This window comes from Myodes glareolus, chromosome 4 (assembly GCF_982192425.1).
Source record: "Myodes glareolus chromosome 4, mMyoGla1.1, whole genome shotgun sequence".
NCBI lineage: Eukaryota > Metazoa > Chordata > Mammalia > Rodentia > Cricetidae > Myodes > Myodes glareolus.
Window position 1 is genome coordinate 52,900,049 of NC_142029.1, and position 72,089 is coordinate 52,972,137.

Here is a 72,089-nt window from a genome sequence, read left to right on the forward strand (position 1 = left end):
ATGCTGAATGGGCAATTCTCTTTGTATCAAATAGGATTTTTTATTTAAAAAAAAGTAAGCAAAGCACACTTTTCAGTTAGTTTTTCTCCTAAGATATGAAAGAGCATGAGCTCAGATTCTCCAGAGTAGAATTGGGAGTACTGCCTAAACACTTCTGGAAGCAGTCTGCAAAAGCCCAGAGAGGAAGAAATCGAGACCCACTAGAACTCGGGGTCAAATGAATCATTTCAGGAGTCCCAGCATGAAAACTGAGCTCTTCAAGTGCTCTTTCCGCCAATTTATGTCAACTACTTACTTGACCACTTATGTACTTTCTGGATCTAAAAATAGAACAAAACTGTGTGATTTAAAAGTTTAAAAAGGATTATGTCTACAGCTAAATTCCACGACTGCTCATTAATCCTGATGTGGAAAGGACACAGCGTGTGCTGAGTCAAGTGTCGCTAACTTCTAGAAAGTTGAATATATTCCTAATGGAAGCCCTTCCTAGGAGAAATGATTAAGCATTTATTCCTAGGTTGATATTTTACTGAATTTTATGATGCCTAAGATTTGAGATAAACTAATAAGATGAGTCATTAGCACAACTTAGAGTATTCTCTAAGTTAAAGGAGACTTCAGACTTCAGTCTAGAAACAACATATGCTATGTCTTCTTATCATGATTTGTTCCTTTTGTGCTTTGCACAACTAAACATACTTTTCCCCCTGAAGTAGGGCGTGTGTGTGTGTGTGTGTGTGTGTGTAAGTAACAGAACTAGGTTTCATAAATTGAAAATTATGTCAACTTCCCGGCATTATGAAATTTTAGCATTTATTTGATTTAGGAAGGCAATGAGATCAGTTAAGGTAAAGAGATAAAAAGGAAATACGTATCATGTGATTTTGTTGTTGATGATGATGTTTCTATATTTTGACTAGTTTATATATGCCTTGGCTTTCTCCAGAGCTTCCTTTCTTCTTATAGTTGATTATAGAAGGACATGAGCACTTGACGAGGAGTCCTTGACTAGACAGAAGGTGCTTATCCTTGTGACTCCATCCTGATGTGTAGGAGAAACTACTGCAGACCCAGCTTCCGTGGTCCCTGTGGGGTATGATGTGGTGTGGTGGGGGAGGTATTTTTCTTGTCTTCTTTGGAAGACGTAGGTCATTCTAATTTTCTCTTGATACAACCTCCTTCTTCCCCAGTCTAGTTCTTCAGCAGCCCTTTTTTATGTTAGTGGTTCAATTTTCCTATCATGTTTTCAAGAGCTTGTAAAATTCTGACGTATGCAGAAAATGCAAACCAGATGTCTGTTGAAGGCCACAAACAAAAGCATATAATTACCTACACTCTCAGCTATAAATCCTTTGTTTCCCATTTGTTTTTATTTTCTTTTTCTTGTGCTCATAGATAAAGGACTAACTTAACAGCGATGAAGATGGTGAAGCAAGCAGGGGGCAGTAGATTCTAACACACGACTTTGTTTAGATGTCACTCCAGCTGATTTAACCCTAAAACTTTGTCCCAAAGGAAAAAACAAGAGCTAAACCTATGTGAGCTTTTCTGGGGTTGTTGGTAAATGGCTAAGAACAAAATTTTAAGAACAGAAAAGAAAAACGGCACACTGAAAGGTTGTGGTGACTGTGTCCATCATCAACATCCAAAGTGCAGTGCGAACCAATCATATTCAGGTTCATGTTACTTGTTTGTGGTTCTTGTCACAATTCCCAATGACAATGAAATGCCCTGTCATTACTATTCAAGAGTAAGTCTCAAAAATAGCTCTGTAGTTAATGCTTCAGTCCCACTGGTGTTAGCTGGCTGCTTCAGCTTCTCTGAGCTGTCTACTTAGGAAATACCATGATATTTCACTAATCCAGACAATTTTAGAGAAGGAATAACCTTTTAAAGTTATAAGGACTTCACTGAAACTTGATGTTGTAATCATGAGACTATGTGCATGAAACTCACACGTGTGTCTAAGTACTGGTAGTCTTCATGGGGACTATCTTTAATTATGCTATTACTGTATTTCTTCAGAGTGTGCACACATTTTTATGGCTATTATTTTCACACAATGAATAAAACGTATATTTCATCCTGAGAAAACAGAGGCATGGTTTTGTAAGTAAAAAAGAAAGAAAAATGATATGTCATCCGAGCCTCCACTCAGAAGACCCACTTATTACCGTTTCCCAATGACCCAGCCCAAGTGTATTCTGTGATGCTCCATCTCCACTTGACACATGGAGGGTAAGTTTTGAGGACATGATGATTAGATGACCAATTTTTTCAAGGAAGAGCTTTTAGAGTAAACAGACATACCCTCATGTCATGACATTATTAGACTGAGTAGAAAAAAAAATTAAAAGTATATAGCTTCATAATTCCAAAAGGATGTGGTAATCTCAAGAAATAGTTAAAGGTGAATTCTAATCAGCAGAATTTTGAAAAGAATCATGATTGTACAGGCCAAGCTCAAGTATAAATTATACTTCTTTAGTAAGCCTGTTAACAGAAGCCATATTAGTTTTCTCGCCTATCTCTTAAAGTTCATTCAGACTGGATAAGAAGGAAGCCACAGGATATGCCTCAGATCAACTCTTATAACAATGACCTGTATTAGAACACACATTAGTGTCAATAAAGAAATACACACGATTTCTTACAACTTTAACAAGAAATCCATCTGGTCTAGGGCTCTTGTGTCCTTCAACAATTATCTTTATAGGAAGGTGCTGGATAGCTACATGTAATTAGAATCTCAAACTTCTTTGCAGATTTTGTGCTCCCGTGGTTGGCAGTGTTCTCCATGGAGGGCATTTCAGAGGAGGAAGATGTAATTTAAGACCCTTGGAAACGGATGATACTATGACAAAGTAGATGGTGTGGGTTCTCCTTTGACAACACTTCAAATTTCTGTATATCGTTTACAAAGTCATGGTCAGAGTTTTCTAAAAATATTATATGTGTTCTTGACATATAATCATGTAAACCAGGAAAGTACTGATAGCTGGGGCAGGCATAAAGGGAATCATTTCTTTAAGATTGATTAAGTCTTAAGAGAATGCTTGCTATTCCCATTGGGACCAGCCAGGTACCAAAGAACTAGACTTGTTGATCAGAAAGGCAGTCTGCATTCTGGAGCAGCTGAAACGTAATTACATTCTGGAACCCCTTTATAACTAAATAAAACTTTTTCAAACCTGATTTGGATTATCTTTGTCACGTTGCCTTAACTTAGTTCTCCTTTGTCACTGGTCAATCACTTATTGCCTTGAGAAGAATTTGGAACATTCAAGGAGTTCCATATTTGGAAGAAAAATTGCATGGGAAAGAAAGTCCAAAGAAAAGTAATAGAGTTTGGCTCCTACCCTGTGGAACCACATGACTTGGGACTTGGAAACCACAAAGCTACATGGAAAGGAGTAACTGGCCCCATCAAAGCACAAAGTACCTTTCCTGGGACACAACCCAAATCCGCTGTTTCCAGAGTTCTCAGATCCAGGAAGTAAAACATTTTGAGGGAATGAGTTTACACAGAATCTGTACAAATTTTCATCCTCCAGGAGATGTAATTTTTCCGTGATCAGCAGCCATGATTTTATAGCAAATTCCTATTTACTCAGTGTCCACAAGAAGTCTGCCATGGTTTTCATAAGAGAATCCACTGCAATGAGCACCAAGCCGTTCCTAGACAATCAAAAGTTTCATATGTATTCTAACCCTTATAACACAGATTTTGTTTTGTTTTGTTTGTTTCCAAGATTCTTCACATCATCTCTTGTACTACTGTTCTGTTCAGGGCTAACCCTGAGTATAGTGGTATATAATGTCTGTACTGCCTGTCCTGGAAATTCTGGATTACTGTTTCAAGGATTTGTGGTTGTATTTTAAATCTTTTCCTAATCTTTTTTATCCAGGTTAGAATGTCTTCTGTGATATCTGGGCTCCTTCCTTGCTTCTGTTAGACTCTAAGAGAACTACCCATGTTCCAACAAGCTACTTTGATGTCTTGTGGTCTCAGAAATAAGATTCTTACAAACAGTTAGGAATCCCATTTTTAATTATTTTCTACATAAGCCAACATCCAACAGAGAAGAGGTACATCTTTGTCATTTTAACTTATATACAATGGGAAAACTCTCTCTCTCTCCCACATGGTGACACACCAGAACAACAGTTTAATTCCATAGATGAGAACATATATAATAATAAAATTAATCAGAATTTATTCAGCATCAGTCAATTTGTTAGCTATTAATCTGATTAATTAAACTTGTTGTTCATCATATTTCTGGTACAATTTAATATAACTATTCATCTTGTAGCATTGCTTCCATTTTGACTCTTCACAGCTGACACAAGAATCTATTGAAAAACGTGGACAAGCAGCCCTCAAAATAGGCACATTAGAGCACTTGGTACTGGATATCCAGGTTCAGCCTGAGATACACCTCTCACTCAACTTTTATTCTTTCCTCCTTTCACGACATCTTTGGTACTCCCTGCTATGTACTGACACTGCTGAGCTACCAAAGATGTTCCAGAAATAACGAGATTAGATGGAGGAAAAGGGAGATGGGAAGCAATACTAAAGAGTCAAGAAAAGGAGAAAAGTAAAAGCAGTTGAAGATCAGAAAGAAACAAAGGAGGCCAGAGACAGGGGAGGTCCAATTGCTGATGAACATACTTCAGTCTGAAGGAATGAATATTGGACGAAAGCTTTAAGAAAGAACCATATGGGAGCTCCCTAAGAGTTTTTGGTGAGGAAAGGGTAGGTGAGCATGCAGAACCACAAGGAGGTAATGAGGCAAAAGCAAGGAGTAGGAGAGCAATATTTCTATTTTAAGATTTTCCCTGAAGTCAACCCTATCTTTTCATTCTACTGCTGAGTGTACAGCATCTTCAAGCAATTTCCTTGAGTGTGTGTGCTTTATACTTAATCAATGTTTGACGAGTGAGTGGAGCATTAAAGAAAGTTGATATTCTCTAAATTTGGGTTCTAAATTTAATCTCCTAAGTTTAGTAACTAAATTTTAGTGAAATCAGTAAATGAGTAAAAGGATGGAGGGGAAGAGAGAGGGACGAGTGACGTACCAGTTACCCCACATCTCAGTATCTGTAGGAAGATGGGAGATCTCTTGGGGCGCACTACTCAAATCCACAGTAACACTTAAATGACTCCCGGGTTGGTTCTAAGTGCTGCCCTGTAAGTGCTACCATGTATTCTGGAGTTTTGGACCCTCATTCAAGGGTTCCCCAACACAAGTGGAGACAGCACTGCTTTTGTCAACTCAGGTGAAGTGACAAGCATAAAATCGATGGATGTTTCTTGCTAGTTGATGGCAAGCACGCAAGAGACAATCCGCTTTTTTAACTTGTGTGCCAACAAAGTTGCTGATTAGACACAATAACCAGCAAACAGAATAAAGGCAAGTGTCTAATATATACTTGAAGGTCAGCAGATGGGAAGGGCTCTGCTTGAACAGCAGTTGCCTCAGTAGTGACTATTGTTGGAAGACTCAGCAGTCAATGGAAGTGTGTTTGCCCATTTTCTGACAAGATGCCCATGAGAGGTGTAAGCCTCCCCAGTTTCCTAAGAAGAATGTTGTCTATACACACCCTTCTGCCTAAAAATACTGCCAGCTCTGGAGGAGGCAGAATGCGCTAACAGCTCACAGATAATAATTAAATAATACAGGCTGAGGGTGGAACTCGAAAGGGAGAAAGTTTGCCTAAGATGCTAACTCTCAGAAGGTGGAGGGAAGAGACAAAATTTCAAGGTCACCCTCTGCTATGTAGAATGTTTCAAAGAGTGCAATATGAAATTATAAATAAAATGAAAATTTTCATGATAGATGGGAGAGAAATAAGTGTAGAAAAATAGCCATTTTTCAGAATAGAGGGGAAATTATGGTTAGAAATAGCATTTGATTTTTCTTCAAAAAACAAAACAGTTTTCTATGACTGAAACACTGTTTCACCAAAAACCTTTGGGGACAATTTTTTTTGAGACAGGACTTCTCTGTGAAGCTCTGTCTGTCCTGGACTCTCTTTGTGAACCAGGTTGGACTTAAACTCATAGAGATCCATCTGCCTCTACCTCCCTGAGTGCTAGGTGATGTAGGAAGGTTTCTTTCTATGTGTTGCTTTCATTGGTTAATTAATAAAGAAACTGCTTGGCCTGATAAGTCAGAACATAGGTAGGCAGGGTAGACAGAACTGAATTCTGGGAGGAAGAAAGCAGGGTCAGAGAGAGCCGCCTGCCATGAAGCTGCCAGGTCAGACATGCTGAATCTTTCCTGGTAAGCCACAACCTCGTGGTGACATACAGATTATTAGATATGGGTTAGTCAAGATGTGAGAGTTAGCCAAGAAGAGGCTAGATATAATGGGCCAGGCAGTGTTTAAAAGAATACAGTTTCTATGTGGTTATTTTGGGTAAAGCTAGCCAGGCAGCCAGGAGCCGGGTGGGACGAAAAGCAGCCCACCGCTCCTTCTACAGCTAGAATTTAAAGGCATGTTCCACCATGTTCAATTACACTGACTATGTTTTAATACTAAAAATCTTTTCCTTTTTCTAGAAACATTGAAGAAGACACAGGATGTGGGAAGGGAAGAGAGTGGAAGTTGAGAGTTTACTCGGGGTAGAAGAGAGAACTGGATTTGATCACTAGAACAACAAACCATAACAAACTTCGATGCACTCACCTTGCACAAGAATGCCCACATCGTCTCTGAATATGACCCAAGCCAATATCTATCTTGGCTTGTCCTGAATGTGTGATGGCATTCCCCCCTCCACAGTATCCATGTCCTGTCTCAGATACACTGAGTTATAATAAGTCATTGAAGTCAGAAACACTTGTGTAGGAGAGATAGAAAGGTCTGCTGATGGATTTGCTCACAACTAAAAGTTATTAGCTTGATGAAATTTATTTCGAACAGTCACACAACCCACAAAGAGGTCATGCATCTCACAGATGCTCCTAGATAAGAGTTTTCAGGGCACAACTGCATAGCAACAGTAAAGGAGCCCATGAAGGCTTCTGAGAAGCACAGATATAGTGTCTGTGGAGACCACACTCCTTACAAGGCATCTCCTTGCTCTTAGTTTCAGCTTGCTCTTAGTTTCATTTTTGTCTCTGAGTGTTTTTAAGTGGGAACTGAATTTTCCAACTCACCTCTAACCCATGCACTGTCTGACTGTCAGTCCCTCAGAGGCATAAAAGGGCATCTCTTGGATATAAGCAAAATGTAGGAAAATTAAGTGCTGGTCATTTCTTAACGGCTTGAAAATCCATTGCGTTGGAAAGAAAGTTTATCACATGTACTCACGCTTATCATAAAGTAATAAAAAAGATAAAACTCATGTTTCTGTCACTCGTTTCGGAAATGGAAATCTGAAATGGAAGGAAACCCCAACTTCAGCCATTGGTCTTTGGTGTTCCATTTACATGAGACCACCACTCATCCTGCTATTCAAATCTTTACATTCTAACTCATTTGTAGTAACCATATTCCCTACTGCCATTTGGGAAGACTGTAACTTGGATCCTAATATCTGGGGACACAGTTTCCCTCCTGACACTCAAATATCCATCAAATAAGGTCCCACCTAGGCAGCCTTGGCCTAACAGTGACTGAGGGAACCTTTAGCTGCCATCTTATTTATTGATGGTATTTACCCCTCTCTGGCTTCCATTTTCTTGGATTGTAGAATCGTTCTGAGTCAGGAAGCTGCTGATGCAGCTAGCGCTTCTAAATCTCTCTAGAAACATGAAAATTAGACAGCGTTCCCCAGAAAGCTAAAAATACAAGTGGTCAGGCCTTGACATCAGTTCATATGGCTAAAAATCACCACAAGGTCTATAAAGAGCATTACTAGCAGACCCTTTTGCTCAACAGCCTTTGCTTTCACTGGGAAGTTAGCTCAGAACCTCAGGGAAAGCTGTATTGTTACGTTTCCCTACTTCACTTCTAAATATTTCCTCTTGGGCTGCATTGTCAAGAATCCTACAAAAGCAAGGCTATCTTGCCTCGAGAAAACATTTGGGCCCCTGAGCTAAATCTCTGAATATGGCATTTAAGAAACGAGAGGCATCTGCTCAATGTTTGAGAGGCATTGTCATCTTAGTCTCCTGGAAATGCAGTTACCAGAAACGTCTAGGCAGCCAGCACACCGGCTCTCTGGGAACAGCCCAAGTTAGAACCTGTTCCGCTGAATTCCAGGTCACTCTGCCTTATCAAAGCAAAAGGAGAGCAAAACCACCTCATTCCTCCTACCCCTGAAAAAAAATTGCAAGTCCTAGTAGAAGGCCTTGACATACTTTAAAAATATCACTGAAGTCTGGCATCATTTCCTCTCCCACTATTATTGATTCCAGGCACACACTGATATTTCCATTGATTACTAAGGAGGAAGAAATTTGTTTTTGTAAATTTTCTACATTATAAACTATTGCAGGAGAGTTTTAAGTGTTTCTTTAATTCTAAAATCAGATATCATTCTAAGATGAATGCAATGGCTATTTACTTCAACAGTGATTCCTTATATTTAAGTCTGATTGCTTTTAGTTTCATCCTAGAACATTAATAGTAATGTACTACTTCCATTGTGTGGCTGTGATAGAACACTGTGACCAAAAGCAATGTGGGAAGAAAAGGGTTTGGCTTATATATTCAGTGTAATTCTGGTGAATTTCTTCATAATCCAACATCGAGAAAAACAGAGAAGGAACTCAAGGCAGGAAAAATGCAGGAACACAGTTTGCTTGCTTACTCACTGGCTCATGTTCATCTATATTTCTTCTACAGCCCACGCCCACCTGCCAAAAACTGGTGCTGCCCACCATGGACTGGGGCTTCTCACATCAGTCATCAACAAAGACAATTTCTGGGAAATTCCTCTTGAAATTACATCTTCTCAGGTGACTCTAGGAGGCAAGAATCAACTTGAGGAGGGGGAAGGAAGTTCAGCAAAATAGATCCTAACCCCTCAAGTAGGAAGCACATAGAGAAGAGGGCAGTGATTACATCCTTGCTCTTCTGTGACTCTGAGTGCTATAGAGACATGGTCAGAGAAAGCAAGCAGGTTGATATGGCTAAATAAGCCCAGTCATACACTAAATAGTTAGCCGGATACTTAAATATAGTAATAAAGAAAATCTGTAGCAGCAAAGTTAAAGAAGAAATATTATCAGTAATAAATCAGAGCTTAGGAATAATTTGTGGGAAATCAAAGTAAAGAGGAAGTTCAAGACTCTGGCCAGCAGGGACTTCTGTATAAATGAGGGTCACTGGGGACATCTCAGACTGTGAAATCCTGTGTTCAGGGACTAGGAGAAGTACCCTAAAGCAAATGCCGGAAAGAAGAAATGTTTTCAGAAGCAAATGTGGTGCCTGGCACCTCTCTCCTTCCATTTCTGTTTTCAACAATTGCCAGTAACAGCATTTACCCAGGGAAGCAATGAGGGTGGACCCCACCTCTGCTTAATACCAGTAAACAAACTTTGAGTGTAACCCACACTACAGCTTTGATTCACTGAAGACAGGCTCTGTCAGCCAGTCAGCAGCAGCAGCAGCAGCAGTAACAGTGTGTGTGTGTGTGTGTGTGTGTGTGTGTGTGTGTGTGTGTGTTTGTGTGTGTGTGAGTGTGTTTGTGTACATGCGAAGTTTCAAAAAAGACAAGGAACACAAAACTAAGAATCACCACCATGTGGCTCAGAAACACCATCATAAAAAGACAGGAAAACCAAATAAGAAAGAATAAACCCTTTCACACACACAAAAAAAAATGAGATTTCATAACAAATAGAAGATACTTTTTTATTTATTGAAAATTTCCACCTCCTCACCTCCTCCCAAACCCTCCCACTCCCCCCACTCCCTCTCCCCCTCCCTCTCCAGTCCTAAGAGCAATCAGGGTTTCCTGCCCTGTGGGAAGTCCAAGGTCCTCCCTGCTCCCTACAGGTCTAGGAAGGTGAGCATCCAAACAGACTAGGCTCCCATAAGGCCAGTCCATGCAGTACAATCAAAACTGTAGCCATTGTCCTTGGCTTCTCAGTCATCCCTCAATGTCAGTCACATTCAGAGAGTCGATTTTGATCACATGCTTCATCAGTTCCAGTCCAGCTGGCCTTGGTGAGCTCCCTTTAGATTAGTCCCATTGTCTCAGTGGGTGGATGCACCCCTTGTGGTCCTGACTTCCTTACTCATGTTCTCCCTCCTTCTGCTCCTCATTTGGACCTTGGGAGCTAAGTTCAGTGCTCCAATGTGGGTCTCTGTCTCTATCTCCATCCATCGCCGGATGAAGGTTCTATGGTGATATGCAAGATATTCATCAATGTGGCTATCGGATAAGGCCAGTTCAGGCAACTAGTTCTGTGGGCAGCAGAGGAGAGGGTGCCTGAACTGGCCTTATCCTATAGAAGAAACTTTTAAAATAGATATTTTCTGTCTAAGAAAATGACCAGCAAAACTAATTTTTTTAATTATCAAAGGAATAGACTCAAGAGAACATAAACCAGGAGGCAAAGAAAGGGTACGGCTGAAAGACGTGGATGAAATGAGAAACGAAAGCAGCTGGATCGTCGTGGTGAGTGAAAGCAACAGACTTTGAAGGCAAACCAGCATATTCTCTCTTACAAGGAATCTAGAATTAAAAATAAATCCCCAAAATAGGAGTAGGCTTATTTGGGGAGAGGAAGAAGACTAAGTGGCGGTAGGGGAAAAATGGACAGGACAGGGTGATGGGATGATTATAATCAATGCACATGGTACATATGCATCAAACAATGAAACCCAACATTGTATACTATTAGTATATGCTGGTGATATTTAAAATATAGAAAGACACGCGAGAATAAAAATTTTTTAAAGATTTTATTAAATGCTTGAAAGTAGAAGAGAAATATAAATCTTTAGTTTTGAATTGTCTGCATATTACTAAGAGGATAGTCTACAGACTGCCTACTATCTGATGTAATAGCACAGCTGGGTTTCAGAGAGGAGGGCAGTGCACTTCCGTGAGGAGAACTCACATCTCTGCTAATATAAGACAGCACAGATCAAAGTAGTATTAACAAGACAGGCAAGCTCAGCTCAGTGGAGGTAGAAAAAAGTCTGTCTTGGATATAAAGCAAAGCATATTCTAAGGCAAAGAAGAAATCAGTACAATTTCATCTGTATTCCAGGATTTTCGGTAATTGCTAATAATCTATTGTTATGTCCCTCAAAGCCAGAAACCACAAATTTATTATGTAAGTAAATTAAATGTGAAAAAAATCTTACAGCATATTTACAGAATGTGAAACAACAAAATAAACTACTAAATTTCCTGAACTGTTTATTTCTACAATGGGAGAGAAATACGCACACAGAGAAAACTGACCCTTTCCGAACATTCCTGACAGGAGAGTGTTGCACACACCGTGCTTTTGTTTCCTCCACCAAAGCGAAGCAACACCATACACAAGAGCAAGGCTCACAGAAATGGAATATCTGTGGTGATGACGAAAGTCATTTAGAAAATTGCCAGGAAGCAGAGGCCCTGGGGAATGACAAATGGGTCAGACAAGTGGGATCTGCAGCCACACGCAGCCCCACAGCCACTCTAGATTCTTCCCCTGCGGCAGAATTGCAAGTGCTGAGATCTTATCAAAATTCAAACTGTTTGAGTCTGAACTGAAGTCAATGGATATTAAAGGAAAAATTCACAAAAGCAAACTGGAACACAGACAAAGACCCCAGCCTTCTTCTTGAGACCTCCTAGGAGAGCAGTGCATTAGGATATGAGAGAAGCCCTTCTCTGTGGGGAGGTCCACTTACAAAACTCAAGGGTTAGCTGTAAATGAGGCAAGGAATAAATCCTCAGTAAGTTAAAACAGAGATTATGGAAAGCATTCTAGAAAATATAATTGTATAATTTTATTTTAATTGCATTTTTTCTTTATTTAATTTTATTTATTTATTAAAAATTTCCACCTTCTCCCCTCCTCCCATTTCCCTCCCATTCCCTCCTCCCCCTCCCCCTCACTCTCCAGCCCTAAGAGAAGTCAGGGTGCCCTGACCTGTGGAAAGTCCAAGCCCCCCCCCTTCCATCCAGGTCTAGGAAGATGTGCATCCAAACAGACTAGGCTCCCAAAAAGCCAATACATGCAGTAGAATCAAAATCCGATGTTGTTATCATTTTAATGTATATTTTTAACTAATTATATCTATGCATGACAAATCTATGAGTCTTGTTATATGATGGATACATCGTGTGCCTTGCAGAAATATTATATGCATAATTCATTTTAATTAAGCTGTAGAAATAACAGATAAGGGCAAGATGTTCACAAAGTTCCCTAGAAGCAACTCTAAAAGGTGACGTTTCATGAAGTGACTACAAGACAATGGGTTTGGAAAAGCCTTACCTTCGTGATTGCATTAGCAATTTGTAAGATACTGGAGATTCTTCTCTACTTATAAATGTCCCCATTTCTTTAAAGATACATCATGTAAGCTCAAGTATCAATCTGAAAGCAAGGAGAAAATGCCAATAAATACTAATAATGATGCGTTTTAAAAAATAATTAAGGCCTTTACGTGAAATCAGCATAAAGCTCTTAGGATGTTATCAAGCAAGAATGAAATACACACACATAAATGATGCTAAGTGGTGGTTTCATCTACTTAAATTACAATTGGAAGCATTATATGTTTATGCTATTAAAAAACATCAGAAAAAATCTAATAAATTTAGGGACCCATTGCAAAGAGAAACTACACAAAATACAGAATATGGAGAAGCATACAAGTTCTGAAGTAAGCTTCCATGAAGTCACAAACCCCAAACCCATTTTAACAAAAATAAACCTTAAGACAGAGGAATAATAAATGAGGCAAAATTGTTATACAATTAGAGGTGACAGAATTGACTGACAAAGTAACCACAAAAATAAGATGAAGCAAACAATAGATGTCTGGGACTTGGTTACTAAAACTCAGCAGTGGGCATGCTCTGAGATGCAGGATTGAGTCATCGGTTCTATTGCACTGGGAAGGAGACCAGAGGAAACAGTTTGCTTTTGCAATTACAAGGTGAGATGTTACCAGAACAAGAAGCAGCTCAGTCTGTTTCCATGTATCTTTCTCTTTCTTTCTTCCTACATCCATCTGAGTTCCACTTTTTAAATCCTGTGATGTATCGTGACCCACAAATGACAGCTTTACCAGCAAGAAAAATCACTCCCATGTGTCCAGCCCTACAATTGGATTCATTACTCTCACCCACAACTGGAACAGAGCAAATGGGCTCTGAGTGTGACCGTGCTATGAGCAGTGTCCCTTCTCCCAAGTACATTTTGTTCTTGTCTTCTTTCAATAAAAATTCCATTCTGTACATAGACTGTCGCCCGTGACCCTGCTGCAGACAGCTAGATGATTCTTCTTATCCAACTGCTCTGCTTTCCCAGGATATACTCTAAGCTTTGTGACATGTTTGACAGATGGTGTGTGTGTGTGTGTGTGTGTGTGTGTATGTGTGTGTGTGTGTGTCTTGGAAAGTACAGCACACTTCTTATCAGACTTCACCCACGACTCCAAGTATAATATTAGCACCATCAAATTTTCTTTTTAAAAGACATAAGCTAAGGATCGAATAGGAAGCAAAGGCCGCCTGTACTATGCTCCTGGAATCATACATCCCATTTCAGCAAATGCCATGCACTGATCACACAATCATGCCTAAACATAAAATTCTGAAGGTTGAGCACGCCAAACCAGCAAGCTGAATGCAAAGAGATTTGGGTTATTGCTCAGAGTCAGGGTGTTTTACTGTTTTTAAAAGGAATTTACCCACAATTGTGTCAGTTGTCTTACTTTCATTGAAGGGTTAAGTTCTAAGATTTGAGATAAGACGAGAAGATATGTTCTGTCAAAGGAAAAAGAAGAAAGGAAACTGCAGAGGGCGGTTACACACGGCAGCTTCCCGCTCAGCTTACATGACCCCTCGTGTTTTCACCTAAACCCATTAATGTCTACAGAGAATGAGCGTGGCTTAGAAGAAGGAGGTTATTAGTCAGGACTCCCCTATCACAATGTGGCACTCTGCTTTCTCCAGGGACTTTCGTTTCCAGGATGAACAATTGAGGTCCCAAATTAGCTACACCTGTGCCCAAAACACAGCCTGATCAACCTCATCATATTTTACTTGTATTTAGAAGTGTGAATCCCTTTGAAACATCTCTTAATGAAAATGAATCCATTTATCTGAAAGATACCATGCAACATTTCTACACATTTCAAGCAATTTGAATATTACTTAAAGTCAAGTTTATATTTAGAAGCCAGATTAAAAAACATAAATTTTCAAATATTTCAGAAATCATCAGAGAGACAGACAGAGACAGAGAAAGACAAAAATAGAGAGAAAAAGAGAGAAAGAGAGAGAATGACTACAGCTGATATTTGAGGAATATTAGGCTACAGCAACTTTTTATTTTTTTTCTGAGAACTACTTTATAAACATCAGAAAGGACTTCACTGGCTATTTTTATAATACCATGGATATAACTGAATATAAACCATGGATTACTAAAATAAAGCAAGTATTTTTTAATTTAAAATGAATCAGTTAAAGTATCTCTTTCCCAAGAATATGAATGGCGTCGTCAGAAATTTAGAAATAGGCCAGTCACTTGTTCCATAAGGCATATTGAAAAGAAAAAAGGAAAGCATATCCTGAGAAAGAATAATAAAGAAGACAGAGGACAGGCATCAAAGAAAACACTTGAAATGGTTAGAGAGATGGCTCTAAAGTTAAGAGCACTTGCAAGGACCTGGGTTTGGTTCTCAGCACCTACATGATAGTTCACATCTATAACTCTGATGCCAGGGAATCTGATGCCCTCCTTTGGCTTTCAGGCATGGAGGTCTTTGTGCTCACTAGGGGAACTTAGAATCTTAAACACACAGGTTGTTCCTTCAAAGGAAATGTGCATAACCTATTATCTGTCCAAAAGGCTGAAAGTGTACATAGTTAATAGCCTGGTAATCTGTGTGCTATCTATGCAGCTGGGACCACACCAAATCCTTCCCCTAAACTTTATCATAAGCTTTTTTCTCAATAAATCTAGAGAAACCATCTTTATGGAAGGTGTCATGTGTACTTTGCAAAGAATTCTAATGTAGTCATATCTGATCTTTATTTAACTTACTTAGTTTCTCAAGGAAATTTATTGTGCACATGGAAATGAGTTAATTATCAAGAGGACAGTATTCGCCAAATTATGCTGTGCTTAAATATGACTGAAATAAACTACTCTGGGTCAGATTCCCAAAGTTTTGACATCAGGTGCGTAGTTGCGTTGAATCGAATTGACTTCTTGCCTCACATGGATAGTTACTCCACTGACTGTAGTGGTTGAAGAGACTCCTGCACATGTATGCAAACACTAACACAAATAAATAAATGAGGGAATAAATGAATGCTTGAAAGAAACATGCAGAGAATGAAGACTGTTCTCTGGATTCCTGTAACAATCCATATACCAGTTTAAGCCCTAAATCATCTACCTTTTTTTTTTGGTTTATTAAGATGCCTCAATCCATTACAATGCTTTAATCAGAAACAACTTAAACAGGGTTCAAATTGGTTTAAGAAAATAAAGATCAAGTTCATTTATTTAAGGGAAGCACATGATTGTTGTGCTACAGATCTGGAATGTTCATCAAAGTCCCTGGAGTTAAGAAGTTTAATCCCAGCTTGGAGAAAGTGATAGATAATTAAGAGAGAGAGAGTCTAGAGGTAGTTTTTCAGGTTAAAGAGGTGGGTTACCAAGGAAATCAAGAAGCTATAGTTCTCTCTTCTTTCACTGTGGCCATGGAGTAAGAGGTGTTTCTTCTGGTATGTTTCTGTCATGTACTGTACAAGCTAAAAGGGAAGGGGCCAATTGACCAATACAAAAACCTTTAAAACTGTGATTCAAATAAACATTTCATCTTCCTAGGCTACTTGTCTCTGCTATTTTTTGTAGTAACTGATTAAAAAAATGGCTACAGAGACAAGGGACTTGGAAGATTGAAATTAAGAACTCAGATATAACAAAGATGCTTTCTCTATTTCTGCATTTATATCTTTCTGTTGATTGGTCCCTTTTAAATGATGGGTTAAACTGTTTTTGATTGGTTCATAAATATATCCTCTCCATTGAGCAACCCCAGTGCTAAATAAAGGAACCTCTTTTTCAACTTCTAAATTATCTGTCATGTTGAGGATTGTCACTAATTTGTCAAGATCATTTGGTTCATATGAACCATTCATTAGGACCATGGGAAAAGCAGAACTTGACCACTATTGAATTCTTCATACCCAACTCTGTAGAGATAATTGAGAAAATGAGAAAGAGAGCTGACAATGAATGAAGGAAATTAGAGCTTGCCTGGTTGTCAGCCTAATACTACATCAATAAAAGGATAACTCTTGTACTATCTTAGTGTTTGTAAACTGGTCTTGTTTAGATTACCTTAGGTTAGTTTTATCACAGTCAAAAGTATTTCAATTAAAACATTTTTGGAAATCAATGTCTTGAGTAATTGAAAATAAAAACTTAACAACAATTGGTTCTATTGTTTTTCCGGGGAAAAGTTGAAGTTGGATTTGCAGTCCTGTTGTCTTGGGCTTATTTATGAAATTTGGACATGGTTTTCTTAGTTGTCTTCAGTCTTTTTTGGGAAAGTCAAGGCTTCTCATCATCATCATCACCATATATATATATATATATATATATATATATATATATATATATATGGAGAGAGAGAAAGAGAGAGAGAGAGAGAGAAATGGGAGCTTCTAATTGGCTGCTCTGTTCATCTCTAATCTCGCCTTTCTCTGAGTCTCTCTAAGGCCATGTCCCACCAGCATGCTTTTCTTCTAAGAAGCTGTTAGGTCTGTTGATTTCAGCTCCTACTCTGAGTTTTCAGTGTAGCATTTTGCTTAGCAACAGTTGAGAACTATAAAAGTGAGGAAATCACTTATTTAATCATGCCACATATTTATAAGATGTTGTGAAGCTATTTTAAATCCAGGTCATGGCTTATAATAAAGTAGCAATGCCATAATTTAAAAGTCATGAATAAATTGAAATTGCACATATTCAGATCATTTTCGTGTTTATGAGATACTAAGTGCATGCATATCATGTGCTTGGCACTATTTTTAAGAGTTAGAACACAATGATGACCTCATAAACTTCCTAATTTCATGGAAATTAGTGGAGGTAAAGTAAACAAAGAAGTATAGAAATATGTATATTATAAAGGAAATTAAGAAACTGTGACAAAAGTAGAGGTTACTCCCTGGTTCATTCAACAAATTATTTTAAGCTTTGACCAACAGTTATGTACCATTCCAGACTCCACTGTAATTGGACCCGTTTGTAAACAGGTCAATGGCCACAGGCAAGATAAGTTCTTAATAATACCACCTTAGCAAGGAATAAACTGACTACTGTGGGAGTTCAATACATTGTAGTCCAAACAGAAGTTGTTGTGACAGACAGATAATTTTTTTTGAGGAGACAAAGCATCTTTTTGGTCTTCAGTCATTCATTCATTTGGTATGCAATTTCCTTTATGTTGCTATAAAAAAAAAAGAAAAGAAAGATCAGAAGTGTTCAGAAGCTTTCGTATGGAAAGGGCAATAATACCTCTTCCATTAGGTATTGTAGACAATAGATCAGGCACTCTTGGGCCATTGTAGTATCATAAACCATATTGTATTAGTCCACTGTTGATGAAGCCACAGTACTTGGAGCAATAGAAGTAGTAAGTAAGTTGGAGTCATTGGGAAGACAGCATTCTCTTCAAATACTGAAGAAAATCTATCTTATCAGTAAAATTTCTAACTCTTCTATGACATGGGATATTTCAAAAAAAAATAAACATTATAACATTCATCTTCTGACGAAGGATGTTAAACATTTCCTTAAGTGTCTTTCAGTCATTTTAGATTTCTGTGTTGAGAGTTTTCTGTTTAGGTCTGTACTTCATTTTTTATTGAATTATTTGTTATTCTGATGACCAATTTCTTGAATTCTTTGTATATTTTGGAGACCATACCTCTGTCCGATGTGGGGTTAGTGAAGATCTTTTCCAATTCTGTAGGCTGTCATTTTGTCTTGTTGACCATGTCCTTTGCCTTACAGAAGCTTTTCAGTTTCAGGAGGTCACATTTATTAATTGTTTCTCTCAGTGTCTGCACTGCTGGGGTTATATTTAGGAAGTGGTTCCCTGTGCCAATGCATTCAAGTGTATTTCCCACTTTCTCTTCTATGCGGTTCAGTGTGGGTGGCTTTATGTTGAGGTCTTTGATCCATTTGGGCTTGAGTTTTGTCCATGGTGATAGATATGGGTCTATTTTCATTCTTCTACATGTTGACATCCAGTTATACCAGCACCATTTGTTAAATATGCTTTCTTTTTTTTCCATTTGATTTTTTTTTGCTTCTTTGTCAAAACTCAGGTGTTCAAAGGTTTGTGGATTATTATCCAGGTCTTTGATTCGGTCCCATTGGTCCTCCTGTCTGTTCTTATGACAATACCAGGCTGTTTTCAGTACTGTAGCTCTGTAGTAGAGTATAAAGTCAGGGTTTGTGATGCCTCCAGAAGTTATTTTATTGCACAAGATTGTTTTGGCTATCCTGGGTTTTTTGCTTTTTCATACAAATACTGTTCTTTTGAAGTCTGTGAAGAATTTTCAGGGGTTTTGATGGGCATTACATTGAATCTGTAGATTGCTTTTGGTAAGATTGTCATTTTTACTATGTTAATTCTACATACCCAAGAGCATGGGAGATCTTTCTACCAAGAAGAAAAAAACTTTTCTACCAAGAAGATGAAAGACCTTTTTAAACTGTGGCAGCACCATTGTCCATTCCTGGAGATGTTTTTCTGACCACCAACTATTCAACTGGTTCTATATTTGAGTGCACCCAAGAGCAGTGTAGCAGCCCTTTATCCCAAATTGAAATGTACTGTGCAAGAAAACAGAAGCTCAAGACAAAGTGAGAGGATGCCAAAGTCTCCTCCTCAAGGGTAGACAGACAGAAAGCAATGACTAGGGAAGACGGGACTCAGGCCAGCACCACAGCTACAGATAGGACAGGGAGCTCCATGGATGTAGCATTCATGAGTCTTCACTTATAATTGGTGCTCTACAGTGATGTGCTTGCCTTTGAGGCATCCCTGCTTCTCTGTCGAGATCAGGCTGTGCACTGCTCCAAGTTACTCCATATTGTATAGAGCAGTCATTTTGCAGTGTGACTTGCCCTGACAGACTCCATTTACAAGCATCTTTTGACTTCATTTTGAGGATGGAGGATGGCTGTGCCTGGGTGGACATGTAAACAGTGCCATCTGTCCAGTAGCTTCTACATGGCACAGACTGATAAATGCCTTATGTTCGGGAATGTGCCACCTGAAAATTTATCTGGTAAACCTGGATCAGAGGAGCACACAGGCATATTAAAATCCTATCAGGAATCATTGTCAAAGAACTTTCTGGGCATACCAGTCTAAGGAACTGGTATGACTTCCTTATGTTCACCGCACAAAGTAGTGGCTACATAGCACTGTTGTGGTAACAGCCCTACCAAGCCAAATCTGACTGTAAGGTATATGATTCAAGGGAATGGCAGCTAAGGAACTTCGAACTGTCCCGGGAAAGTCAGCTCCCCCTGTAGAGGAAGCCCATTCAGCTTCCATCTGCTGGTCCTCCCTTTCACCAATCTGGGCCTTCCAATTCCTTTATCTCGACTCAGTCCTGTCCTTTCATCTCTGAGCTGGACGTAACTCTTCAGCTTTGCTTCAACCTGTGACCCAAGGTGTCAATATCAGCAACCCATCTCTAGAGTGTTCCAGCTGGCATATTTATGTCACCCACGTATGCCTTAGCATTTCCTAGTTCTCAGGCTACTTGGTCTCTTTCAATCCTTCATAGCTATTTTATAATGCACATCTAGACAGGCAGACAGAAGACAGATACATAGATATATAGAAACGGATTTATTATGTGCTATTCAATGTATGGTTTGAGAGTTAATATTAGTAGTTAAGTTTAGAATGAAATAACTTGTTTCTCTTGATCAACTCTATCAACTTTTGCCATTGAAACTATTGTACCTTGTGAACTTATTATTACTCAATTAATTTTGACATTGTAGAAAAATACAAACATCTGTGTCTCTGGCGCAGCACACACCTAACATCCTGTCAGTAACCCTACTAAACTCATTGGTTCATCAAGTTAGGTGTGAGAGGAACCCTTTCTTTGGTCTATTGTGAGTGTCCTATCTGATAAAATAGGTTTTTTTCCCCGTGTTTTTCCAGAAAAAAAATCATGCAGCAAACAAGAAAGTATTTATGTGATCTGTTGTAAATGGCTTAAAATTAATTGAGTCATCTAATCCAGAGAACCTGGTGGTTGATAAAATGCTAGTGGTAAAGAATTGCTGTAGTGAATTCAGCAATGCCTCAGAGTGAAAACACAATGCAGAAGCTTGCATCTCTGCCATGCCTTCTTCTCCAAGGCAGCTCCATACAACATCACATGTAAAAAAAAGAGACATGAAACTTTTCTAAAATTCACTTGCCACTGTGCTTTTGATCATCTACTTATTCAGAACAGAAATAGTCTAAGGGTAAAATTAATACAAATTTTTGAAAACAGCCAAATATATGTTTGCTAGATATATAGAAAAAAGAACATTAAAAGAATCAAAGCAAGAAACTCTTAAGAAAAATGATGACTGTGAATGAATCTAGGTGAAGACCCTTATGTTTTGCTAATCATTCTAATAATGACCACCAGACATCAATCTTCTCAAAACAAGCAATAAACAAGTATGAAGAATGATTTACCCAAATGAATGATGCCAGCCCTAGGACGCAGCACACATAGACAGAGCTCCAAACCCTATACACAGTTAGTAGTTAAGCAGAGCTACCACCAGTGGTAAGGAAGCAAACTTTGGATAGGCCCATCAGCACCGCTCGAACACGTTGAGACTTATTTAGCTATTTTCATTGGTGAGTCGGCAAGCCTGAAGCTGGTTCTATGCTAACACACCAGTCCTTGATCCTAACCACACATGTGGTTATACTATCCAGAGCTCCCAATTCAGAACTGAAGGACTCATTTCTCAGCTTCTGTGAGTAACAACAAAAGGTTGTTCCCAGCCCTGTCTTTTTCTGAGTAGCATCATTGCAGACCAGTGGCTCTATTCTGCAGGCAAAGGGAGCACAGCCATAGAAGCAACATCAAGGAGTCTCTTGCACCAACTGGAGGCTGCCAAACTTACAGAGCGCTAGAATACCCACTGAGGGTCATAAGCTGCAAAATGGAATGGTGTCCTCCAAGTGAGAGTGGCCCTGTGATGTGGGATTCCCCTCTGTATGCTGTGAATATGATTGGTTAATAAAGAAAGAAAACTTTATTTATTAAGGCTTGGCCTGATAGGATAGAGGGGAGCTAGGCAGGGAAAACTACACTGAATACTGGAAGAAAGGAAGCAGAGTCAGGCAGAAGCTGTGGAGCCGCTGCCAGAGACAGACATGCCAAAACTTTGCCAGTAAGCTGCTGCCACATGGCAATACACAGATTAATAGAAATGGGTTAAATTAATATGTAAGAGTTAGCCAATAAGAAGCTAGAGCTAATGGGTCAAGCAGTGTTTTAAATAACAGAGCTTCTCTGTGATTCTTTTAGGAGTCTGGGTGGCTGGGAAACTAACAAGCGGCCTTCCTTACAACAGCCCTGGATGACTGTTATCTGATCACACAACTCTAGTTCTAGAAAGTCTGATTCATAGAAGTGGTACTGTCTTAACCACGCACACATTAAAGACATTAAAGCTTAAATTGTGATTTTTGGTCCTGTTGCTAGAATTAATTTCAGTGGGTTGGGGGAGAAATCATAAAAAGGTAGAAAGAGAAAGCTGTAGACAAGCAGGAGTAATTAACCCTGATAATTAAAAAGAAATAAAACAGCTACAAATGGATCATAAAAAAAAAAACTAAGCTTGGCTCACAGTAATTCACTGGGGAGGTTTTGGAAATGGAGATGTGTAACAAGCATGTCCTGAAAGAAACACAGAGAGGAGGTTCTGCATTATCTTCACCAGTGAGAGCCCGCAGCAACAGGAATGCTCACTCATCGGGAAGAAAAAAAAAAAAAAAAAAAAAAAAACAGTAAGCAATGTGCCTGAAGCTCAATTCAACCTTTGAGTCCGTTTTGTAGGTTGAAAGGTCTACTCTCTAATCCCGAACAGTTGTACCCAGAACCTTCGGCACGTAGTCAGATTTAATGACATGAAGAAAGATTGCAACCGACAAGTATGCTGCATTGCTTTAAGCCCGACCCCAGAACAGAAGTGCAGGTGCCCCCCTCCAGCCGTGGCAAGCAGCAGATGGCTTATAGCTAGTTTCTCCTTTAGATTTTGAGTTTTGCAGATGCCAGCCACTTTGTTAGCAGTTATAGCCTCATCCCTCTGTTGATAGTCTGTACCTTGTGGATGTCAGGGTACAAAGGATTTGTTATTTTAGTTCAGGGTAACCCTAGAGGAAAACCCCCTCACATCCCTCCTGGCAAATAGAGCTTTGCTGTATACAAGTAGCATTTGCCCACTGACAGTTTTGCTTCCTTCACCTTCCACAGGGGTTATACCGCATTTATTTCCCACTAAACTTTCTGTACACAGTTCTCCATCTCAAAGCAGGCTGCTGTTTTTATATATATATATATTTTTTTATTTGGTGTTGGGGACTGAACATAGGCAAATGCTCTCCCACTGAACTATATCCTGGTACTTGTGATAAGAATGTACCTGGTGTGAACTCAAATACAGAATTCCAGACCTCCAGTAAGTAACTCGCTACTTACTGTAAAGGACAGACAGGAATCCTGAATGTGATGTACATCCTACATATGTCAACTTGAAAGGTCATGTTTTCAAAGATAATCTTGATGCACTGGAATGCTGAGAATTATTCTAAGTTGCTCCAAGTTCTTTTACACTGTGAGTTTAAACTAAAACCGAAAAAGGTTGCTACATCAGACCTTAGCTATCTGGTTAGCTTGGCCACGTAATAAAAACACATTAGTGCTAGAAAGAATGGCATCTGATGAACATTTTACCAAACACTAGCTATCTATCTGAAAACATCCCATGAGAAAATATGGAATTCTTGCTGGCTTTATAAAATTTGAACAAAACAGCTTCCACTTTTTAAGGATGCAATTTTTAAGAATTTCATGTTTTCTTTGTTCTCTTGGCAATCAGTCTTATCTGAATTCTAAGAGCTTAGGGAATTAGCATATTTTTAATCCAAACTTTGAAAGCGTCCGTCTCAGTGCTTATTGTGGCAGGAAATTCCCCTCCCTTCTCAAACACACTTTGAACAACAAAAAAGAATCATCTGGGAGTATACCAACCCCCATGTTGCTCACCAAAATTAACACTTTACATTTTATTACTAATAAGATAGCTTTAATAAGCCCTTAAGTGGACTAAGGATATAAAGTGCATTGATCTCTTTGTAACTTCTTTCTTCTCAGGGGTGTAAAAAACTTCAAGCAGAATTAAAACACAGGCAAAGCTACTAAAGTAGGTTTTCTTTGTTTTGGGGACAAAATATATTTTAATAGGCAGTGCCTTGATACTGTTGATATCTTTGATAAGTGACAGTATGCTATCAACCAGAAGCAGCCTTTAAAGGTTCTCTTTTCTCTCTAGAACTTCATGTGATACCTAACTGCCTTTAAAGTGATTATTCAACTCTAGGAACTTAATTATTGTCTGCTTTAAACAAACTTACCTCTAATGGCAGATCATTGGTCAACACATTTGTTTTCTCCCGCAGCTGGGCAAAAACAACAGAATGCTCGTCGGAACAATATTGATGAGAATTTAATGGGGTCATTACTTCAATTCCTTGTATCTGAAATTGGTTAAAGCTAGGTATTGTAGGAGCTCAAGCTGTAGACTACCTGACATCTTAAAAGCCATTCTGTTTGAAAAGATATTAATAAATATGACTCAATAATTGAAGCACTGATGCTGTTTTGGCTTTCTAGCTTCTCTAAGTGTCACCGCTTTCTGTTCTCTGAGACTGACTCTCTATAGATTTCCACAGCTTCAGGCCCTGTAAACATCACTTTGACAATTGAGGTCACTGCCCCAAGCTCCCAGGCTGCCCTATTTCCCTTCTTCTCTCTCTTGTCTTTCTTTTTCCTATCATGCAGACTTCTTCAAACCGCTGACCTAGATCTTTGGCTGTGGTTAAGGAAAGCACTGCTATGTGCCAGATCAAGATGCTTCTTCTCTTAGGCACTGTGTGCCTGCTCCATCTGGCTTACTTATCCTATGACCGAACTTAAATGTCAGGCTTTACCCTGACTCTGCTCTGGCCTGAACTTGATGTCAGGCAGCAGCTTATAATGATGATCAGGGAAGATGACAGAAGAGGTCCCCTCTACTCCGCCTGCCCACCCCTCAGCTCCTATGAGGAAGTCCCCTCTGAGTGAAAAACCCCTAACATCACACTGCACATACCCTTGCGTGAATGAGGACACATCTCAAGGAAACTGAAATCTGAACTCTTCCTTAGGCATGCAAGCACCATGGCAACCCAGTTTATTCAGGGTTGACCGTTTGGCGCTGAACAAACAGTTGGTATGCTCTCCCTGCTTTACTCAGTTGTCTGTAGTTTACTGTGACTGGTTGACTGGTTGAGGCTTCATGGTCTTTTCTGCAAGTAGTTTGGAATGTTCACTGGTGTCCTCCTCATTCAGCTCATGAGAAGTTATGTTGGTGAGACTTTACAAATTTATCTTTTGATGTTTCTAGGAGACACAATCTCACAGCAAAGTACCTAATACTTTGGATCTTAGAATCATTCTGCACCCTGTTCTGCCATGTTCTCTGAGTTTTAGGTGCTGGAGTGTTTTGTAATATATCCACTGGGACTGGACTCCACAGCTCTGTATGTTGATTGGTTATGGTTTTCTGTACTGATCTCTATCTATTTCAAAAAGAGGTTTCCTTGATGAGGGGTGGAGACCACACTTCTTTATGGGTATTAGTACAAATATTTACTAATTGTTGTTAGGGATTATATTGATTTAATAAACTAATGGTTGTAGATTCTCCTCTAATAACAATGATTTCACTAGCACTGATTAGCTAATCTACATTTTTCATACTATGCATGGTGACCCCTCATTGAGTGGGTCTTAAGTCCAATTAAAGAACATGATGTGGGATTCACCTCTATATGCTGTGAATACCATTGGTTAATATAGACTGGTCTGGCCTGTGCAGGAAATAGAGGTAGGCAGGGAAAACTAAACTGAATGCTGGGAGAAGGGCAGAGTCAGGGAGAAGCCATGGAACCACTGCCAGAGACAGATGTGCTAAAATATTGCTGATAGGCCACAATTTCATGGAGATGCACAGATTAATAGAGATGGGTTAAAATAAGATGTTTAAGAGTTAGCCAATAAGAAGTTATAGCTAATAGACCAAGCAGTGATTTAATTAATATAGTTTCTGTGTGATTATTTCATTGCTGAACAGCCAGGAGCCTCCCTACTACAATTGGTAGGCCAACATGGGCAACTAAATCCACTTAAAAACCTGAGAAAGCTTGAAAAGGAATTCTAGACACAAAAATACAGAGTTTAACACAGCTTCTTGCTGTTTGCAGGTGGCGTGCCGTGGCAACTTTAAGAGAGGTTCCGGCTATGACAAAAAATACTCTGAATATTAAGCCTCTGTAAGATGGATTCTATGAGTTTTGTTAATCCCTGATAATCCCCTTCTAAACTATGTAAGTAAGAAAAATAAAGTGGGTTACCTAGGCAAAGCACATCAGCTAGATGACTTACACCAAATTCACTGGATTATTCATCAGAATTTGTATAAAATTCGGGTGTCAAGTACAGGGCAATGCTGTGGAGTCTGAAGAGAAAAAAGAAAAAAGTGTGTCCAAAAAGAAGATTGGATGCCATAGACATAGATGGAGCTTGGTGGGGTGAGCAGAGGTTAGGAATGTTCAGATGGCATGAGAGTGATGAAACAATTGCTCTTGACTAACTCTCAAAACACAGATAAAAAGCTGCTCGTCAGTCATGTGAGGATGTTTGTTTGAGGGTAGAACATTCCTAGCAGGATACAGTGTGGAGCAATGCTTAGCAAACAAACCAAAAACAAAACAGCAACAAAAAAAATGCCCAGAAGTTAAGATCTCAAAGCACACAGAAAAAGAAGGGAAAAAAGGCAGTAATACCGTTAAGTTACCCAAGGATCCTCTGAAATACTGAAGTGCAAAGAGTTTCTCAATGTTTTCTACAGTGTCTTCAAACTATTTGCAAACATTGTATTCAAGTTTAAACAACCACAGTCACCCCAGCAGTCTAAAGCTGCATGAAAGCAAGAGGAATGGCTACTGAGAGGGGACAGACAAGACTGTCAGTCTTCCCTTCACTGAGGGGATGAAATCGGGGTCTAGAAGTAGTTCCCTAGATTAGCATTGCATTATTAAGAGCTAAAGGAATCAAAAACACCACACATAGTCTTAAAGACTGCTTTCTGGGTAAATGTGTTACAAAATGAATGACTTTATAACTTTATGTGTAACTCTGTATTTATTAGAATATGTTCACATTTATTCTGATTATAGAATGTTGGCTTGTGGTTAGTAATAATATCAAAAATTTTTTGTCATCTATTAAAATTATGCCTATACCTTTAAAAATCCATAAAAAGCCTAAAAAGGAAACATGTCTACTTCATCTACTTAGTCAGCTCAGGTTGCTATAACAAAGACCATACACTGAATGGCTGAAACCAACAATCGTTTACTTCTCAATTCCTGCAATTCCAGCCTCTAGGACTGTCCCAACATGGCTGGACTCCAGTAAAACTCTCTTGGTGGCATTTAAATACTGTTCAGAATGAGCACCTATCTCTTCCAGCTCTCATGAAACACGAGTGCCATCAGGGGGACAGCACCTTCATGACCTTTTCTATCTGTGACTACCACCCAGAACTCACACATCCCACCCGCGAAACCACTAGACATATTAAGTCATGGGGCTTCAATATAAAAATCTGAAGCTGAGGGGTCAAATATGTAATCAATGTATATAACATATTTAAATATATACTTAGATTTTTTAAATCAAAACTTGAAATAAGAATATGCTGTACACATACTTCAAAAGTAAAAAGAAAAAGGGTTTTAACTTTAAAAGTAGGCCATAAGGCATCTTTCCATGTAAGAAATGCCTAAAATTCCTGTGAACACTGGATAGAATGAGAAAAGGAGAGCTGAGGTGCCAGTTAGGTCTGCATTTAAGAACATGCAGTAGAGCATATAGTCACAGACATTTCAGAGAACCAGAGGCAGAGGGACACCTCTCAAGGAGAAAATGACCATCTCCTGCAGTATAATATAAAGAAAATATTAACATGAAGAAATGTCTGCCGCCACCACGAAGAAATACTGACAGACATTACATCTTAAGGTGGCTCACTATCCAGGACCATGTGAAATGAATCTGTGCACAGAACCTCTGAGTACCCATGCCCCTCTTAGCTGCTTGTTAAGGATGCTCAGCCCAGACCTGTGAATCACTGGAATTACTGCAGAAATTGCCAAAATAACCTCTGAGAAGCAGATGGTTCAGAAGGCGTCTGTCCAGATGCCAGAACCCCATATGCTTGCCAATCTGTGTTTCCAGCATGTACCATTATACTTAAAATCATATTTTTCCTTTGGCTGCCATGTTCAGTCTAGCATGATTAACAAGGTTCTAATATTTTTTCAGAAAACAAGAAACACCACAGTCTGTTTACCTTGTTTTTATAAAAAGATAAGTGGAAAGTAAGTGTCAGACACCTCCAGACCTCCAGTGCAACCAGCAGCTTGACTATTTGGGGCTATCATTGTGAAGTGTTTTCGTGCATTTTTATTTTGAAAGTGCCATTGTCCCCTCTGGGCTTCCCAAGCTCCTTAGTACAGGGAGGGCTGCTCCCTGGTTTCTTTGTGAATCTCAGTAATCAAAACAAAGTTGTTTGCAAAAAGAAACTCATTTTAAATATTTCATTTGCAAGGACTGGAAAAGTGTACGACTAAGAAGTATATTCCTGACTTGGTAACAATACTTAGTTTTCTTAAGTCAACAATACTCAAGATCCAAAGCAATGAAAGGTTTGCTGCCATGTCAAAGGTTGAACTTCCATGTGTTCACAGTATATGCACCTCCAGGGATCAGCATTATCGGGAGAAACGAACCATTCCCCAAGACCATGTTGACTGACCACTTTACAACTCAGAGACACTATTGGTCAGGGCTGTCTTCCTGCTCGAGGCCCAGGTTGCTTCCCTGCTCTAGGCTCTAACACTATTGGCTGTTAAAATGCCCCAAAGTTCACAGTTCTGTATAAACACATAATGCCCTAGCATAAGATTCTGAAGCTGCCAACTACTATAAATAAAACTGTCACACTCCTTCTATACTCTCAGTATTCTGAGAATCACATCTGTGTGTCATCCCAGGAGAAGAGGAGCACCCGTAAACACTCAAGTAACAAACAAACAAGAAACTAATGATGCTTTCTGCGAATATTCTGCAATTATAGAATGATATGTTGGCTATATTAGTAAGTCTGAAAGAGCATTGTTGGGTTTATTGTTTGATGTGGGGAGGCATGATGTCTAGAGAAAATGTATTTCATTGAGTTGTGTGAATTTGACTCTGCAAGTCAAAAGCCATCATTATAACACTTTAATCACAATTTCATCATCAAATTTGGAAAGATAATGACTTCAGTCAAAATAAACTTTGAAACTGCTTATTCTTTTTTGTGTGTTTTTTGTTTTTTATGGTTTTCGCTGTTGTTTCCAGTAGCTATCTCAAAAACTGACTGAGGAATTGGAAGAAGAAATACTAATGTTTAGACACAATGGGGTAGATTTGGAAGATTTTATCTTCTGAGTAGACAATGTTTTGAGGCAATCTAGTCATTGGACAACATTTAAATATGTTTAGTGTGTAAGAAACTACTTGTGTGTGTCTAACATAAAGTCAACATCAGGGATGAGAATTAATGAGGAAAATGGGAGCACATGATTTCTACCCCTACGTGCGGCTTGCCTCCCACTCTCGTATTTACATTCTATTTGGACTCTTAAACATAGATAAAATCAGAAAGAACTTTCATGCTATTAAATTGAAGCTGAAATTTAGTAATATTTGATATAAACACTTACGTCCCTAAGCAGTTTTTCCCATGGTATTTCTTCTTCCCGTGGAAGAGATAGAAAATCTGGAAATCAGATGGTAAACGAAGAAATGTTTACTTTGAAGACTTAGCATTAAAGAGACAACCTCAATAACTGGAAAATGAGGTTGCCTCAAAGTGAAAAGTTTCTGCAAAACAAAGAAAACAATCAGCGCAGAGAAAAGGTCGCTGACAGGATGGAAGAAAATCTTTGACGACTATATTGACTACGGGAGATTAATATCTAAAGTCTATGAAAAACTCGAAGCTCAAAACACCAATAAAGCAAATTGTCCGTCATTAATAATACATGTGCTACTTCATTGAGTAGAAAGAAACTGTTCTCAAAGAAAGAAATACAGATGGATAATAAATATTTGGAAAACAACTGAATACTATTAGGGAAATGAAAATACAAAGTGTGCTGACTCTACCTTTTCCTATTCAAAACGGCTACCATCACCAAGAGAACCAATAAGAAGTGCTTGTGAGGATGTGAAGGGGAGCCCTTATTCACTGCTGGAGTGAATGTCGCTAGTACACTAGTGCAGCCACTCTGAAAGCCAGAAGGGAGTTTCCTCAAAAAACTGAAGATGGAGGTCAGCTACACTACTCCTACAGATCCAAAAGGATGAGCCAGTCCAGCACAGAGATTCTTGCACATCCATATCTATACTGTACTATTCACAACAAGGAAAGTATGGAACTAACCTCTACGTCCATCAAAAGATAAATCAATGAAAAGACCCATAGTAGAATTTAGTCTAGCTGTAAAGAAAGATAAAAGTATGACATTCACAAGAAAATGGGTGGAACTGATGATCACTGTATTAAGTGAAATAAATTATACTCATAAAAGAGAAATATGTCTTGATCATATGTGGAATCTGAATTTTCCATATATATTCATGACATGCAAATGGCATGAAAGAATAAAGTGGTCTGTGTGAGGAAAGGATAGGTCTAAAGCAAAGAGGAGGGATAACTAGAGAGGACAGTAGAATAAAATAGAAGGGGGGTTTACTTAGGGGTAGGAAGGACCAGCAAGGGATGAACAATGGGAAGAACAATGGGAGTTAAAGGACAAAGTATATTGATGCATAAGTATGAAAGTGACACAATAAACCCATTCCTTTGTTTACTAACAAAAATATTCTTTTGAAAAGGTTTTTCAGTAGGTATAAGGTAGATTTTCAGCAATACACATTATTTTGTCACACCCCAAGACCACAATAAAAAAAAATCAACAAAGACGATATTTCAATGAACACTTGGAGCCTCAATGTTACATCTCTTTTCAAACAATAAAATATGCAGATACAAGACACCAGGGTATGCCTGGAGCCATGGCACGTCCCATGATTGGGTATTTCCCTTGACAGGAAGCCTGCCGTTCACCATGGCTTCTAGTATTTAAAACACTAATCAAATGCAGGCGTGTGGGAACTAGAAAAAGAGAAAGTGTGAACCTTTGTGAGTGCTCCAGCAACCCACAGTGAGGACCCATGGACCACTGACACAGATGTTCTGCAGCCATTTGGTGAACATCTGCTCCCAGTATGTAGATGCTGGGCAGTGCTTTACAGACATGAGGACAGTACTCTTTGACAAACAGTTTGAAGCTTTGTTTAAATAAAAGACTGGTTCAAAAATACATACACACTCCCTGTAAAAGTGGAACTAGGGTTGAGGATATAGAAAAGTGATGAAATTTTGCCTGGCATATTTGGGCCTGGGTTCAATGCCCTTTACTATAAATATGGAAAATGAAAAGAAGTACAAACACATAACTCAATCAATGGTCAAATGAAGCAACTAGTCACATCTAACTATAGATACACATAAGATTCATAATTTTAAGATCTATCTCAGAGATGAAAACATTTCAGTGTTGAAGTACTTCAATAAGAGAATAGAATTGTTCAAGATATCTAATGTCTTCAAGCTTTCCTCAGAAGAGCCAGGGATGTATTGTCTTCACTTACCGCAGGAACCTTGCATAAAACCCTTGGAAATATCCATCCAACTTCAAACATTTCCTCAAAAACAAAAATGCAACATAAACTTCAAAAATGATGTAGGTATGTAAATCACAAATATCAGTGAAAAAAATCCTTACCTGGCAGGGGAATACCAGGATCGTGAAGATGGTTTTCTCAGGGTGAGGTTCATGTATTGCACTCCGGGTGTGGTGAGCCCTGAGATGTCCCAAAGTGCAAGAAACTCAATGCATGATTTGTGGCAGGAAGAGAACTACATTCACACTCTTTCCTGTTGAAAAAATAATTCATCTTAAAGTTATACCTTCATCGAAAATAGTCTTAGACATCTAATTATACATAGGTATATAGACATACATGGATCACATACATTTCTTTAGCCTTATGTCTTAAACACATGTTGTAAATGATTATTGATATATGTACAGAACATGTATACTGTGAAAGTGACAGCAAACACATCTAACTATAACTTTACGAAATATTCCTGCTGCCTTTTTAGATGGACTCAACAACAGCAATTCAGAAATCCTGACCGAACTGAGAGCTAAAATATAGTAAGGAAATACTTTCTTAAAATCTCATAGGCATCTTCTAATACCATGGTTCTCGATATGGGACCCCAGAGAGCAGTCTCAGCCACAGCTGGGAATGTGTTAGGAACATTAAGGGTGAAGTGCAGACTATGAATTTAATGAGGCCCCCAGGTGGGTGCAATGTGCACACAAGTGTGAAAACCACTGTTCTCTATTGAGCTACATTTTTTTGTATATTTTAACTTTTTTTTTACTTTTACTTTTGAAGTTCTAGGGACTAAACTCAAGACCTTGCCTATGTCAAGCAAAGTCTGTGCCACTGCATTGCAACCCTGGCCCTCATATATATTTAAATAGACAACCATTTGCATGTGAGCCATGATAGTGGAATCTGTAGTCTAAGTTTTGTCTGACTCAGAAATGTTTACATTTATATTTTTACAAAACTATGAGAAAAATTCATTTATTGGGTGATAAGTCATCTCAATGAAAAAATACAGCAATTGGCCCTATCCAGATACATCCAATAACCATGTCTCTATGAAAACTTACAGCATACTAGATATTTCTTTGTAATAACTCTTCCTTGACTTCAGCTCTTTCTTTACCACTTATCTTTATTTTTCTCTGTTGTTGCTATGATAAAACACTGACCAAAAGCAACTTGAAGAGGAAAAGACTTATTCTACCTCACAGGTTACAATATTTTGAGAGAAACTGAAGCAGAACTCAAGGAAAGAAATGAAACAGAACCACAGAGGAAAGCTTCATACTAGCTTGTCGCCCCTGGCTTTCTCTCCTACCTTTCTAGTACAGCCCAGCCCACTTACCTAGGGATTACGTTGCCATATTGGGCTGGACCGCTCTGCATCAATTAGCAGTTAGTTAAGAAAGTGTCCCCATAGCCATATGTGTCTATATATGTCCCCATAGCCAGTGTCCCACTGGCCACTCTGAGTAAGCCCGTTCTTCAACTGAGGTTCCCTCTTCCCACATCTGTCAAGTTGACAAACAAGATTATCCCTCACATTACTCTTTGTGGTCTACCATGATGAGTAGATTTCTAATGCCTCAAAGTTAGTAATATCCCTTGTGAAATAGGCCTTGAGATCGGCATGTCGAGCAAACTCCTTTCCATCTTACCACAGGGTAATCACAGAAGAAGCCTTCCATCGCCAATCACAGTGTAGCGTAAATTTGCGCTCTCTCTAAACTTTCTATGCCTTAGATGACACTTACATCAAAACACAGAATGAAGTCAATACTCATATGTCACCCTCAAATAGTTCCAACATGGTAAATTAATAAAATGAAAGATAAATATGTATATGTAAATTATAATCATTTGCCACTGCCGCTAACTGAATTTGAAATTACAAATAACCCAAATAACCATCTTCTCCCAGAAACCCAGCAACTCTAATTATGAAAGAAAGTATTTTTATTCTATTAGCCCCAACTCCTTTAATAGAAAAACTAATTACATTGTGACAATTGAAATGGGTCAAAAGTTCAGATGACAGAGAGGAGAAGCAAATCAATAAGTGCACATTTTCCACTCAAGTGTCTATAGAGTCATTACATTCTTCTTGCTTCTGATTTAAATCCCCATTAATATTCCTAAGATTAAAGACTAGTAATGGAAGTACACAGCTTCATATTTTCTCTTGCTCTTGACTACAGCTCTAATGTTTGGTCTAATTAACATGTCATACATAAAACAAGTCATAAGTATGACTAACTGGGAGGTAAATTCCCCCATAAATCCGTACACAATTAAAATTCAATTAATCATAATTTTTACATTCAAAAGAAAATAATTTAGCTGACATGATCCACAATGTCACATCACCAATGAGAAGTAAATATCTCTACTTAAAATGTCAGAAATGTGGGAAAGGTAGCTTGGATTAAAGTGGGTTTTGCAATAGTGAAGATTATATAGATATTTGAATTCCTGAAGCACAAAATAATGGAATACAAAACAAAAACAGTTAATCTGATATCTATGAATATCTATCTCAGTTCTTCCCTTCCTGGGTAAAGAATTGTAAAACACATAGTCATGTCTTTTCCATCAGCCTAGTGTCCTCTTCTTTGTCCTTTAGCACCGTTCACTCTGTGGGTCTGGTACTAGCAGCAAAGTAAACGTTGCCTTTGCAACTTGCTTCTCCTCTTGGTTCTTTCAGGCCTATATCCTATCTCCCTGCCCTGAAACAGTAGCTTGGGTACCAGTCAAGGCCCTCTACTGCTGAGAAACTGTGCCAAGAGCATGGAATGTTCAGTGAGGCGGATGCAGGAGAATGCCTGGAACCACCATTACAGCACCAACTGGGAAGAAAGGCCTCTGTTAGGACTCACACTAATGATCTTACAGCTTAATTAGAAATCTTTGAGTTAAGACTACTCACCGAAGGCCTAATGAGCAAAAGAGGGTTTCTTCCTAGTACTCTGCTTTTGGAGTATGAGAAAAGAAAAAAAAAAAAGCAATAAGCTGACCTGAATCAGGTCAAAGTAAATATCAAGGAAACTCATTAGAACGCCCTGATTTGCTCCAAGCTGAAAATACCAGAAAGTTCTACTTCAAAGCCAAGACACATAAGGCTAGCAATGAAAATGAGCTACCAAATAAAAGTGAAGAGCTCTTTCATGCCTCTGTATGTATGTCTCCCCAACTCATACTACACACAAACACACACACACACACACACACACACACGCATTTTCCTCACATTTCCTATGCCTACCCTTTCATAATGCCCAGTGCCTTCAAAATGCAGAAATCTAAACATATATGATTGATCCAAAATCTGAAGATTTCCCCAAGTTCGAATATTTCTCAAGGCAAATTGAAGGCTTTGATTTCTTTCTTTACCTAAAAAAATCACCAAATACCTTTCTAGATGAACTTAGCTTTCTGTCTTGATCTTTGTAACAACCAAGATCAAAAGTAATCATTTGAAAACATTAGGAAATGTTTCCTTAAACTAAGGATTCATTTTAGAAACAGAGAATCTGAGATAAGAACTAGATAGTTAAAAAAATATGATTTTCTTGGGAGAAAGGGTTCTGTGCAATTTTTCTCTCACAATGACTTCTAAATGAGAATCATCATTAAACTTTGACCACAAATGAAAAGTCATGCAATACAGTGATCTCAACTTCAAGTCCAGGCTCACACCAGGAAACTGCTTTGAGTTTCTCCTCAGAGAAAAATAGGTGTCCAAAGACATGCTAGAAGTAAGTAGCTTCTCATATTTTTCAAATCATTATCATTTTTTCTTGTCTTTATCTAGAGACAATGTCACATGTAACCCAGGTTGGCACTTAACTCACTAAGTAAAAGTAGCCAAGTGTTATATGACTTAGTGAGGCAGGTACAAACATGGGTTTACCCCAAATAGGGCATCAACAAGAGATCGAAGAAATGATTTCATCAAAGTACTACTTGGTAAACCAATCAATTTACAGGATTAATTAGAGAATATGAGTGACAAGCAACCGACAGGAGAATGTATGACTCTCATCATCAAAAAACACATTCCAGCATTGACAAGACTCATCCCTGGAGCTCTCTGCAAAACTGGTAGGGAGCTCAGCTGGTCAGAGTCTCTATTCCCCAACAGTTGCTAATAATCACAGGAACAGATATGTGAATCTTCCACATTTCAGAAACTTCCTGAGAGTCATGAATTGCTTGCTTCCTGAGTTTTGTAAGGTTAGCTTACTTCCTAAATTGAGGAGCTTAAGTGCTTAAATTTGGAGAAAATTTTTACACAGCAGGGAGACGGGCTCTGAAATGTTTTTACTCCTGCTTCTAAATGCTAGGACACTGGGATATGCAACTACATCTAGCAATGTTGGTGTAATTTTAACCCACGTATTTCCTTATTTAAGTCTATGACACAGATTCCTGAAGTGATGAGCTTCAGACCTCTATGTCTACAGTGGCCAACAAAGAGATCTACAGCAACATGAAAGTTTGGGAAGAAAAATCAGTGGAAAAATTATGCTAACAAGAATTCCAGTTGTTTTTTTTTTTTGATACATGTATGGTAGTGATCACCAACTACAAAGTTGTGGGTCTTATGAAGGTGTGATGATCAGTTCTTTCTACAGTTGCTTCAGATAACAGAATGTACTTTTTGTTTCTGAGGGTGAATTTCCTACCATTTATATTTTTATAATTGTGAGCTTAGTATTCTCTGTTATAAGTTTCACACAGAGAAAGTGTTCCTATTTGAAAATTTGGATCAATGATTCAAAAGAAGTTCAATGATGCATGAAGGTAATGTTGACAATAATAATAATTTGAAGACACAGAACGTCAGGCAAATAAGAGGGAATGGAACTCTATTGCAAATGAAGAATGTTAATTTGTGTTATTTGAATAAGTGAATATTCTGGTGTGATGATTCTGCATAAACTGATGAAAAGGGATATTTAGAGGAACAGCAAACCTATTGGCTCCCAGCCCATTTCTATTTTGTGTTATGAATCTCCTTCAAAAAACGTGTCATAAGCTCAGAGAAGCTTCATTTGGAGAGATAATAAAGTGACTGCTTATGAAAATAGCTTGGTAAAAATATATGATAATTTTATTATTAATAATTAAATTAATTTTGTCACCTGGATGAGAAGGGAAAGTTACAGAACGAGACCACATAGCAACCTGTCTCGTTGTCCTCATTCAGTTCTAAGTCACTTTAGAATACTTTCCTGTTAAATTCTGGCCTCATCATGACCTCACGTCATCTTCAGCTAAAGACAAACATATCTTTTTATACCAGTTTTTCTTTTTTTTAAATCTGGTTTATTGTTGAGATTTGGTTTTCAGGCACACTACTTAAATGTTGTAGCTTTTGTCCTGATTGATAGAATTTCTAAAGTCATTACCAACTTTTGTTCTGACTGATAATATTTCTAAAGTCACACAGTTCCTTGGGATGTTTGCTGTGACTAACCGGAGGCTGTTAGCACACTAAGGACCTCCCCTTCTGCTCCAAGTCACGAGTCTTTAGTGTCAGCTGGCATCTTTATGAAATGCTCTAAAGGCGCCACTGAGATAATTAAATGGCATATCCCCTCTTTAATCTGTTTCTACAGAGAATTGCATTAGATTTTCTGGTGATGAAATGCCTAACATTCCCGAGATAGTGCCATCTTTAAACCACACCTCTCCAACCTGGCACTTTCTTCACCCATGACTCACAGTGATTGCTTCATCTGTGTTTAGCCATCCTTCTTATCTGCCATTCTCTCCATCCTTTGCGTTGCTCACCGTAATTGTGGCTCCAAAATATTAAACAAAATATACTAGAAATAAAATGTTGTAAGTCTTAAAGTGCTTGTCATTCTGAGCAGAGTGATAAAGTCTTGCAATATCTTAATCCCTACGCAGGACAGAAATCATTTCTTTGCCCAGGGTATTCATCAGCTTAAGTGACCAAACACTGATCACTTAGAAGCTGCCTCCCTCATCAGATGGACTGCCTTAGTTTTGCAGAACTGCATGCTGGGTTCGCATAACCTTGAATTATTTAATAACAGCCCCAATGCTCAAAGAGTTGTGATGCTGACAATTCAGATATCCCAATGAAAAGCTAAGAGGCTTTATTTATATGAACAGGCGAAAATTTTTAAGGAAAGAAAATAAGGAAAGCAGCTAATATGGCTGCTGCAACCTGTGTAAATAATCTGCCTGTGGGATTAACAAGGCAAATAAAGCTTGTGCTAATTGTACCAACATCACAAACAAAAACGCATGATCTGGTGCTTAGTGAAGGGAGAAAGGCATCAAAATCCAAACTCAGTATACTAACCTTGGACTCAGACATCCACACACATCTACTTATTTAATACTCTTCAGACGTGGGGAGTTATAGGTAGGATATCACTGAAGGTTGGTTCTTTTTTCCTAGAATTATAATGTCTGTCTTGGACGCCCTATAACCTACCTTATAAAATTAATGAGATAGCCTTGTATCATTTGGTCACCTGGAAGAACTGCTAAGCCATGACAACTCATTCTGTAGCTGCTGATGAGACAGTAAACTACCCTGAGGTAAGAGAAATTACTGACTATATTTTCAGTTTTATCGGTGGTTACTCATGGTTTAAGGGTTTGGGATTTTGTTGGGTTATTGTTGATTTAGATTTTATTAAACACATATATTTTTCTCTTAGAACACAAAAATATATTGGTTCAAATTTGCAAACTATTTATTTTTCAAACGTGTTTATTTCCTCATGCTGTTTACAGTTCTTTCACTATTTCTGGTGCCATTTCATTATTTATATTATCAACACCTTGCGTAGATCTAGCAAATGTTTGCCAATATTGCCAACTATCTCCTTGATGGATCACCAAGATTTTTTCACATTTTATCGGCAGGAATTTCTTTTTCTTCATTTGTTAATCACTTAATTACTCATCTAATGTCTTCTCATTACAACTCAGCTCCAGCCCTGTGTTCTCCTGATCCTCCCTTGCTCCTGTTTGGCGAATGGCTGACTGATTCATCCTATCATCCTTGACAGCACTGCTTTCACAAGCTCCCCCACAACACTCTGGACAAGCATCAATTCATTCTCTTCTCTGTCATCCTCAGGAAACTCCGTGCTCTTCCTATTAGGACCCACTACAGCTTTTAACATTGGAGAGAGGGGGAGCCAAGAGGGAGGGAAAACTGGGAGAACTCGGAGGAAAGGAGGGAAAGAATGAGAATTTAGGACTATGTGTTATGTAACAAAATGTTTCGTATACCTACACATAGCCTGAAGGTACATTTACTCTAGAAGCACAGAAAAGTAGTGTTTAAAGGACGTAATTTGACCAATCAAGCATGAGTTTGCAGGCTTGGTGATGCACATATTCACTTCAGCCCTTAGGCAGAGCCAGGTGGACCTTGTGAATATGCGGCCTGCCTTTTCTATAAAGCAAGCGCCAAGCTAGCCAGGGCTACATAGGGACCCGATCTCAAAAAGAAAACAAAACGAGTGAAATAACTAATTATGTGAATTTCTGTAGAAAAAGGAGAAAGTAAAGTGTAAGTAGCCGGATGTGATGGAGGAAACTATTATCCTAGTGTTTGAGTCTGAAGTGTTCAAGGCCAGCCTGGGAGATATAGGGAGTTTCAGGACAGATTTTTCTGCATAGTGAGATTGTCTCAAAATAAATAAATAAACAAAATGTAAGACAAACACAAGAATGACTTCCAAAGAAATGTCAAAAGGCATAATTGATAGTTATTACTTCAAAGGATATTCCCACCATTTTAATTGGTTTCTTGAGTTTGTAAGAATGAGGAACTCTTTTTAAAAAGTTCTAATGAGGGCACTGGCAGGGAGGTCCTAACATGCAGGGAGAATAACCTGAATTTTATGGTAAGTTTACATTTTCCTACAATGAACTCAGGAGTTTTGAGGCGTTTTGTTTGGTTTTGTAAGGTTTATTTTTGGAGGCAACCACAATCGTACAGAAACCTTGGAAAGTCAGTTACAGCATTCTTTCCTGAGCCATCTGAGACATTACTGGCATCAGGTCCTGTCACTGACACATCATGATTGTGTACAAATTGACAACATACTGTTCTGTAATCACAGTGAAGCCTCGGCAGCAGGAAGGGAACTCTAGTTTGAACTTATCAACCCTCTAGAGACCACACAGATTTTTGCCCCAGTCATAGCCATGTATTGTTTGCTGGCTACATTCCTTTGTCACAGACCTAGCTGTCTTAGATGCAAGTATCTTTTCCTCAATTTTCAGAATTTTAACACTTTGACCATTACATGTCATCTATTTTATAGAATGCCCTTCAGTTTGAATTTACCTGACGTAACAATTAGAACATCAATTTAATTGTCCCACCGATGATATTCATGTTGATCATATAATTAACAATGGGTCGTCTGTATTCTAAAAATTTCTTATAGCTACTTTTAGGAAAAAGAAACTTGACATATTTAAATAATCTGTATTATAATTTATTAATTTATATAATTGCATCGTCATGCATGCATGCCTTCCTATTTTATCAGTGGGTTATCTATTAGAATTATTATTTTGATGTATAAATATAAATTTAACTTGATTTGGGGAAGGGTTTGGATAGAATCACCCTAAGATTTGAATTGTCTTTACAGTTATAAGAAGACCCATGCTTATCAGACATAGTCTAATATGTGGGATGTCCTTCTGTATATGTGTTGCTTTTTATCGGTTGATGAATAAAGCTGCTTTGGCCAATGGCTGAGCAGAGCAAAGCCAGGTGGAAAATCTGAACAGAGATAGAGAGCAAGTATGACATATCAAGTAAGAGTAAGCACCTCCCCATGTATTAAGGCTGGACAAGGCAACCCAGTATAAATAGTAGGGTCTGAAAAACCAGTAAAGGAATCAGAGACAACCCTTGTTTGAAGAAGGATCTTAAAAGAAAACCCACACTAACTCAGAATTGAGAAATAGGTGGTTATTTATTTAGGGGTAAACTCACAAATTGGAATCCTCTGCTGGAACGGAGATCAGAAAACAAAATCAGAACAGAGAGGTTGGAAAAGAGGGCGGATGCAGGCCCTGCATCAACAAATATAGTATAAGAGGACACGCCCCAGTAGGCGGGTAACTACTAGCTGTAAGACATCCCACAGTCCCTGCTCCCATTGTTAGGAGTCCCACAAGAGGACCATGCTACAACTGCATATACATTACTGCTGCATTGCTTTCTTACATCCTTACAGGCCCTGTCCAACAGTAAGGAACTGACGCTCATTTCTTTACTTATTTACATCATCAACTCCTCTGGCTCTAGCCAATATCCAATCTGCTCCATCACCCATTCCACATCCAAGGGCCCAAGTGTTAGCTGAGATTCTACCTCACTTATGCTTCACCATCTTCACTTATTCATCTCTAAGACACACAAGTACAGCCTCCTCGTCCCATTTGGACTCTGGCATCCTATGCAAGGCCATCACCTGTCTTTGAGTCTTTCCTTCTCCCTGACCCTGAGCAGGTTTTTGGTTTAGCTTGACTGCCTTTCTTAACCTGGAGAATTTCTGATTGCTAGTTCACTGCCCACTTGTGCTATTCAAAGCATTTGGAAGAAAAAGGGAGCAGGGAAGAAAGAAACTGCATCCTATGAAGTCTGCATGACATCAAGCATCAATAAGCATGATTAAAAACCCAGGAACATATGTTTCAAGTACCAGTATTTATTTGTTCAGATTATGCAAACCATGAGTACTTATTGAATGCCTACTATGTGTTTAGCTAAGGGGATTTGAGAAAGGTATGAAAAGATTCCTGTCATGTAGTTGCTTAGAAGATATGAAATTAAGGAGGAAATAAAACACTAAAAGTCATTTTATGTTCCATAGAAATAGAAATACAAAAAGGAAAATACCTAACTGTTAGCTTCTCAGAAGGACATAATACCCAGCTTGCTTTGAGGCAAACTTTTTATGCCTGGTGTCTATGCCTTTCCTTCCAGCGCCATGAAGTTCACTTGGTACCAAGCCTTTCATTAATGACTGAGAGTTCATGGTGATAAGCTTCACTTTGTATGATTGTTAGAGCATGAACCACCATTATTACACTGGTATCCCTGTCATAAGAATCAAACTGTAATAAAGTCATAGCATATTAATTTTTAAAAATCATTTTAAAACCACAGAAAAGAAGAAAGTAATATATCGCAGAGTAAAATCTGGAAAGTGTTTCCCATAGGACAGTCTGACAGTTCATATTAAACATGGCCCGTAAAAGTCTACATTTCATAAGAAGACAGTAACTAAGGACGCGGCTCAGTGATAGAGAGCGCATATCCAGCATCCCCACCATGAGAAAGAAAGGGGGAGATGGAAAGAAAGAGAGAGACGGAAAAGGGGGTTTACCTTTGTCCTGATCGGAAGTCCAGATGTTATGACAGCAGAGTCTAGAACTCTGCAGTATCCTGCAAGAATTTTGAAAAGTCTGAACAAGTATCTCCATCCCCCCAACACTGCCAGCACTCACTCACCCTGTGGGAAGAGCAAAAGGAAGGACCAGTATAATAGAAGAAAGCAGGAGTCCTCCTACTGAGCAGCCTTACAGGAGCTCGTACTAAAAAGAAGTTCCTGCTGTCATTTGCTACTTTTACAACTGTCCTCTTTGCATAGCTGAAACACAGTTGGTTTCATCTGTGTCTTCGACTAGATGGATTGAAAAAAGATGGGTGTCTGAATAGTGCCAAAGCTGGAGGACAAATACTGCCTCAAATCCACCATAAACAGTGGCAGCTGTTAATAGAACCACTAATTGTTATCCCCAGACACGACCATTGTCAAGAAAATGCACAGAAATGATTACAGGGATGATTACTCCTGTTTCGCCTTCTACAGAGGTGTCTGAACTCTATTACCTTATGTAAGACTCACTGAGCCTCATTCCTTCTAGGTACTTGTGATCAAACTTATGAAAGTATGAAGTAGCTCCTTCAAAAGCAGAACAGGAAATGGGAGCTGGCCGTTGAATGTGACCGTCAGTTCCAGGTTCTACATGATCACCACTTACCAAAAGTATGTGACTACTGCCTTCAAATTGGCCATTTCTCCTTTAAAACCCTGTCTAGCACTAAACTGCCAGAACTCATCCCCTTTACCACTGTTGGTTCAATAAGGTGGATGCTGACACAGGGAGGGCTAATCTGACCCTCTCTCCAGCGATGACAGAGCCAATGCACCTAAAGACCTCCACGATGACTCTGGGTGTCTGAGAATATCAATGTAATTACCGTGCCATGCCTCCTGGTAAAATACCTGATGCCTGCTTAAGAAGGGAGAAAAGGCGGTATATAAAGAGCTATGTTGACATATCCAAGCTAGAGAGAACAGCAGGTACCTCAGAGCCTGCTCTTCTAGTCTGGATCCACTATCTGCCTTCAGTTTGCCAAAAATCCACTTGCCCCTCATAAATACCCTCCCCGTCACCCTGTCGTATATTTAAACTCACTAGGACTAAACAGAGGTAAGAAAATCCGCTTTCTGTGAACAATCAGCTGCTCACAAGTCATAGCTTTGCTCAATAACCTGCTCCTTTACGGGTACAATATTTCCATAGGAACAAAATGAAAAGCACCTAGCCAGAGGTGACCACCCACGGATTATTAAGCACCCAGGAGGCACAGACTTTTGGTAAATGATGGATTCCTTTCCACAAAAAAATGTAATACTATCATCTATAGACCAAACAGTCACACAGAAGGAACCCTACACAGCTGCGCAGAATAGCTCCACTTGAAATACTTAGTAGAGACCTCAATATCTGTTTCTGTACAGGTTTTATAGAATGTAACTGATTCTATTAGTGTTTACATGATATGCTAATGAATTCATGCGTTCCCCCAGTGCATTGCTTTATAACCTCTAGTTTAATTATATCAGAGGCACAGGCCACAGAGGCTTTCAATGTGCCCTTAAATGAATCTATGGGCCCGCTTCAATAAGCTAATCGTGGGCTGGAGTGACGACAAAGCTGTTAAAGTCTAGACTCACACCCAGGAAGACAAATAAGGTCATCTTTCTGCCTTAATTTTCTCTCGGCTTGCTTTATTATTTTGTTTTTATTGATTCATTTCTATGTTAATGCCTTTCTGTTTTTTACATTTATAATATATATGCAATTCATAATGGGGATGCTGAAATTCCTCTTGAATAGATTCTAAAAGTCTAATACCAAAGTCAATCGTTGGAGAGAAAATTCGTTTTCAGGCTCAGTTGCATCAGATAATATATAATCCAGAAATGCTGAATCAGTTCTGCAGGAGATGACTCATTCAGACACCAGGCAGTCAGACTCCTCACTGGAAGGGTACTGTGCCTGGTGCTTCATGAGGGAGCTCAGGAGCTCCAGGTACTGAGGCCTCTCTAAGGGTCTTTATTCATGTTTTCAGTTACTGAACACATACCACATGCGAGCAGAAGAAGAGAAGAAATGTCGTTTGTACTTGAAGAATTTAGTCATTGGAAGAGACAGGCGTAAAGTCAGCTAGATGGACTAGAAGGAAAATTAAAGGAAACGTCAGGGCCACAAGAGCTCTGTGGATTAAGAGAGAGGACAGGTAATCATCTTTTAGATGGGGCAAATATGACAATGACATCTGAATTGACTCCTCAAGCATAGGAAGGCTGAAAAGACCCAAGAGATCATAAGACATCCCAGGTCAAATGGAACACCAGAGAAAATGGGTGGGTGTTTCTACCCAGAAACCTCGATCTCCTAAATATCTCCCATTCACCACCACCCCCCAATAGTACCACCAGCTAGAGATCAAGTGTTCAAATACATGAGCCTATGGGGGAGATTTTCCATTCAAACAACCATAGCTTCTGTCTATTCAAATGTCTGAGGAAATAAAACAATTAATCTAAAAAGAGGATGTGAAAACAACAATTTATGAGAATTGAAATAGAGAACACGTACTGTGAGCTTATACACTGAAATCTGTTGCTTCTATGGGGAACTAGCATAGATCCAAAGGACACTGAAGAGTCTCATGCTCCACCAGCTGAGCTGGCCAGCAGAGACCTACTTATTTTTTAGCAGTTTGTTGTATCCCTTTAAGTCTGTGCTGGAGTTTAGATGCCTCCAAGGAAGCTTATTACTACACTGACATTCCAGTCAACCTTCTCCAAGGCGCAGACTCTAGGGGAGCGTACAAAGCCACATACAGAGTCCTTTTGATAAAGCAGAAGCTATGTGATTCCAATTGCTGTAAGGTTAGTGTTGACAACACAGTAAGATAGGACCAGAGATTTAGGACTGCAAGCCATAAGAAAGTTGACTCTGGAAAAGTTCCTCACATGCGCTTCTGAGACTACGCCAACGATTGTACAAACTGAACCAGAGAGATGGCTCGGCGAGTAAAACTCTTGCCAAGGACATGTGAGGCCCCGGGTTGAGATCCCTAGAACCCCTCTCAAGCTGAAGACAGTTGCACACATAGGTAATAACAGCACTCCTATGATGAGCTGGGAAGTGGAAGCCAGAGAAAGCCTGCAAGCTCACTGGCCAGTTAGCCTGATACACATACACAGCGATGAACAATGAGATACACTGTCTCAAGCAAGGCAGGTGAGGACAACACCTGAGGTTTTCCCAAACTGTAAAACACATCTCACACGCACACACACACACACACACACACACACACACACACACACACGCACACTGGGATGGGGGAGATTATACAACCCATATAACCATCAAAGAAGCCAAACAGCCAAGAGAAGTCTACCACCTGGTTGGAAGTCCTCTCTCCCTTCTGTGAAGAGAAACCAGGACTGGTGAACTAAGGCTCTAGAGCGGCACGCCTGCCCAGTCCGCTTCCATGCTGCGGAGTGAACTGTTTGCCTCTACACTCATTTTTTCTGAGCATTTTAAAAATCTTTTTGATATTATAATATAATTATATTTTCCACTTCCCTTTCTTTCCCACAAGCCCTCTGAGTATCCCTTACTCATCATTTTTGTTTGTTTGTTTGTTTTATGAATTATGAGACAGGGTTTCTCTGTAGCTTTGGTGCCTGTCCTGGAACTAGCTCTTGTAGACCAGGCTGGCCTCAAACTCACAGAGATGCACTGCCTCTGCCTCCCGAGTGCTGGGATTAAAGGCGTGCGCCACCACTGCCTGGTCCCCTGACTCATTTTTAATGAATCTGTACTTTCACTGTTGCCCTGCTGTTTCTTGTTCAACTCTTTGTCAAGTCAAAAAGAACCTGCACATCCCACCATGGATATTGTTCCCCATATCCCTCAGCAACACTGGCATATCCTGTCTTCCCCAATACCTAAACAAAAATAAAGGAACTTGCATTTGATACTCTAAAAGTATCCATTTGTCTACTGCTTAAGTAGATATTAGAACATTTTTATCTCATATGAAATGAACCAACATGACTCAGCATGGAATAAATTAACACAGAAACACTTAATAGCTTTTGCCCAGAATCTGGTTTTCTCCTTATCCAGGAGGATTTATATTTAGCAAACTCTATTTCTTCTTTCCAGTGTGTGACAATATGCTACAAGGAGAAATAACTAAAACTGTCAAAAAAAAAATCAAGCTACTGATGGCACATTCGTGTGACAGAACAAACCCAGGTTGACATACTGTTATAACAAAAGCAGAGTTGTCAAAGGCCTCAGGACAGCCACTCTGACACCTGAAGGACAGGTTCCTGCCGTAATGCAGGAAGGTGTGTGGGAGAATGCTCCCGAAATGCTCGAGAGCTCTCTGTGATGTTCTTACGGTGGTGTGTTCTGTGAGCATCTACAGGAGACCTCTAAATGTTTGTGTAAAGAGGTGGGAGAACAGAGGGAGGCAAGGAGAGCAGAAAAACACATTAAGCCACCAGAAAGAGCCGATAATGGGGTCTACATAAAAGCCTGGCTCCCCAGTCATCCGCACATCTCAGTCGGCAGGAGAAACCAGCTCTCAGGCAAGTGAACTCTTAGGCCAGGGGCTCTGTGTTGAGTCCTTATCGTTGATTTTGTTTTGGAAACCACGGTGAAACAACACTTTCAGTCTTAGGAGCTGAAACTCAGCGTCGTTTTCCCTACTTTTCAGCATTATCAAACTGAGAGGCTGCCTTTGATCTTTTCTCTTAAGGTTAAAAAACAATTAAGAAGGAAATTTGAGGGAAATTGATTACTAAAGAGTTCGGAAGTTGATAGAATTCAGCCCTTATGGGGACCTGATGTTCTATTACACTGAAGGCATGGACTCAGCAAAAGAGAAACTCCCTCCCAGCCATGCAGAGATTGGAAAAGGATGAAAACAACCTCACAACAAAGTCCTGACAGACCTCCTGCTCTCCTGCCAGCTGGTCCACCCCCTGCTCCCTCCAGGAAACATGACTGGAGGTAGTCACTTCCTAGAAGCCTGTCCAGAGCCTGTCTAAAAGATGGAGGAATGGAGTGGCCTGCTACTGTAAAATCTGTTGTGACTATCACTGAGCTTCCCACGATCCCCCACCTTCCTCTAGAAACTCTTCCTATATAAATAAAAAGAACATTCCAACTACAGTCTGTTGCTTACAGGCCTGGGGACTCCCTGTCTTTACCGTTAGAGGCACCAGATAGACAACAGAACCTCTTGTTTCTGAGTTCTTCGAAAGATAAATGAACGGTTGGCTAGTAAATAGAAAGAACATAGTCACTTTAGCAACTATATGACATATATTTATATATTCAGACTCCTAGCTATTAGTTATTAAAAAGAGTGACTTGTCTGTGTGAAACCATGAGGTCTCTGACAAGAAAAGATATTTCCTTTCTATACGTGAAGATCAAAAGAGTAACAAATGCACCTTTTGATCAGAAACTATTGATTTAACATTGCTCATAAAATCAATGATATTGATTTCCTAAATTAAATTATATTTGTTCTAAGCATCCTCATTCTGTGAAAATAAAAAGATGAGCATATATTAAAGATACTGAAAGACTGCTGAAGCACAGCCAACTGAGGCAGGAAGAAATGGTGTCTGGAAGAAGGGAACACAAACGCTAAGACTTTGTGGGAGCAAACCTAGCTATTTAGGAATCAAACAAGGTACTCCTCTGTGCTTCAGTAGAGATGGGCCTCAGTGGGTACATGACCATTGTGTAGATGTCGCATTGGGTTATTCTGAATGAGTTTAAATGACTTAATACCTGTGACTTGCACCACATCACATTTGGCACATAGCAAGCCCTTAGTCAGTAATAGCCATTAACAAAGACTAAGACATGCCAGTAGCAAAGGATATTTGAACAAAAGCAAACAACCCTGCATGTTCCAATAAGTCTGGACAGGGATTACTTAGCTATGGTTTGAGAAATTATAGACAATTTCTAAAATAGTCTTCCTGAATTCTTCTGTTGTTGGAGAAGAAGCACGGAATCAGGAAAAGGGGAAAGGGATGGAGCGTAGGAGAGGAGACAAGAGATATATCAGACTGCAGACAGTATTATATATAATATTCTGTAATCTGCTTTGATCACTAAATAGTGAAGGTTTTCCTACAAAACATAATAATCTCCAATATTTTCTGTCAGAATTCATATTACAATATATTTAATTTCTTTTAGTTTTCCATGAATAGATATAACATTAGTTATAGTGAGAAGAAAGTTCATGTGTATTGAAAACAAAGAAGTAAAAATTACTAGTAGCCTTTCCATAATCTAGAAGACACAGATCTTTTTTGAGGAGAATGCTCAGAAATTTTCTTTAGACATGAAAGTAATTCAAAGTGAAACTAGATGAAAAGAGGTGAGCTGCTCTACCTAGTAAGGTAAATAAAACTGATTTTTCTGGGCTGCCCTGCATGGAACTCCCTATTCCCCTGGGAGTGGGAGAGAAGGCAGGAGGCTCATGGCAACCTTGGCATGTGTGTGCTCGGCTTTGTAAAGTGTGTGCCAGGGAAAAGCCCCCGAGAGGGGAATGCTAATTACTTTCTGCCATGCTGAAATTGGGAATCCATCATAGAGCCTTATCTTCTGCCTCATACCAACCCCCTAATTTTCATTCTTACACTTAGCTATCTCCAAAGGACACATTAAAATCAACAATAACTAAGAACAGAGCAGAGAGGAGGTATTTAGTGTGAAGTAAGACATGTCAGTAAGAATGAGCAACAGACAGTAGAGCCAAAGATGATCTTGTCTTCACAGAGAAGACAGAAGGGTGGGACAAGACTAGAAAGAACAAGGCTGGGCTTCAGAGATGGCTCAGTGGTTAAGTGTGTGCACTGCTCGCTAAGAGGACCTGAGTTTGATTCCTAGCACCCATGCTGGGCAATTCACAGCCACCTGTAACTCCAGCCCCAGGGGGAGACCCACTCCTCTTGCCTGCATGGACATCTCTGGTCTCCGTCACCTGTACCGCATACACATAATTAGAAGCAAAATAGCAAACTATTCAAAGAGCAAGCAAAGGTCACACACTTGTCGGTGTTACCAAACTAGTCTGCCTGATTTTTCCTATATAAAATGAGGCTACTACTCCCCACAGTTGCAACAGTGGCTGGACAAGTGAACTGATGGGAAAGTTAAGAGTGTGGGGCAGTTGCCAGCATGGTGCTCAGCAAACATTTACTACTTAAGTCTCAAAACTGTGACTGATGAAGCCCCTTAAAAGGACATGAAAATATTTCAAATATGAGCACAATTGGTATATATTGTTCTGCAAACACAGGTCAAGTGGAAAAGTAGAGTATTAAAGTTAGCTTATAAATACCAGAGAAACTGTGAACTTCCTTAACAAATGCCATCGCCTTTCCAACAATGTGTCTCTGGAACAATATCCATACAAGAGAAACATTGTAGAATGAAGGAGAGAATGTTGCCAAAGCCCTTTCACGTATGGACTTCTCTCTTTTTTTAAAATATTTATTTATTTATTATGTATACAATATTCTGTCTGTGTGTCTGTCTGCAGGCCAGAGGAGGGCATCAGATATCAGTTCAGATGGTTGTGAGCCACCATGTGGTTGCGGGAATTGAACTCAGGACCCTTGGAAGAGCAGGCAATGCTTTTAACCTCTGAGCCATTCTCCAGCCCCCTGGACTTCTCTCTTTTATACACAAGACTTTCACAGCCTGATCAAAAATTACTTAAAGGAAGGCCCTGAAATCTACATAACATTTTAATTGTTTTGTAAGATGCGGTTTTATTATTAAGCATTCAAGACAAGGTTAAATTACTTGCAATCTACCCAATGTAACAAGCTGAAAAGGTAAAATACCGTTTTAGGAGGAATTTATACAAAAATAAACAGATGCTTTAGAGTTTCTCTGGTTCAGAAAATCTGATACTCTAGAATAACTCCTTCCCTAATGTTTCAACAAATTTAATTGTCATTATTTTCTGTTCTTTACTGGCTCTTCCCTCTGTTTAACAGAAGACAACAACTGTGACATTTTTTTCCTACTGTTCATTCTTCCACCAGCTTTGAGTCTTTGTTTACCGGTTCACCATGGTGCCAACTATCATAGACTGTGCAGTGCTGTGGGTTCGACACTGTGTACAAATGTGTTTGGAAGGGCTGGTGCGATGGTTTAGCGGTTAAGAGCACTGGCTGTTCTTCCAGAGGACCTGAGTTCAATTCCCAGCTCCCACATGGCAGCTCACAGCAGTCTGCAGTTCCATTTTCAGGGAAATTAATGCCTTCATGCACATAAAATAAAGTTAAATAAATTATTTTAAAAAATTAAAGCAAAAAATAAATGTGTTTGGAACTCAGAGGGGTTTTGTTGTTGTTTTTTAACTGAAGGTGAGGATTCACATGCTGATAGCAGCTATGTCCCAGGTTACCACAAAAAGTATGAGAATATCCACAATTTCATAGTATACATATATCCCGGGGAACTTACAAACCAAGCCAAATCAGGACACAGGGCCCTGATCTTTTCAGATATTCCAGGACTGGAAGAGAATGGTGAAGATTTCAGGAAAGGGTAAACAGTCAAAGTGCATGGGGAATGGTGTGTGCACATCTGTGATCCTGGTGCACCTACAATAAGATGGGAAGAGAGATGAGTGAATCCCTGGGAACTCTCAAACACCCAGATGCATTTATGCAGTATCAAACAACAGAGAGGGGGGGATGGAGGGAGGGAGGGAGAGAGACAGAGAGAGAGAAGGAGAGAGAGAGACAGGCTGACACTCCACCCAGGCACCAGGGCAAACACACACACACACACACACACACACACACACACACACACACACAGGAACACCACACATTTTATTTAATCTCTTAGTTTTTATGTGCATAGCTATAGTTCAGAAAGTAAAATTCTCCCAGAACACTCCATCGTGAATATAACTGTTCAACACTGTGAGGAATTGGACTCAGGGAGCTTCAGAGCATCCTTCAGTCCTGGGACTTGAAGCAGGGCCTGCCCAGTGCCAACCCCACTATTCTTTCCACAAACCTGCACTGACCTGGCAACATCACAAGTCCTAATTCATGTTTGGTTTTCCAATCCTAGCCCAATCTCCGTTGCACAGCAAGCTGCGGACATGGCTCTGCAGATCATGAAAGGGTTCTCAAAGGCAAACACCCTTGGTTCCTTTTCCAGGCCTTGCGAGCTGGTTTGGCGGCTTTGGTACTGATGGTGCCTCGCAGACCAGAAAGTTTAAGGCAATTACCTCAAAAGTCAGGAAAACATCTACTGATAATAGGTTGCCTGATAGAGAGGTTTCCCACCAGAGAGAAAAATCAAAGAGAAAGGAGAACTAAAGGCAGAATGAGGCTAAACTGCTGAGCTGGCCTCTGCCATGGAAGCCATTAACCAAGCTGAATTGGTAACCGCTTCCAAGCCACATCGGCCCTCTTAAAGCTTTAAGGGACACTCGCCAAAGTGAAAATTAAATAAAGCAACAAAAAGGACCGAGCCCAAATGAATTTGGTTTTATTTTTATTGCAGAGTGAAGCGCCACACTATAAAACAACCACAGAGAGACTTTGCCAAGTGGTAGTTTCCCAGAATGCATTAAATTCTCAGCCCTCCGCCCCTGTCCCCACTAACGGCGCTTGCTGGTACATCACAAAATGACTTCTATTCTGACTTTTACAGAAAAGGCCGTTTGGTGAAAATTTCATCAAGCAGTGCGAAATTTTCACATCAATTTTAGTACAGCTCGGTAGACAGCAGCTTGAAATTCAGCAACAATAAAGGTGTTGAAACGTCTGCTGTAATCAGAAACTCTGGTTCCAGTCTTAATCACCCTTTCCCCTTCCAATATCACAAGGTATTTCACCCTATATCAGAGAGACATCTGGGCTCCGGATTTGGCAAAGGACAAAGGATTTTGCCTTGCGGAGTCAAACGCTGTGGTGATTGCAGACCTTTCTCTATTTGGCAGGTTGCTAGCAGAAGGTGCTTGGCATAAACAAGCTAGGTCTGGGCACTTACTACTGACACACAGCTTCAAGCACTGAGGCTCAAGTTGTTTCAAAAGTATTTTCTTACTATGTATAGAACTTAGTAAATTGTCCTCGATTTGAGGCTGTGATAATGCTGGATTATGAAGTGCTTCTCTTTGCTTGCTTTGTTTCTTAAATCATTTCGTCATTTTTTTCCTCTTCACATATATTCTTTAACTCAAACCAAACAGAAAATAAACCTAACAATCTATTTCACCCAATGCAAACAATAAAATAGCTCCTAATTTGTATGCAAAAAAAAAATGCTTCTTCTCAAGTCTCTGAAGCTGTTAGTTCTCTGGTTTACAGCAGCTTTATAAAGAGAGATTTTCCTCCTTGTCTTTCTTTCTTTAATAACAAGTAAAAAGACAAAGCACAAAATTACATTTAAAAGGCTTCTATTTATAAAATGATGGGAAAATGCAACAATATTTTCCACACAGAGCTTAACTTGAAGGTGGAATAGAGGCCCTTCTTAGGTTGTAAACATCAAGAGGGCATAAAAATCAATATTATATGTGTGTGAAATGAGACAGATGTCAGGGAGACAGCAGTAGTACCATCCTCCGGAAAGTTGGATTTTAATGTGAATACTGAAATGGGCACTGGTGCACTCACTTAGTACCATGCCAAAATGATATAGGATCTCTGGGATCTCATTCTGGTCTCCCCTTTGCTCCCAAGTCCATGTGCTCTCTGTCAAGAGAATTCAGACCGACAGAGCAAAATGTAGGAGAAAGGACTCTCAAGACTGAAAGCAGGCAACAACCAAAGAGACCATTGCTCCAACTTGCATGATAAATGGGCTTTGTGCTGTTTCTTAAAGTCCCTGGACTAGTGGGCTTTCCTATTGGGGCTTTTCCTGCCCAGGTAACTGGCAGGCCTATTTTGATTGATGGAGAACGGGCGCTGTGTGACCCGTCTTTCCTCTGTGTGACCAAGCATTGGCTGCACATCAATTTTGTGACATCTGGGTGGTTCAGAATGTCATGTTTCCACTCATCCAGAGATCTCTGTCTTTGGATCAATGATCACACAACAGAGCAGATTAAACATAATTAAAGCGAGAATAAAAATGTATACTAAAAATAGCCATAGTTTTCCAGGAGGAAATCACCTCCCTTTTTATGACACCCACCCTCTTCCTGCACCCTACCTGTAGCTATCTTTCACATGGAATTCTAAATTTAAGAAATGAGTTACTATGATAGGCCCTCTTTCTTTTACATATTACTATTTTTTCCAACATTAATGTGTGGTACACACAAAATGGGACCAAAGATGATTTCCAAGGATACACAGAGCATCTGTCTACAGATCTGCTTATAAAAGAAAACCTCTGAGTAGCCTGGAGACAACTCTGCCATCCACGGGAGTCTTCAGCCTACTGCTCCAAAACACCCACAAGACCCTTCCCTTTAGGAGAGTGGAGAACAGTTGCTTCTGAGATAGACGTGGTCACCCATTCTCCTGCAAGAAGATAAATCCTAAGCATTTTACTATAACACTGTGGGTGACAGTGAGAAACACTATTTTCCTCTGTTAGAAGACAGACAGCTATTATTTATTTATACACTATAATGCTATTGTCTAGCTACAATGAGTGAACTAAACCTCTGGAGGAAAAAAGAGAGGAATAGTTTTGTTTGTTTATAGTTATGACAAATCATTTGAGCGAAGAAGATGGAAAAGCTTGGAGCTCCAGGCATGTACTTGTGAAGTCTGTGCATTTTCAAGGAGGCATTGCATTTGTGTTCTCTGTAGGATATAATACAAAACCCTCAGGTTAGGACTGGTTTAGAAGATGCTGCCTGAAAGGCTATAGGAAGGGCATTGGTGTGTGTGCACTGTTTTTTTTCTAAATCATTAGCAAGGCATTCACCTCTTTCATCTTGGACAAAGTTAGTGAATATTTGACCTATTATTTGTCTAATTTTCTTCACTTTCACATAATTCAAACAATTAATAGTATGCTTTTATGAACTCTATTCTATTTTTAAATCATCATAGTGCTGAAATTAAAGAAATTAAATGGAAGTGTGGAGTGACACAAGATCTGTACTAACAATACACATATTTATGAATAATTCATAAGATTGAAGATACTGTCAGAGGTTAGAGAAGAGTCTAAGTATTGAGTTCTTTGATCAGGCGGAGCTTCATAGAGCTGGATGAGCTCATATGAAGTTACAAGTTTATGTTAATTTCTCAGAAAATTTATTTAGGAATGGAGATCAAATGTTTTATCCAACAGAGCTTTATATTCACCACAAATTAATGATATGTCTATAATATAGTGAAACAGTTTGGAAGCTTACCTGCTTTTCTGCCAACTTCATACTTTATAATGAGTTTTATCAGAGAGCAACTTTCATATTCTCTCTCTCTCTCTCTCTCTCTCTCTCTCTTTCTCTCACTCCCTCTCTTCCCTCTTATCAATTTGCTCCTGAGATTTCATTTACATGATTTATAAATGTCTTTGACTAAAATTCTGAAGAAGAACTTATTGGAAAAATTAATTATAGAAAAATGATAGCAACCAAATCCCTTGCCACAGTCAAGAAGATCTCATAATGTTGACCAGAATCACAGTTAAGATTGCTATACATGTTGGACCAGGCTTGATTGTCAAACCATCCCCATCCTAAGCTGTCTCTAATACCCATGAATATTCTTCCAAATTCAAATCTAGAAGTCTCCATCTTAATTTCTGTTCCCTTATTTTAGGATTTTATTTTATATTTTTAACTTAACTTTTTTTGTGTAGGAGGCCCTCCTGTATTTGTGTTGCTTTCATTGGTTATTAAAGAAACTGCTTTGGCCTAGTTGATAGGGTGCAACTCAGACAGGCGGAGAAGACAGAACTGGATTCTGGGAGAAAGAAGGCAGTGTGGCAAACACCATGGTTTTCCTGCCTGAGATGAACACTGGATACTCATGCCAGTAAGCCACAGTCAAGTGGTGATACACATTAATGGAAATGGGTTAAATTAATAAGTGAGAGTTAGCCAATAACAGGCTAGAAGTAATTTAATTAATACAATTCCTGTGTGGTTATTTCAGGGATTAGGCTAACCAGGTGAGATGGAACAAAGGGCCCCGTTCCCCTCTTACTACACTGTTTAATAGAAATTTCCCAATAAACACATAGTAATCTGCTTGTGCTGTGACAGCAGAATGTCTCATACTGACTGAACAATTTATTAAAAGAGTAAACCTCTTAGTTCTGGGAACTGGAACATTCAAGATGAAGGGGCCAACAGGTTCCCTACCTAGTGAGAACTTTCCCTTCCTTCTAAGACAGCATCTTACTATTTATCCTTTGAGAGGATAACATTGCTCACTGGGGGAAAAAGATCAAGCCAGCACAAGTGGCTGAAACTGTGTTGTTTTCAGTCAAAATATTTGATTACACAAACTTTTTCTGAAATATATATGTACATATGTCTGTATTTATGTATATATATAATTTCTCTATTATACAAAGAAATAAATTTAAAACCCCAATAAATTCTCATTATTGAGACTAGAATCTTAGTATCTATTTGTTTCCTTCAAGTCCTTTTGAGAGAAATGGAGAAGGCTAAAGGTCTAAGATTATAGATAATGTACACAACCGCACCACAAGAAAGATAAGAGAGAATAGCCAGTGTTGCCAGTACCACAAGGGCATCGTTTTGTGATCAGCAGTGATAAGAATTCATTGACATCTGGTACTGGTGGCATTTCTACACCAAGAATTCTTTTCTACACGTGGCTCACCCAAGAGCCAAGAGCTCAGCTGCCGCTTCTGGCTAGTGTGGTGAGGAAACACATCAGAGATCCTTTAATCTTCCTCACATTTGACCAATGGTCTGGCTTCAAGTTCAGCCAAATTTCCTAGACATGTATTTGCATTTTAACCACATGGGACTAAGGCAGAATGCATGCTTTAGTTTTTACCCTGGAAAGACTAAATACACGAAGAAGAATGGTTCTGAACACCACTGACTTTTCAAAACTAAGATCCCAGAAGACATGACAGTTATGGACTATTCCTAATGTCATTTGTTCATTTTAATCTTGTTCTATAAATCACTTGTCCATGAGAGATGTGCTGGATGTAACAAGGGAGTCTTCTTTCCTTGTTCTCTGGTTTTGGGAATTCTTCTTTTACTTTTCTCATTCAATCTCTCCTTTCAAATATTTTATTTCTTTTGATTTTAACATCTTTATCTCACATAGCTTAAATCTTGTATTTTCAGTATGTATAATTTGATTACATTAATGTTTCCTCTGTGCTTTTATTTTATTATTACAATAAGTAGTAGATTTCAAGACCTGCTAATCATCTACCAACAAGACTAAAATTTTAGTCTCGCTGCTTCTTTACTTCTATACCTAAGTCGGTTTTCAATAAAATGGTCCAGAAAGTTTATATTCAGGTTATTTTATTTATTTAAGTTACCCCTATGAATATTTTTAACTATGTCAGTTATTTTTAACAGTAAGAATGTTCTTACAGAATAGATGTTTGTTTAGTTTTGAGTAGTTTTTTTTTCTAAGAAGACTATTCCAAGTGACTATATCCACTAAATCATTGCCTATTTGTAGTGTGGGACAATGGTCTGTATTCTGTCAACATTTCTTGATGAAGCCTTTGCTTACACAATCTAAGCACATGTTGAAAATGGTAGCGTATCACAGTAGTATCAGTAGTTTGGGAGGCTGAAACAGGAAGATCAAAAGTTGATAGCTACCAGGATTACATAGCCAGACCCTGTCTCATAAAACAAATAATAGTCTCACAGGGTCTAAAAGTTTGAGAGGTATTTATCACCTGAGATATGAAAAACATTGTTTATATGCACACCTGTATGTGCTGTTTTAATTCCCTAACAGGTGAGCTAAATAAAATTCTTGAAGACATTAGGGGAGAAGTTGATCTCCAAAATTGTTAACTTTTTCATTCTGATCTAAAAAAAAATCAACTTCTACCATAATGTGTTTTATAAACATATCATTTCTGTTCACTTGGAATGCTTTTAGATTCTGAAACTTTTACAATGTCTGGATGGCAACAGACTATCACATATTGCCTATAAGAGTACATAATATATAATGTCTGTGGCAGGTAATTTTTTAGAATCTGGTGAAATTATTTATACATTATGTCCTGGCAGCAGTTCCTTTGAAGAATTTCCCAAAAGAAACCCTGACAAAAATATAAATTCATTTGCAGAAATTTAATTACTGAAGATTATTGCTTTGAAAAAAACACTAATATCCCTTGGTAGGGCTAATTATATAAACTACGGCTACATCCAAAAATCAGGATGCTATGCAACCTTCAAATGAAATGAAGAGGTTCTCTGTATGCTAATGTATAGTGATAATCAAGATATATGCTTAAATGAAACTAATAAGTAGAAAACAAGGTGAAGAAAATTGTACAAAGAATAATACCAGTTAGCTCAGAAATGAAATCTCTGAGACAAATATCTAATTACACAGCTAATATCTTAAACACATGTCAAATAATTTAGATACAAAGTTAGCTACTTTTTTTAAAACAATGGACAAAATAGAACCACAGGCTGAAAGTAGTGACTTCTTTCAAAGATAAAGAATAAAAGAACATGTAAAATAATATGAATTTATTTGAAAATCTTCTTTACAAATTTATAAAATATAAATAAAATGATATTAAAGCAATCTCAGAAATTGAAAATAAATGTTGAAACTAATGTTATTTATTTGATAATAGAAATTGTTCCAAATTACATTAAATAAATAATAATTTCAGTGCATTCCTTAGCAAGACAAAATCCAATAATTAAAGCAAATCCAAAATAATTAAACAAATGATTGATCTATTCATATTTCTTATTCTTAACATTCATGTTACAATTGCCATACCATATTTCCCACTAATAAGAATCTGAGGACCTTGAAGAAGTAGTTGACTCTAGGCCTGTAGCAGCAATGGCTCCAGTTTGTATGGTCATAATACACATGCAGGACACTGTCCAGAACTGCGAGGAATATTGTCAAAGAACTCAGAAGCCAATCTAAAAGATTTATAAAGTCACATAGAAATTTCTATCCTTAATAGAAATTAATAAATTTGAGATATGACAAATGGTTAAAATTTTAAATTCAATGATATAAAAAGTAAAAGCATGTAAGTTATTAGTTGACATCTAACTTAGAATTTTGAAAACTACTAAAATAAAGAATACTATACCTATTCTTCCAGTCTTATTCAACTATACCACTGAATAGCTAGGTAGAAATAAAGGGAGATTTCTTTTGGAGACATTCTGTAGATAATAATTATAATGCAAACAGAATCATATTTCTGTCATTTTCTGATCATAAAGGATCTAAGCATTGATCATCAATTTCTTCTCATAATATAAAAGTACCAAAAAAAAAAACCCCAGATATTGCAAGCTTCCTAAAGGCAATCCTTCTTCTGGTCAAGCCAGAGTGAAATATTTTCCTTTAGGCTATTTGAAAACATATAGATTGGAAAACTCCTTTCAAAAAAAAGAAAAAGTATCAATTCATCAATAAACAAGTGTTTTGGAGAGACAGACGAAGACACAAAGAAGTTATAGAAAGCTCTGGGTTAGTTATTTGTCTTCTTGCTGTGACAAAAAGTATGGAAACAACCGAAATGCCCCTCGACCGAAGAATGGATAAAGACAATGTGGTGCATTTATACAATGGAGTACTACACAGCAGAAAATAATAATGGCGTCTTGAATTTTTCAGGAAAATGGATGGAGCTAGAAAACATTATTTTGAGTGAGGTAACTCACAGAGAGACAGTTATCACATGTACTCATTCATAGGTGGTTTTTAAACATAAAGCAAAGAAAACCAGCCTACAAACCACAATCCCAGAGAACCTAGACAACAATGAGGACACTTAGAGAGACATACAGAGATCTAATCTACAGGGAAAGTAGAAAAAGACAAGATCTCCTGAGTAAATTGGGAGCATGGGGACTTTGGGGGGTGAAAGGGGAGGGGAGAGGCAGAAAGGGGAGCAGAGACAATGTAGAGCTCAATAAAAATCAATAAAAATGTAGTCTGGGGGAGGACAGCACCCAGTTCTGACTCACAGTTCAAGGGGAGAGTCCATATGGTGGAGAAGTCATGACTCCTGAAGCTTGTCACACTGTATCCACACTCAGAAGTAGAAAACACCAAGGCTGGTATTCAGCTAATTTTTTCCTTTTTATACTGTCTGTGACCTTTGTCCATGAAATGGAATTGCCCACTGTCTCCAAGATAATTCTTCACAGATATGCCCACTGTCTTATTGCCAAGTTGATTCTTGATCTTGTGATGTCTACCAAACTAACCATAGCAACTCTTCCTCTTGTCAAACTGACAAACACGTCACTTTTTAAAAATGTTTATGTTACTTTATAAATAATACCAATCAAAATTTCTACTCCCCCCTCACCCCACTTCCCTCCTGCTCCCCTCCACACCGTCCCCCTTCAGCCCCCTCCAGTCTTAAGAGAGGGCAAGGTACCCAGCCCTGTGGGAAGTCCAAGGCTCTCCCCTCTAGATCCAGGCTTAGCAAGGTATGCATCCAAAGATAATAGAATCACAAAAAAAGAAGTACATGAGTAGAGACAATCCCAGTGCCATTATCATTGGCCCCTCAGTCTGCCCCATTTGTCAGCCACATTCAGAGGGTCCAGTTTGATCCCATGCTTCTTCAGTCCTAGCCCAGCTAGAGTTGGTGAGCTCCCATTAGCTCAGGCACACTGTCTCAGTGAGTGAAACAATCCCTCGTGGTCCTGACTTCCTTGATCATATTCTCCAACCTTCTGCTCTTCAACTGAACCTTGGGAGCTCAGTCCAGTGCCCTAATGTGGGTCTCTGTCTCTATCTCCATCCATCACCAGATGAAGGTTCTATCGTGATATTCAAGGTAGTCATCAGTCTGACTATGAGACAAGGCCAATTCAGGCACCCTCTCCTCCACTGCCCAGAGTCCTAGCTGGGGTCATCCCCATGGACTCCTGGGAACCCCTCCAGAACCAAGCTCTTGCCAACCCCAAAATGGCTCCCTCAATTAAAATATCTCTTTCCCTGCTCCCATATCTGTCCCTCCTCCATCTCAACCATCCCACTCCTCCAAACTCTTCCCAACTCTCCCCTTCTCCCCTCTCTCTCACCCTCTCCCCTTTCCTCTACACCCCCCTGCCCCCATGTTCCCAACTTTTGCCTGGCAATCTTGTCTGCTTCCAATTTCCAGGACGATCTATATATGTTTTCCTTTGGGTTCACCTTATTACTTAGCTTCTCTAGGATTATAAGCTCAATGTCCTTTGTTTATGGCTGGAATCCACTAATGAGTGAGTACATGCCATATTCATATGTTTGGGTTTGGGTTATCTCACTCAGAATAGTGTTTTCTACTTCCATCTATTTGTATGTAAAATCCAAGAGGTCATTGTTTTTTACTGCTGAGTACTAATCTAATGTGTAGATGTGCCACACTTTCTTTATCTATTCTTCCATTGAGGGGCATCTAGGTTGTTTCTTGGTTCTGTCCACTACAAACAATGCTGCTATGACCATAGTTGAACAAATGCCTTTGTAGTACAATTGGGCATCTTTTGGGTATATTCCCAAGAGTGGTATTGCTGGATACTGAGGTAGGTGGACTCCCAATTATCTGAGAAACCACCACAGTGATTTCCAAAGTGGTTGCAAAGCTTGCATTCCCACCAGCAATCGATGAGTGTTTCCCTTATTCTACATCCTCTCCAGCATAAGCTGTCATTGGTGTTTTTGATTTTAGCCATTCTAACAGGTGTAAGATGATATCTCAAAATTGTTTTGATTTGCATTTCTCTGATAGTTAAGGAAGTTGAATATGTCCTTAGATATCTTTCAGCCATTTGAAATATTCTGTTGAGAATTCTCTGTTCAGTTCAGTACTCCATTTTCAAATTGGGTTATTATAATTTTAGTGCCTAATTTCTTGAGTTCTTTATATATTTTGGAGATCAGTCCTTTGTCTGATATGAGGTTGGTGAAGAACTTCTCCCATTCGGTAGGTTGCCTTTTTGTCTTAATGACTGTGTCCTTTGCTTTACAGAAGTTTCTCAGTTTCAGAGGTCCCATTTATTCATGGTTGCTCTTATTATCTGTGCTACTGGGTTTAATTTAGAAAGTGGTCTCCTGTGCCCATGTATTGCGGGCTACTTCCCACTTTCCCTTCTATCAGGTTCAGTGTGCTCAGATTTATATTGAGGTTGTTAATCCATTTGGACTTGAGTTTTATGAATGGTGATAGATATGGATCTATTTTCATTCTTCTACATATTGGCATCCTGTTATGTCAGCACCATTTGTTAAAGATACTTTCTTTCTTACATTGTATAATTTTAGCTTCCTTGCCAAAAATCGGGTGTTTGTAGGTTGTGGTTTAATATCCAGGACTTCAATTCAATTCCATTGGTCAATGTCTCTGTTTTTATGCCAATACCAAGGTATTTACATTACTGAAGCTCTGTAATGGAGTTTGAAATCAGAAATGGTAATGACTCCAGAAGTTCCTTTATTGTATAGGATTGTTTTGGCTATCCTGGGTTTTTTTTCCATATAAAGTTGATTATTGCTCTCTCAAGGTCTGTAAAGGATTTTGCTGGGATTTGATGGGGATTGCATTGAATCTATAGATTACCTTTGATAGGATTGCCATTTTTACTATATTGATCTTACCAATCCAAGAACATGGGAGATCATTCCCTTTTCTGATATCATCTTCAATTTCTTTCTTCAAAGACTTAAAGTTCTTCTCAAACAGATCTTTCACTTCCTTGGTTAATGTTACCCCAAGATATTATTTGTGGCTATTGTGAAAGGTGATGTTTCTCTGATTTTCCTCTTATCTTCTTTATCCTTTGTGTATAAGGATATACACAAAGGATATGTGTATGTGGATAAGGAGGGCTACTGATTTTTTTTTTTGGTTGATCTTGTATCCTGTCAAATCACTGAAGGAATTTATCAGCTGTAGGAGTTCTCTGGTAGAGTTTTTGGGGTCACTTATGTACACTATCATATCATCTGAAAATAACAAAAGTTTGACTTCTTCCTTTCCAGTTCGAATCCCCTTGATCTCCTTATGTTGCCTTATTGCTATTGCTAGAACTTCAAGCACTATGTTAAAGAGATATGGTGAGAGTGAACAGCCTTGTCTTGTTCCTGATTTTAGTGGAATCACTTTGAGTTTCTTTCCATTTAATTTGATATTAGCTGTCAACTTGCTGTATATTGCTTTTATTATATTTAGATATGATCATTGTATCCCTAATCTCTCCAATACCTTTATCATAAACATGTCACTTTTAAGCCATAACCTTCTGCTTTTGCGCTTACAGTTCGTGGCTCTCTCACATATCTCATGGAACAAATTGCGTTCAGTCTAACTTCAACAATCTCCAGTCTCTAAAACTTCCTACACTGTTCAAAAGTACAAATACATATTCTGAAACTCTGTAGTCTTTTAATTTTTAGACCCTTGAACATAAAAATACAAGTTACATAGTTCAATATCACAATAGCATAGAATAAATATTCCCATTCCACAAGTGAAGAAGAAAAACATAGCAAGAATAGAACAAACCAAGATCAAAATCCAACAGAGAAAAACATCAAATCCTGTAGATCTATGTTGGGCATCTGGGGTTTGGAATAAAATTATCTTGATTTCAAAAAGCTTTCATAGACCTGTCCCACCAGCTGTGCCAACTGCAATACACACAGCCCCACTTTGGGATTCTACTCTTTATCCACAGACAACTTTGTTCAGTGATATTCTAGTGTCTTGAAATCTCTAACATCCTGAAGTCACCTGTGTTCCATTATCCCCTCTCTCTTAAGATCTTTCGTCCCCCTCCAATGACCCTTTTCTAGTTTCCTGGATTCTACACATACTCCAAGTTAAACACACAAATCTTAATATTCAGTAATGTTCACGGTGTTAGGGATATAGACTTGATCTTAGGTCCCAAATATGCATGAGAACACAAGACTTTAACTTACATGGCAGAATTTAAAAATCAAGCAGATATAAATTAGAAAGGAAGAAGTCAGAGTATTATTTTCAGATGATATGATAGTATATATGTATACATATACATATATAAATTCTATCAGGGAACTCCCACAGCTGTCAAATATCATTAGTCAAATGACTGGATATGAAATTAACTCAAAAAAATCAGCATCCCTCCAATATATAAATGATAAACAGATTGAAAAAATCAGAGAATCAACACCCTTTACAATAGCCTCAGATAATACACACTATGTTGATGTAATTCTAATAAAGCAAGTGAAAAACCTATATGACAAGAACTTCAAGTCTTTGAAGAGATAAACTGAAGACGAGATCAGAAGATGGAAAGATCTCCCATGCTCATGGATCAGTAGGATTAACATAGTGAAAATGGCCATCTTACCAAAAGCAATCTACAGATTCTATGCAATCCCCATTAAAATTCCAATACAATTCTTTACAGATGGTAAAAGAACAATACTCAGCTTTAAGTGGTAAAACAGAAATCCCAGGGTAATTAAATCAATCCTGTATAATAAAAGAACTTCTAGAGGTATTATCATTCCTGATTTCAAGCTGTACTATAGAGCTATAGTAATAAAATCAGCATAAATCACATAAAACCAGATATGTGATCAATGGAATAGACTCAAAGACACAGATATAAATCCACACACCTATCTGATGTTTGACAAAGAAGCCAAAACTGCATCACAGAGAAAGGAAACATCTTCAACAAATGGTACTGGTCTAATGGGACATCGGCAGGTAGAAGAATGAAATAGATCCATATCCATCTCGCTCCACAAAACTCAAGTCCAAATGAAACAAACACTTCAACATAAATTTGAATACAATTTTTGTCATACAGGTCTTCCACTTGTTTGGTTAGAGACACTCCAAGATATTTTGTTATTTGTGGCTATTGTGAAGAGTGATGTTTCTCTGATTTCTTTATCAGCCCATTTATCATCTGTGTAAATGGGGGCTACTGATTTTTTTGAGTTAATCTTGTATCCTGTTACATTATTGAAAGTGTTTATGAACTATAGAAGTTGTTTGGCAGAATTTTTGGGGTTGCTTATGTAAACAATCATATCATCAGCAAATAGTGAGAGTTTGACTTCTTTTCCAATTTGTATCTGCTTGATCTCCATTTGTTGTCTTATTGCTCTAGATAGGACCACAAGTACTGAGGGCAGTGGGAATGGGAAAATGAGCAATCAGGTGTAGGAGGAGTGATGTGGCATACCTAAATAGACTACTAGAAACTGGCAGGGTAGGGAGATATTTCAGAATCAAACAAAAAAACATTTCAAGGGAATCTTTCAGGAATCTATAAGGATGATTCAAGTTAAGACTCCTAGCAATAGTGGATACATAGCCGAAACTGGCCATCTGCTGTCACCAGATTGATGACAATCCCAATTATCATCAGAGAGACTTTATCTGGCAACTGATGGAAAGAGATATAGACCTACAACCAAATATTGCGTGGAGCCTGGGGAATCCTAAAGAAGAGGAGGAGAAAGCATTGTAGGAGCCAAAGGGGTCAATGATAACTCAAGAAACTCACAGTATCAGTCAACCTGGGCTCATAGGGGCTCACAGAGACTAAAATGACAACCGGGGATCCCGCATGGGACTGACTTAGGCACTCTGTATATATGTTGCAAGTTGTGTGGCTTTGCCTTTTTGTGGGACTCCTAACAGTAGGAACAGGAGCTGGGTCCAACTCTTTTGCTATTCTGGGGACCCTAGTGCCCATACTGGTTCATTTTGCTCAGCCTTAATACATGGGGAGGTGCTTTTAGTCCAGTTGCAACTTGATATGCCATATTTTGTCACTCATGGGAGACCTGTCCTTTTCTTTTGTGTGTGTGTGTTTCTTTTTTATTGATTTTTATTGAGCTCTACCTTTTTCTCTGTTCCCCTCCCTGCCTCTTCCTCCCCCACTTCAACCCTAGTAGTGAATTGGGAGTGGAAACAGAAGGGGAGTGGGTTTGGGGACTGGGAGTGTAGGAGAAACTGCACCTGGGATATATAAACAAATAAATTTATAAAAAAAAATCACACTGACTAATATAGAATTTAAAATAATCACATTTACCATTTCTTTCACATTCAATCTCATACATCATACTTTCTAAATAATCATTATAATTTTATGCTGAAATTTTAATTAATTATATTGGTGTTCCTCTTAAAAAAATACGGTGTCTGAGATTTGATTTGAAATAATTTGTGAAAATGAACGTGTGATTGTCTTTAAATTCTACCATCTAAGTATGTAACTTTCATAGTTCCTATTTTATATATACATATTGGGTTTACTGGATCATAGTAACATTTTTAACATCAGAAATCTTAATTCTTCTCTAGTTCCCCTTCACTCATTAAGCAATTGTCTTGCAGCACTAATCTACTCTCCTAGCCATCACCAATGTCCTCCAAATTGCCAAATTTAATGATTACATTCTTTTCACTGTAATACCCAAACCAGTATAATATTTTGCAGAGCTTATTACTTTCCTTCTCTTGTCCCATGATGTCATATATTTTTAGTTGCTTCCCCTGTCTTAACGACAACCCATTTGCAAAGAAGAAATCTTTTCCTATTTTATACTCAACCACATTATGCAAGAATTTGCCCCAGTTCACACTGAGATTATATCTGATTTTTACTACTTTTTCTCAAAAGAGTATTTCAAGCTTTCTAATAACTTTAGACCATTTATAAAAGTCAAAAGACGCAAATTTATATCATAATCAAAAAGTTATCGTTTGTATACCTTATTTTTAGTTGATATCCACCTCCTTATTTAATTCTGTTCAGAATTCCTTGAAGAAGCAATCTAGAAAAACTGCCCAAAAATCCAATTTGATGTCATTTTACTTTTGTGTGTATTGACAATATGAGAAAAACTAACCTGAAGTACTCAGGAGACTAAAGAAATAGCATCTCTAATTTAGAAGACATCTGTGTATATAGGGATTTGGAGGCCTGTATGGATGATCATGAGAGATCGCATCTCAAAAAAAATAGTAATAACTAAGCAAAAGAAAAAAGTAATACACAAAAATCAGATTTTCTTCCCATTCATATTTTTTAATTTACTAGTAAAAAGGAGATATATTTAGAGTATTCAGTAACTTTTGGAGTTCTGGGAGCTTATTTTCACCTGGGAATTTGAAAATAATAATTTAAAAGAGAAATTTTTATGACTCACTATCAGTGGATTTAAATGACAATAGCCATGGTTATAACACTCAGAACATCAATACCTTTCTGTGGTTCTTTATAAAGTGTCGGGACACTTATACACGTACCCCTTTAAAGCTTCTCACACAAACCATAATATAAGATGCTAAGAACATTTTGATCAATTCAGGATTTAAAAAAAAAAAACACTTTAACAAATTTTTACAAGGTGAGGTGAATCCCTGTTTAAATGACTCTTCAACTTCTCTTTCATACCATCCTGAGTAGAATTCACTCCAGAATTCTCTGTTCTTCAATTCTCCTATTGATGCCTGTCTGTTTAAAAATAGCATAACTTCTGCTATGGATTTTTTGAATGCAATCAGCTTCTAACATGCTCAATACAATTAGGAGATACAAGGTATTGCCAGAAATCTATATTTTCTCTGCTATTTATATTTTATTATTTTCTATGTCCCCTAAGCACTTGACACCATTTAATTATCCTGAACATTTGCCTGAATGCTGATATCTTTTGACTCTGTATCAGTAAATAACTGCATGCAACAGAGATGGAGTGGTCCTCTTTACCAGGGTTTCACTCTACATGCTTTTGAAAGACACCATCATGGTAAAGGCTGGTTTTGATTGTGAACCTCACACAGCATAGAATCACCTGGGAATGGTATCTGGGTGAGAAATTGTCTAGATTCTGTTGGCTGGTGAGCATAGCTCTGAGGGATTATCATGTAGTAGATTAAGATGATAAGACACACCCTAAATGTGGGCAGCGTGGACGGAAAGGGAAAGAGAGCAAGCTGAGCATCGGCATGCGCTCATCCTTCCAATCCTCTCTGCTTTTGACTGTTAACATTATGAAACTCACTGTTCCATGTTTCTGACAATGATGGAGCATAACTTGGAACTGTGAACCAAATCAATCCCGTTTCCTTAAGCTGCTCTTGTCAGGGGATGTTATCACAGCAACCAGAAATGAAATTAAGACAACTGGCCCAAGGATGCTAGCATTTTTAGATCTTATCAGAAGACAACATCTGTGAAAACTTTATTGGAGTATATAATTGCAATCATTCCGTTTTATTGTTCTGCCTTGCTCAATTTATGAATTAAACTTTATCATTTGTACATGTGGTGTGTGCATGTAGAAAAATTAAACTGTACATAGAGTTCCTACTGGACATAGATTCAGGCATGCTCTAGGGTTTTCAAATACGCCACATCCTGATAACAGGGGACCAACTTCTCTGACTAGTTTGAATAAGACGAAAGTTATTGAGAGGTTATTGGAGTCTCACAACACAGCCCAAAGGTAAGAATTGTGTAGGATTCAACTGCATCATTTCTGTTGGACAACTTCATTATACACCACCTATCAAGATGAAGTCTATCTTTGCTGATGGCCAGTTGAATTGCTCATTAAATAACACAGATGAGAATGTCTCCCTTGCCTATGTTAAATTATGCTGTTCTTTGTCTAAGAAAATACAGGATTAAAGAACGAAGTCCCACACACTGAACTGGGTGATGAGGAGACAATTATTCAATAGAAAGCAGATGTGCTGGTGAGAAAGATAGAAATGATGCTGACTATGAAAACCAAATTCTTCTCTAATCTACTTCCATGACTGTAGATCTATGTGCACAGAATGTCAGAGATGTTTCCAAATAAAATTCCTGTTTAATCAAAGTCTACCTTCTCCCCAAAAAAGATAAGTAAAACTCACTAAAGAGCCAAAATCCACAGCTTTCACAGCTTTCTATATTTTCCATTATTTGTATTATCTTCATAATTCCATTAATTGCTCTATACCCTAGGAGCTAAGTGGAAAATGTAATCCCCACCATTCATAAATAGAAGGTTGAAGAAAGAGGTGAAGGGTATTTATTTGAAGTACGAATTGTGCACAAAGAAGAAAATCATGGTGAAGGTTGAGCAACCATTTCTGCTACTGGCTATGCCAGTGTTATTTCTTTGCTTTACTCCCTGGTCCAGGTTCACATGGACTTAGTCACATGCCCAAATGATCGGTAGAATATGCCCTGCAATGCCCAGACTTTAAGGTATGTGAGTGCTTGCCGAGCACGTTTACAGACTTGGAATCATCTCATAACTTTTACCAGTAGCTACACTGAAACAACTATGTTCTCAATCTCTTAAGTCATTGTCCCTATCAATATTACCTTTCTTGTTTATGAGCCCAAATTATATGATAAAAAAACTAAGAGATAAAAGAATTATTTGGGCTCACAGATTCAGAGGGTTCTGTCCATGGTTGACTGTTTTCATATATCTTGGTTAGAGCATCTCTATAGGAACATGTGAAGGTCATGTGACTCTTCATCTCACTGCACAGAAGAGAATAAGGCAGCAACAGGGATGTCAGGACCAAATACACACTTCAAAGCTGCAACTTTTGGGACCTACTTGCTCTAACTAGAACCCACAGTCCAAAAAATATTAAAAGTTTCCTAGAACCTTCCTTATTCACAACCTATAAAATAACATCTCCAGCTTGAGACCACAAGCTCAGCAACTGAGCTTTTGGAAGATACTTCATATTAAAAATAAAATTTTGGTTAAGCAAAATCTTCAACTTAGCTACTAATCATAATCCTGAGGATGTAATGATTGTTTTTTACAATATAACTAGCTTCATGAAAAAGCCAAATTTACTAGGTAGTATGGTCCAAACTTCCAAGCAATAGAACATTCCCCAATTGAATCAAAATTAAAATTTCAATGGCAAGCAAATTCAACCCCCTTCAGTATTTGTCTTGAGTCCTAAATCCATATATTCTACCAGGAAAACAATGTTTCCTATTAAATAATACATGCTTGTATTGGTGTGGGTCTAAATAACCACAATAGATTCTTTAACCATAGTTTAGTCCCAGTGGCTCCACTGACATTGGCCTATTGCTTTCTTTCTCTAGAATCAATCAAAGTTCTTGATAAGAATTGATTCATAAGGCATATCAAAACAGAATATAAGGAATCTCATCAATATACAGAACAAAATGAAACAAGTCAAAATTCAGAACAAATACCTATCCTGGTGGCTATAACTGCAGTGAGTTCCTGTCATTTGCTATTAGAGAACTGTTTGGTCACAAAGGTGAATAGGCATATGATGGTCCCAGACTAATTGGGCTCCCAAAGTAGTAAAGGACAGGGTTAGCCTTTATGTGGATGCATGTTTCCACAAACCACTCCATGAACTCACTGGAAGAGCAATAGGACAGCTGGAGTAAATGACTAGCGACAGACCAGTGAAGCTCCAGTGTGTGGTGGTTTGGATATGAAATGTGTTACAGAATGCTAATATATTAGAAGACTTGGTCCTTGGTGCAAGCAGCAATAAGAGGCTGGACTTGAGGGAGTTGGTTAGATCAATAGGACTCTGAACAAATCAAGAACTCAATCCACTGATAGATTCAAGTTATAAACAGATTACTGAGAAGTGATGAAACTGGAAGGTAAGGCTCAGGGAGGAAGGGAATCCTGTACCTTGAAAGGAAGTATCTTCTCCCTGGTTCCTTCCTATCTCACCTCCTCTCTGTGCACTGCATGCCCTAGTATTCAGTCTTTCCTCAAGCCCAGAGCATGAAGCTAGTTGATTACACATGAAACCTTTGCAACTGGGAGCTGCTCTAAGTCTTTCATCACTGCTATTGTTCCTCTTGGGTATTTGTCACAGTGACCAAAGTCTGCCACCCTATCCACCTAATTATTGGTGGATTTTCTTTTGGACTTTCTTTTGAGTGGATTTCAGGTGAACACTTGGGGACTAGTTTGAGATGTTCACTGACATTTTTCTTCCAGAATTTCTTGTGACTGCTTCCCTAATGATACTCCTTCCAAATTTCTGAAAATGGATTCAAATTATTAATTGTTGCCCTCTAACTTATGTAAATCTTCACCACAAGCCAGGCAAATGTAGCATTGTGACTCTGGATTGCTTGAAGACGGCACAGTGCTGAGCTGATAGTTCTGGAGAAAGGGCTTCCAGGCAGCCATAAGAATGGTGGGGTTGTGGTTGGTTGTAGTCCCATTTCTGTTTCCTTATGTCCTTTCAGCATCTAAGCCTCTTTCATTGCACATATCACCCTAATATCTTCTTTTTAAAAAAATTGTCTGCATTAGGGTATTGTGAATGAAGCCCCTAAAACGTATTTTAAAACAAAAGAGTAAATGTGGCAACACCCTTGAAAGCTTCTGCGTTTCCATCCAGCTTCTTACAATAAGAAACAAAAAGGGGTGGGGGTTGATGAGATACTCAAACCGGAAATAAGAGCCAGTTTTTGATAGAAACTTTATCCAGTAGTTTACTATGAAACCCAAGAATAGCAATTGTCAGTTAGACGACATCTCCTTTACAAAAATAATCTTAAATTAGAGAAAATCGGGAGAACGCAATTCTACATCCTAGGAACCATAACAACCAGATTGGAAAATAACCGTCTTTGCTGCAGTGTGATCCTGATTCTCAACTGTCTCTCTCCACTATTTTCTAGCTATGCTCTGGTCTTTTTTTTCTCTGAGACTTGGGGATTAAAACGTCTTGAAAACTGCATAGCACTATCTTTTATATTTCCTTAACGTTGCATACATTTACCTTTTATTTCATATCCAACTAAATTATGTTTCTAAGCTTTTTAAAGATCACCATCAGTCAGACATGTTGGCGCAGGCCTTTAATCCCAGCACTTGGGAGGCATAAACAAGCAGATATATGTGAGTTCAAGACTAAACTGGTCTACAAAGAGTTCAGGCCAGCCAGGATTATATAATGAGATAGTATGTAAAAATAAAACAAAATAATAAATAAATAAAGAGTACTATCATGTTTCTATGAGTTTTAGTGAGAATGTTGGTTAATTCAGTATTGAATAATTTAATTGAGATGGAAATTTTTGTGGGCTTATGGTATGGAAGGTCTCTGAAATATCCATTGTGAATATAAATCATGATCACAACGAGATGTGCTCAAGATCAGGCATGATAGACACAGAAGACATTGTGGCATCTGTGCATGTAGCCCTCTCTCTAGCAGCATGCTAAGTTGTCAATGTTGTAGAATAGGTTAATCTTCCATAGCAATGAGTAATTTTTTTCATCCCTGACTTTTATATTGAGTCTTTGTGTTACTAATTATTTGTTAGACCATCTGCTATAAAATTGGTTTTACATTCTAAAAAACTTTGCTGCCCCTATCTTTTTTGTATATTTCTAGCAGTTCTTGTAATATACAAAGTGAAGTACATTGAAAGATGTCAGAGTCACTGTGATTTTTCATACAATATAGAAGAACTGTGCTGAATCTAAGCCCAACAACTGTGTCAACTTAGTCCTTGGGAAAGATCATTAAAGTGACATATTTAGGGAAACAATACATCTCTGACTATATCAAAGAGACAATTTCAAGACAAGTGAATTGTCTTATCCTGAATACAGCAACTATGGGCAAGAAACATCCCTGAGAAACAATGATACAGAATACAGGATGAGGTTTCTACAGACCATCAATCCATAGGGAAATACCACTGGGTAAAACCTTGTGTTTGCTCTTGACTCTTCTCCATCTACTACTATTACTCCATCACTTACTATTACATCTGGATGATAAAGCATCACAGAGCCCTCTGGGTATATCACAGATTATTTTCATAAGCCACCTGTCCTAGACACAGGGCTTTCATGTCAACATAGCAAACAGATAAAAGAATATCAATCCTTTTCAACACTAGTAGCTACATTCAACAGTTCAAAGCCATATTTTTTATCATGTTGATGGCTTGAGAGAGGAACAGCTCCCAGCTTTGGATGAGGCTCCTGATGTTGTGCTGCATCCATTAGATCCCATTGTATTAGGTTACAGAGCAGGTCAGCACAAATGTCCATGTTCGTAGAAACCCCTGACTTTCTGCCAAGTCGTTTGGCACCACTCAAGTTGCCATCAATTTCAATTACTTGTA

The 72,089-nt window shown here is 38.5% G+C and overlaps 1 non-coding gene across 1 annotated transcript; it reads left to right on the forward strand.

Moving 5' to 3' along the window:
- The first annotated feature begins 31,429 nt into the window (after positions 1–31,429).
- Positions 31,430–31,588, forward strand: LOC125412060 (U1 spliceosomal RNA). The gene has a single exon (XR_007235469.2). It is a non-coding gene; the product is annotated as a U1 spliceosomal RNA (small nuclear RNA).
- The last annotated feature ends 40,501 nt before the right edge of the window (positions 31,589–72,089 follow it).